Source organism: Salvelinus alpinus, chromosome 8 (assembly GCF_045679555.1).
Source record: "Salvelinus alpinus chromosome 8, SLU_Salpinus.1, whole genome shotgun sequence".
Classification (NCBI taxonomy): domain Eukaryota; kingdom Metazoa; phylum Chordata; class Actinopteri; order Salmoniformes; family Salmonidae; genus Salvelinus; species Salvelinus alpinus.
This window is the reverse complement of record NC_092093.1, coordinates 53409470-53481558: the sequence shown is the minus strand read 5'-3', so window position 1 is coordinate 53481558 and position 72089 is coordinate 53409470. Positions and strand designations below refer to the sequence as shown.

At 42.7% G+C, this 72089-nt stretch overlaps 3 protein-coding genes across 4 annotated transcripts in view; 2 read left to right on the top strand and 1 right to left on the bottom strand.

Annotated features, from left to right (window-relative positions):
• Positions 1-19109: 19109 nt before the first annotated feature.
• LOC139583281 (patched domain-containing protein 3-like) lies at positions 19110-24433 on the top strand. The gene is made up of 4 exons (XM_071414185.1): positions 19110-19875; positions 20099-20226; positions 21587-21732; positions 21904-24433. The coding sequence occupies exons 1-4, from the start codon at positions 19189-19191 to the stop codon at positions 23520-23522; spliced, it is 2580 nt and encodes an 859-aa protein (XP_071270286.1). The 5' UTR covers positions 19110-19188; the 3' UTR covers positions 23523-24433.
• A 5655-nt stretch (positions 24434-30088) lies between these two features.
• LOC139583282 (retinol dehydrogenase 12-like) lies at positions 30089-51754 on the top strand. 2 transcript variants are annotated; one of them, XM_071414187.1, is made up of 7 exons: positions 30089-30250; positions 41949-42064; positions 45609-45764; positions 45958-46062; positions 47207-47416; positions 47528-47720; positions 51322-51754. In XM_071414187.1, the coding sequence occupies exons 1-7, from the start codon at positions 30237-30239 to the stop codon at positions 51422-51424; spliced, it is 897 nt and encodes a 298-aa protein (XP_071270288.1). In that variant the 5' UTR covers positions 30089-30236; the 3' UTR covers positions 51425-51754. The 2 variants fall into 2 exon arrangements, with proteins under 2 accessions (XP_071270288.1, XP_071270289.1); XM_071414188.1 differs by lacking the exon at positions 30089-30250 and adding an exon at positions 40882-41078.
• Positions 51755-68280: 16526 nt separating this feature from the next.
• LOC139583280 (phthioceranic/hydroxyphthioceranic acid synthase-like) overlaps positions 68281-72089 on the bottom strand; it is a 16656-nt gene continuing 12847 nt past the window's right edge. The window contains exon 6 of the mRNA XM_071414184.1: positions 68281-72089. This exon is cut by the window's right edge and continues 5204 nt beyond it. Within this exon, the coding sequence (XP_071270285.1) occupies positions 71738-72089 (352 nt within the window). The 3' untranslated portion in view covers positions 68281-71737.

Genomic DNA, 72089 nt, shown 5'->3' with positions numbered 1-72089 from the left:
TTAACCCTTAACCCTTAACCCTAACCTTAACCCTAACCCTAACCCTAACCCTAACCTTAACCTTAACCCTAACCTTAACCCTTAACCCTTAACCCTTAACCCTAACCCTAACCCTAACCCTTAACCATTACCTAACCCTAACCTTAACCCTTACCTAACCTTAACATTAACCCTTAACCATTACCTAACCCTAACCTTAACCCTTAACCCTTACCTAACCCTAACCTTAACCCTTAACCCTTAACCATTACCTAACCTTAACCCTTAACCCTTAACCCTTAACCCTTAACCCTTACCTAACCTTAACCCTTACCTAACCCTAACCTTAAACCTTACCTAACCTTAAGCCTTACCTAACCCTAACCTTAACCCTTAACCCTTACCTAACCTTAACCCTTACCTAACCCTAACCTTAACCCTTACCTAACCCTAACCTTAACCCTTAACCCTTACCTAACCCTAACCTTAACCCTTACCTAACCCTAACCTTAACCCTTAACCCTTACCTAACCTTAAACCTTACCTTAACCGTTTTAAATGTTGACTTCAGTGGAGTGACGTCAGAGTTCGACGTCCCAAGGACCCCGTTTAGCACTTAGCCATTTCAGGCCATTTTTTTATTTGAGGCCCCCATTCTTTGAGGCCCCAGGCTACATGGGGCGGCAGATAGCCTAAAGGTTAGAGCATTGGGCCAGTAACCAAAAGGTTGCTGGGTTGAATCCCCGAGCTGACAATGTAAAAATCTGTTGTTCTGCCCCTGAACAAAGCAGTTGTTCCCCGGTAGGCTGTCATTGTAAATAAGATTTTTTTTAAACTGACTTGCCTAGTTAAATAAAGGTTATATTAAATGTAAAAAAAATAAAAAAACGTTTTTGCCAGATAATGAACATTTTGTCCAAAACCCCCCAAAAATGACTAGTTAGACAGGCCCACTGGGCAAAAAATGGACCAGCCAATCTGAAATATGCCCGAAATACCAGATGGTCAATCCACCCCGGGACCAGTATCTGTGATAAAGTTGTTCTACATGGAACACTACATGGAACTGTTGGGCTCCACCCTTAATTACTCTTGGTGAGTCATATAGGAAAAAGAGCTTGTCTATTGCACTCTAATTTAAATTGGTGATAAGGGATTGTAAATATACAGTGTCACATAATAGTACTATTCTCTAGAAGTTCTTTGACGAAATTCAAGTTTAAAAGTTCATTCAACGCATCAAATACTCCCAGAGACGTTCTATGGCCAGACTGGCTAAATGTTTTGCCCAGTTTGAATATTGTACTGCAAAGAGTGCAAACGGAAGAAAAAGCTCACTTGTTTCAGTGGCTTCAGTAGAAAAAACCCCACAACCCTCTCTGCCATAGCCATCTGCTCTGCTGGAGAAAGGTGAAATCAGGTGACATCAGGTGACATCAGCTTTCCCTTGCTGAGATCGACAATGGTTTACAGCTCTATTAAACAGCTGACACAGATATTAAACAGCTGACACAGAGAGCCATCTCACAGTCACCTGGTAGGACAAACAAGTTTTAATGTAATTGCAGGTGGCACTCGAACAGCACCTGCTCATGTAGCTGAAAACGGTTAATAGTCAAACATATAATTGTCTATTTGGCTTTATCTTTTTTAGAAATTGCACTCTGGGCACAATTGGTAGGTTGACAGGGGTAGCCTGCATTAAACCCCCTAAGGGCCTGGGCTAGCTCTCTACTAAGCTAACATATCGTTGAAATTGTTGCATGTTGCATTTTTTGAAAACAATGAGTTAGTAAACTCGCTACAATCGTGCGATACAGTGTACAGTCAGAAAGCAATTTATCAGTTACACCGGCGTGCCCCGGTGGCAATAAATTAATAAAACCAAAAGCTTACCTAGACTTGGAAGCGTTACAGTTCTGGATAGCCATTGTCAGCAAGCTGACATAGCATCCCTCTCTGTTCGAGCTGGGTTTTTGAGTAGGCTAAACTAGCTAGCTGCATTTGCTACCTAAGTGAAAGTAAAAAATTTAATTAAAAATTAAAAAATGAATCTCTCTCTCTCTCTCTCTCTCTCTCTCTCTCTCTCTCTCTCTCTCTCTCTCTCTCTCTCTCTCTCTCTCTTTGCTTTTCCCTAATTTTGGAAGGAATTAATTTGTTAAAAACGGTTAAACTATTGTCTTTCTCTCTCTTTGAGTCAACTACTCACCACATGTTATACATTGCAGTGCTAGCTAGCTGTAGCTTATGCTTTCAGTACTGGATTCATTCTCTGATCCTTTGATTTGGTGGACAACATGTCAGTTCATGCTGCAAGAGCTCTGATAGGTTGGAGCACGTCCTCTGGAAGTTGTCATAATTACTGTGTAAGTCTATGAAAGGGGGTGAGAACCATGAGCCTCCTAGGTTTTGTATTGAATTTTATGTACCCAGAGGAGGACATAAGCTAGCTGTGAGTAAGACCTTGAAACAGGTCAACATACACAAGGCTGCAGGGACAGACGGATTACCAGGACACGTACTCAGAGCATGCGCTGACCAGCTGGCAAGTGTCTTCAATTACATTTTTAACTTCTCCATCACCCAGTCTGTAATACCTACATGTTTCAAGCAGACCACCGTAGTCCCTGTGCCCACGAATGCCAAGGTAACCTGTCTAAATGACTATCGTCCCACAGACCTCACATCTGTAGCCATGAAATGCTTTGAAAGGCTGGTCTTGGCTCACATCAACACCTTCATCCCAGACACTCTAGACCCACTCCAATTTGCATACCGCCCCAACAGATCCACAGATGACGCAATCTCTATTGCACTCCACACTGCCCTTTCCCACCTGGACAAAAGGAACACCTGTGTGAGAATGCTATTCATTGACTACAGCTCAGCGTTCAACACCATAGTGCCCTCAAAGCACATTACTACCCAGGGACTGAACACCTCCGTCTGCAACTGGCTCCTGGACTTCCTGACGGGCCGCCCCCAGGTGGTAAGGGTAGGCAACAACATATCCGCCACTCTGATCCTCAACACATGGGCCTCTCAGGGGTGTGTGCTTAGTCCCCAAGCAGTGTCATACTATGCTGACACTCGAACACACACACACAAAACACACACTCATATGCATATTGATGCCACACACACACACACACACACACACACACACACACACACACACACACACACACACACACACACACACACACACACACACACACACACACACACACACACACACACACACACACACACACACTACACACACTCATATGTATATTGACGCCACACACACACACACACACACACACACACACACACACACACACACACACACACACACACACACACACACACACACACACACACACACACACACACACACCCCACACACACACACACACACACACACACACACACACACACACACACACACACACACACACACACACACACACACACACACACACACACACACACACACCCACACACACACACACACACACACACACACACACACACACACACACACACACACACACTACATACGCTCACACACACAAAACACACACACATATGCATATTGACGCCACACACCCACACACACACACACACACACACACACTACATACGCTCACATACACAAAACACACACACATATGCATATTGACGCCACACACACACTCACACATAGACACACTTTCACACCCTTTTACTCTCTTCACATACACTGCTGCTACTCTGTTTATTATCTATCCTGATGGCTTAGTCACTTTACCCCTACCTACATGTACATGTTACCTCAATTATCAATTACATCCTGAGTGGCGTCACTACAGACCCTGGTTCGATCCCGGGCTGTATCGCAACCGGCCATGATTGTAAATAAGAATCTGTAACTAACTTGCCTAGTTAAATAAAGGTTAAATATGACTATTTCCTTTTTATTGTGCAATTTTGCTTACACTTTGAGAAAAGGGCTCGTAATTAAACATTTCACGGTAAAGTCTACACCTGTTGTATTTGGCACATGTGACAAATAAAATGTGATTAGATATATGTCCAACACGGGGGGGAAAAAAACACTCTTTAAGGGCCGCAGAATGACCAGCGACGCTCCTCTGGATGTACGATCTGTGGATTTAAAAAGTACAACTGCTCCTGACTTAAATGGAAAAACCATTTTACTGCGACACAATGTACAGGGAAACGATTGGATTTAAACCGATTAAATAACAATGGTATTTAAATGTGTTTTCTAAAGTGGATAATTATAATACAATTATAGTAGCATTATAAATTATGTTTTGTTATTCGTACTACTGTTGTTACCATAACATAATAACTATCTAGTGATCATTACTCTTAATGCTGTTAACAATAATGTCAACGCTATAATATTGTTTTGTGCTATAATGACAAATAACTGTTAATAACATTTCCTCATAAAATATGACACATTTTTTGCCATCTTCATTGTGGGACTTTTTTTGAAGGGAAATCGCAGAGGTCACGACCTTATTCTTGCTAGGTCTTGCTTATTCTTGGTGACGGAACAGAGGTCACGACCTTATTCTTGCTAGGTCTTACTTATTCTTGGTGAAGGAACAGAGGTGCTCCCAGCATTATACCTAAAGCGGACATTGCCATTGGCTGAACGGAGTCACATTAAAAGGTCACCAATGTGACGGCTCCAACACAGTTCCACCACTGCCAAAACATCCCCTATGCAGATGTCTACTATTGCCGGTTAACACTTGATCTGATTGACTCTAGGCCTAAATCTAGGCTAGATATTATTAAAACAAGCAACAACCATCATCAATTCATTTGACACTCTATAGAAATGACAGGTTACGTTTTTTTTTGTACAGTACACAGTATTTACTCTATAAAAACAAATGGTGAGAGTCAGGGACTCTTCGAATTTGCTGTTGTCAGTATCTTTAAGTACTGTTACATCCCTTGTTAGAGATTATCCAGTTTTTCCCTTCCAGAAGAAACTTCTAGAAATGGTCAAACCCTTTACCTGGAATAGGTTATGATTCGCATCAGAATAGGAAGAACATCGGAATTGTTTTAACATTAATAGCTAGGTAACCTACATATATATATTTATAACAGACATATTTTTTCATCACAATGTATATCGTTTTTGTAAACAACCATGTAGCTTGTTTATAAATATTTAAAAAAACATTTCAACTTACATGTACAGATGTTAGGAAACAATGAGTCAAGTAACATTTCTTTAAAAGTATCATTAGATATATATTCATGTTATTTAAATAATCAAAATCCACGTTAGCTGATGTTTCATAATATTCATCTCTGTAGTCTGAGGTTTTACAATGCTGGGATTTTTTAATATTTCATTTCTCAACATAAAGCAGCTTCTTCTGTTTTTATCAGAGGTGAGAACTTTACACGGCTGGATTTGCCTCCAGTTCCTTAGTCTCCTTAGTTCACCTACATCGCCTTTATCTCGAAGGACTGATTGCAGTCCTCTAAGGAAATGCTGATTAATTTCCACAGAAATCAATGCTCTCAATAAAGGCCACGCCAGTTTATTATTTTGTCAGACAGTATCTCCTTGGCCACAGTATCTACATTCATCAAGTGGATTTCTATATGGTTATCCTCATTGTACTCATAACCTTTCATTTTCTAAGACTTATTATGCAGCAAAATTGGTGCAAAAGAGCTTGTCTGAGATCTACTTTTTCCTCTGTCTGATACAGAATTTGTTAATTACATTTAAAAACACAATATATTTTCTTCTCAAGTGTTTTATCTGTTAGTCTGCACCTTTTGAGGTGTACATAGTCAAGAACCTTAAAAACAGAACAGTTTGTAAAAATGAGAGGAAACCAGAACGTCACTAATTATCAAATTAGTCATTGCTAACAGGTTGATGATATAATTTTCCACTAACCATCATACTTCAGTATTTTGTGACAATTTGCACATTTCTGTAATAATGTATGAACTAAAGAGAGAGAGAGATTTGCTGACAGCATGGAAAAGTCAACGTGAGATGATAGGGGGACATTCAATTGACATTCAGCGGTAATGTTTGCTAGTAGGATTCTTGCCAGTACCTGACTTACTCCGTAACCAATTGCAGTTTTAACGCTGTAATATAACGCATCAGAAGGTCAAAGTTTATTCCACTGTAGTTGTAAACTTTACAGGTGTAAAACAAACAAGCATTGTAACAGATCAGTAGGCAGATAACGTCAGACAACTTCTAGTGAAAAATATGTTTCATGCTTAAGTACGATGAGCATCTGAAAGTGTGTAAAATCTATTTGTAAGAACACTTGATCAAATTGGTATGTACTGTACAATACAATGGTAAATGGAGCCTGCCTTTCCAACTGAGGACATGTACCTATAAAGCTTTTTTTACATAACTCAAATGGCGTTCTATTTACATAGCCATAGAACATAGTCTATTTCCTGGAAGAGGATAGCATGTAATATACAAATATAGATCGATTCCCAAACAGAAACATTCAAAAGATGATCAGGTTTAATACAGTTGGAACCTATTTCCATGTTGACGTGTTCCTCTCTCTTAATGTGTATTGTTGACGTGTTCCTCTCTCTTAATGTGTATAGTTGACGTGTTCCTCTCTCTTAATGTGTATAGTTTGACGTGTTCCTCTCTCTTAATGTGTATTGTTTGACGTGTTCCTCTCTCTTAATGTGTATAGTTGACGTGTTCCTCTCTCTTAATGTGTATAGTTTGACGTGTTCCTCTCTCTTAATGTGTATTGTTTGACGTGTTCCTCTTTCTTAATGTGTATTGTTGACGTGTTCCTCTCTCTTAATGTGTATTGTTTGACGTGTTCCTCTCTCTTAATGTGTATTGTTTGACGTGTTCCTCTCTCTTAATGTGTATTGTTGACGTGTTCCTCTCTCTTAATGTGTATTGTTTGACGTGTTCCTCTCTCTTAATGTGTATTGTTGACGTGTTCCTCTCTCTTAATGTGTATTGTTTGACGTGTTCCTCTCTCTTAATGTGTATAGTTGACGTGTTCCTCTCTCTTAATGTGTATGGTTTGACGTGTTCCTCTTTCTTAATGTGTATTGTTGACGTGTTCCTCTCTCTTAATGTGTATTGTTTGACGTGTTCCTCTCTCTTAATGTGTATTGTTTGACGTGTTCCTCTTTCTTAATGTGTATTGTTGACGTGTTCCTCTCTCTTAATGTGTATTGTTTGACGTGTTCCTCTCTCTTAATGTGTATTGCTGGACGTGTTCCTCTCTCTTAATGTGTATTGTTGACGTGTTCCTCTCTCTTAATGTGTATTGTTTGACGTGTTCCTCTCTCTTAATGTGTATTGTTGACGTGTTCCTCTCTCTTAATGTGTATTGTTTGACGTGTTCCTCTCTCTTAATGTGTATTGTTGACGTGTTCCTCTCTCTTAATGTGTATTGTTTGACGTGTTCCTCTCTCTTAATGTGTATTGTTGACGTGTTCCTCTCTCTTAATGTGTATTGTTTGACGTGTTCCTCTCTCTTAATGTGTATTGTTTGACGTGTTCCTCTTTCTTAATGTGTATTGTTGACGTGTTCCTCTCTCTTAATGTGTATTGTTGACGTGTTCCTCTCTCTTAATGTGTATTGTTTGACGTGTTCCTCTCTCTTAATGTGTATTGTTGACGTGTTCCTCTCTCTTAATGTGTATTGTTTGACGTGTTCCTCTCTCTTAATGTGTGTTGTTTGACGTGTTCCTCTCTCTTAATGTGTATTGTTTGACGTGTTCCTCTCTCTTAATGTGTATTGTTGACGTGTTCCTCTCTCTTAATGTGTATAGTTTGACGTGTTCCTCTCTCTTAATGTGTATTGTTTGACGTGTTCCTCTTTCTTAATGTGTATTGTTGACGTGTTCCTCTCTCTTAATGTGTATTGTTTGACGTGTTCCTCTCTCTTAATGTGTATTGTTTGACGTGTTCCTCTCTCTTAATGTGTATTGTTGACGTGTTCCTCTCTCTTAATGTGTATTGTTTGACGTGTTCCTCTCTCTTAATGTGTATTGTTGACGTGTTCCTCTCTCTTAATGTGTATTGTTTGACGTGTTCCTCTCTCTTAATGTGTATTGTTGACGTGTTCCTCTCTCTTAATGTGTATTGTTTGACGTGTTCCTCTTTCTTAATGTGTATTGTTGACGTGTTCCTCTCTCTTAATGTGTATTGTTTGACGTGTTCCTCTCTCTTAATGTGTATTGTTTGACGTGTTCCTCTTTCTTAATGTGTATTGTTGACGTGTTCCTCTCTCTTAATGTGTATTGTTTGACGTGTTCCTCTCTCTTAATGTGTATTGTTTGACGTGTTCCTCTCTCTTAATGTGTATTGTTGACGTGTTCCTCTCTCTTAATGTGTATTGTTTGACGTGTTCCTCTCTCTTAATGTGTATTGTTGACGTGTTTCTCTCTCTTAATGTGTATTGTTTGACGTGTTCCTCTCTCTTAATGTGTATTGTTGACGTGTTCCTCTCTCTTAATGTGTATTGTTTGACGTGTTCCTCTCTCTTAATGTGTATTGTTGACGTGTTCCTCTCTCTTAATGTGTATTGTTTGACGTGTTCCTCTCTCTTAATGTGTATTGTTTGACGTGTTCCTCTTTCTTAATGTGTATTGTTGACGTGTTCCTCTCTCTTAATGTGTATTGTTGACGTGTTCCTCTCTCTTAATGTGTATTGTTTGACGTGTTCCTCTCTCTTAATGTGTATTGTTGACGTGTTCCTCTCTCTTAATGTGTATTGTTGACGTGTTCCTCTCTCTTAATGTGTATTGTTTGACGTGTTCATCTCTCTTAATGTGTATTGTTTGACGTGTTCCTCTCTCTTAATGTGTATTGTTGACGTGTTCCTCTCTCTTAATGTGTATTGTTGACGTGTTCCTCTTTCTTAATGTGTATAGTTGACGTGTTCCTCTCTCTTAATGTGTATTGTTGACGTGTTCCTCTCTCTTAATGTGTGTTGTTTGACGTGTTCCTCTCTCTTAATGTGTATTGTTGACGTGTTCCTCTCTCTTAATGTGTATTGTTGACGTGTTCCTCTTTCTTAATGTGTATTGTTAACGTGTTCCTCTCTCTTAATGTGTATTGTTTGACGTGTTCCTCTCTCTTAATGTGTATTGTTGACGTGTTCCTCTCTCTTAATGTGTATAGTTGACATTTTCCTCTCTCTTAATGTGTATTGTTTGACGTGTTCCTCTCTCTTAATGTGTATTGTTTGACGTGTTCCTCTCTCTTAATGTGTATTGTTTGACGTGTTCCTCTCTCTTAATGTGTATAGTTTGACGTGTTCCTCTCTCTTAATGTGTATTGTTGACGTGTTCCTCTCTCTTAATGTGTATTGTTGACGTGTTCCTCTTTCTTAATGTGTATTGTTGACGTGTTCCTCTCTCTTAATGTGTATTGTTTGACGTGTTCCTCTTTCTTAATGTGTATTGTTGACGTGTTCCTCTTTCTTAATGTGTATTGTTAACGTGTTCCTCTCTCTTAATGTGTATTGTTGACGTGTTCCTCTCTCTTAATGTGTATTGTTTGACGTGTTCCTCTTTCTTAATGTGTATTGTTGACGTGTTCCTCTTTCTTAATGTGTATTGTTAACGTGTTCCTCTCTCTTAATGTGTATTGTTGACGTGTTCATCTCTCTTAATGTGTATTGTTTGACGTGTTCCTCTTTCTTAATGTGTATTGTTGACGTGTTCCTCTTTCTTAATGTGTATTGTTAACGTGTTCCTCTCTCTTAATGTGTATTGTTGACGTGTTCCTCTCTCTTAATGTGTATTGTTTGACGTGTTCCTCTTTCTTAATGTGTATTGTTAACGTGTTCCTCTTTCTTAATGTGTATTGTTAACGTGTTCCTCTCTCTTAATGTGTATTGTTTGACGTGTTCCTCTTTCTTAATGTGTATTGTTTGACGTGTTCCTCTTTCTTAATGTGTATTGTTAACGTGTTCCTCTCTCTTAATGTGTATTGTTGACGTGTTCCTCTTTCTTAATGTTTATTTTGAGGTTGCACCTCACAGAGTAGCGGCCAATTAGTGAGCGGTTCCACTGGCAGCACTTTTAAACTCCATACAGGTCTTCTTCTGTACTTAAAGACATTTTGATAATAACTTCTTACATCTTAACCAGTGACCATGGCTTCGTGTCACGCAGAATGCATTGAAAAACCGGTCTCACGATCTTGTTTCATAATCTTGGATCTTAAGCTGGGGAGAAATGCATGGTGGTTTCCACTTGTCCCCTTGTTCATCTCTGAAGGACATAGGGCAGGATTTTACTTCCTTGAAGAGAGTGGTGCATGGCATAGAGGTCCAGTTTACATCGACGGACGGGCCTGCAAAAAAAAGTGGAGACATTTAGTCCAAAAAAACGTTTTCCTTTAGAATGATTCTGAGTTTTCTTTCTTTGCGGCTGTCAGACGTGTGCGTACTGGTAGCGAAGTCGGGTGCAGGAGAGCAGAGATTTGTGAACAGGCGCACACTTTATTTAGGCAAAAGTGCAAAACGCGCAAAACAGTCACAAGAATTATGTTTAACAATAAACATCTTCGTGAAAAATAACACGAAAAAACAAGCCAGTCTGGCACGTCAACAATACACACGTAACACAAACAATTTTACACAAAGACATGATGGGGAACAGAGGAATAAAAACATGTAGTGTGATTGGGGAATGAAAACCAGGTGTGCAGGGAACAAGACAAAACAAATGGATACATGAAAAATGGAGCGGCGATGGCTAGAAAGCAGGTGACGTCGACCGCCGAACGCCGCCAGAACAAGGAGAGGAGCCGACTTCGGCGGAAGTCGTGACAGCGGCTGTATCCCGAATGGAGCTATGGGTCTCTCACCGCTGTTTCAAAGTCATCTTAATAACTTCTTATGGCTGCAAGCCCGGTGTCGGTACACAAATGACAACAGCCAGTTCAAGTGCAGGGCGCGAAATTCAAAATATATATTTTTTTAAATATTTAACTTTCACACATTAACAAGTCCAATACAGCAAATGAAAGATAAACATCTTGTGAATCCAGCCAACATGTCCGATTTTTTAAATGTTTTACAGCGAAAACACCACGTATATTTATGTTAGCTCACCACCAAATACAAAAAAGCACAGACATTTTTCACAGCACAGGTAGCTTGCACAAAACCAACCAAACTAACCAAGAACCAACCAAACTAACCAAGAAACAACTTCATCAGATGACAGTCTTATAACATGTTATACAATAAATCTATGTTTTGTTCGAAAAATGTGCATATTTGAGGTATAAATCATAGTTTTACATTGCAGCTACAATCGGAAATAGCACCGAAGCAGCTAGAACAATTACAGAGACCAAATTGAAATACCTAAATACTCATCATAAAACATTTATGAAAAATACATGGTGTACAGCAAATGAAAGACAAACATCTTGTGAATCCAGCCAATATTTCCGATTCTTTAAGTGTTTTACAGCGAAAACACAATATAGCATTATATTAGCTTACTACAATAGCCAACCACACAACTACATTGATTCAAGGCAACAGTAGCGATAGCGACAAAACAGCAAAAGATATTAATTATTTCACTAACCTTCATAAACTTCATCAGATGACAGTCCTATAACATCATATTACACAATACATATATGGTTTGTTCGAAAATGTGCATATTTAGAGCTGAAATCCGTGGTTATACATTGTGAAAACATAGCAAATATTTTCCAGAATCTCCGGATTCCGGATATATTTCTGACACTCACCTATTCTGACCAAATAACTAATCATAAACTTTACTAAAAAATACTTGTTGTACAGCAAATGATAGATACACTAGTTCTTAATGCAATCGCCGTGTTAGAATTCTAAAAATAACTTTAGTACGACATGCAGCTTACGTTATAGCGAGACAGCGCCAAAAATCAAGGCGGAAAACACAACAACACATTTTCGACAGAAATAGGAAATAACATCATAAATGGGTCCTACTTTTGTTGAGCTTCCGTCAGAATGTTGTACAAGGGGTCCTTCGTCCAGAACAATCGTTGTTTGGTGTGTGGCGCTAAGCTGTCCACCGTGAACAAACGCAGAGAACGGAACACGCCAAAACTCCCGAAGAAATTTAAATAATCTGATTAAACTATATTGAAAAAACATACTTTACGATGATATTGTCACATTTATCAAATCAAATCAAAGCCGGAGATATTAGCCCTCTATAATAAAAGCTTTTCAGAAGCCAATGCTGATGTACTTCCTGCGCCTTCCTGAACAAAGGAATTTGGGGTCATGTCATTCCAAGCTCTCTCTTTTGACCATAGAAATAGCTATACACTCCATTTCACCTCTCACAGCCTATTGACATCTAGTGGAAGGCGTATGAAGTGCATGTATACTAATAGATTTCAAGCAAATGATTAGGGAGGCCCTGGAACAGAGCCTCGATTTCAGATTTTTCACTTTCTGACAGGAAGTTTGCTGCAAAATGAGTTCTGTTTTACTCACAGATATAATTCAAACGGTTTTAGAAACTTGAGAGTGTTTTCTATCCAATAGTAATAATAATATGCATATTGTACGAGCAAGAATTGAGTACAAGGCCGTTTGAAATGGGCACCTTTCATCCAAGCTACTCAATACTGCCCCTGCAGCCATAAAAAGTTAAAGCATTCGAGGATATATTTAGAAGGAAGAGTTAGAGAGATGGTCACAGGTCATGATACGTAAAAACCACATATGAACATGTACGCACAAGTATTTCACCAAACCTGGCAATATGCCCAGACAGTTGTGAATCTGTGAAATATAACAAACTGTACTTTTCCTATGAATCATTCAGGAAAAAAATGTTCTTTGTCAAAATTACATGTTAGATGTCACTGATAGGCACAGCTAGTGCAATTCAAAAAGGTCAACTTTACCTTTCCTTATCATAATTCATCGTCAAACACTGTCTTTTTGGGGATAGAACCTGGTGGTAGTAGTTTTGAATACAGATATTTTTGTTAGTGCACTGGCTGTTCGACTCTTCTTCTTTCTCAGAGAAAACAACAAGGCAGAAAATGATGTGTGTTTTACTCAACTGTTTTCCAACTTGTCAGAAACTTAATTGAATAAGGTAAATACAGTTTGTTATATTTTATTAGATTCACAACTGTCTAAGCATATTGCCAGGTTTGGTAAGATACTTGTGTCCGTGTTCATTACAAGTTCATTCGTGGCTTAATAAGCATCTTTGGTTGCTTCCAAATCAGAGGTCATAGCTCATATGTCAGTAGCTATTATGAAAATGAGGATCAATTCTTTTCAGAATATCAAATCAAATGTTATACATATTGTTAGCAGATGTTAATGCGAGTGTAGTGAAATGCTTGTGCTTCTAGTTCCGACAGTGCAGTAATATGTCACGTTCTGACCATAGTTCTTTTGTGTTTTCCTTGTTTTAGTGTTGGTCAGGATGTGAGCTGGGTGGGCATTCTATGTTGAGTGTCTAGTTTGTCCATTTCTATGTATGGCCTGATATGGTTCTCAATCAGAGGCAGGTGTTAGTCATTGTCTCTGATTGGGAACCATATTTAGGTAGCTTGTTTTGTGTTGGGGTTTGTGGGTGGTTGTCTTCTGTCTTTGTGTTCTCTGCACCAGATAGGACTGTTTCGGTTTTGCCACATTTGTTATTTTGTATTTGTATAGTGTTCACGTGTATCGTCTTTTATTAAACATGTTGAACACGAACTACGCTGCGTCTTGGTCCGATCCCTGCTACACCTCCTCTTCGGACGAAGAGGAGGAAGGCTGTCGTTACATAATATCTAACAAGTAATCTAACAAATTCAAATCGACTGCCTTATACACACAATGTAAGGGGATGGAATAAGAATATGTACATTTAAATATATATGGATGCGCGATGACCGTTCGGCATAGGCAAGATGCAGTAGATGGTATAAAATATGGTATATACAGGAAGTTTACATACACCTTAGCCAAATACATTTAAACTCAAGTTTTTCACAATTCCTGACATTTAATCAGAGTAAAAATTCCCTGTCTTAGGTCAGTTAGGATCACCATTTTATTTCAGCTTTTATTTCTTTCATCACATTCCCAGTGGGTCAAAGTTTACATACACTCAATTAGTATTTGGTAGCATTGCTGTTAAATTGTTTAACTTGGGTCAAACATTTCGGGTAGCCTTCCACAAGTTTCCCACAATAAGTTGGGTGAATTTTGGCCCATTCCTCCTGACAGAGCTGGTGTAACTGAGTCAGGTTTGTAGGCCTCCTTGCTCGCACACGCTTTTTCAGTGGCCACCATTTTTCAGTGATGGCCACTCCAATACCCTGACTTTGTTGTCCTTAAGCCATTTTGCCACAACTTTGGAAGTATGCTTGGGGTCATTGTCCATTTGGAAGACCCAGTTGCGACCAAGCTTTACCTTACTGACTGATGTCTTGAGATGTTGCTTCAATATATCCACATACTTTTCCTTCCTCGTGATGACATCTATTTTGTGAAGTGCACCAGTCCCTCCTGCAGCAAAGCACCCCCACAACATGATGCTGCCACCCCTGTGCTTTACGGTTGGGATGGTGTTATTCTGCTTGCAAGCCTCCCCCTTTTTCCTCCAAATGTAACAATGGTCATTATGGCCATCCAGTTCTATATTTGTTTCATCAGACCAGAGGACATTTCTCCAAAAAGTACGATCTTTGTCCCCATGTGCAGTTGCAAACCGTAGTCTGGCTTTTTTATGGCTGTTGTGGAGCAGTGGATTGCTGAGCGGCCTTTCAGGTTATGTCGATATAGGACTCGTTTTACTGTGGATAAAGATACTTTTGTACCTGTTTCCTCCAGCATCTTCACAAGGTCCTTTGCTGTTGTTCTGGGATTGATTTGCACTTTTTGCACCAAATTACGTTAATCTCTAGGAGACAGAACGCGTCTCCTTCCTGAGCGGTATGACAGCTGCATGGTCCCTTGGTGTTTATACTTGCGTACTATTGTTTGTACAGATGAACGTGGTACCTTCAGGCGTTTGGAAATCGCTCCCAAGGATGAACCAGACTTGTGGAGGTCTACAATTTTTTCTTTGAGATCTTGGCTGATTTCTTTTGATTTTCCGATGATATCAAGCAAAGAGGCACAATTAAAGTGGCATTATTTAAAGTGACTAGTTATACCATTATTAAATCTATTTATTAAAGTGGGTTGGAGATGCATTATCTGTGGACCTACTGGGGCGATAAGCAAATTGGATTGGGTCTAGGGTATCAGGTAGGGTAGAGGTGATATGATTTTTGACTAGTCTCTCAAAGCATTTCATGATGACAGAAGTGAGTGCCACGGGGCGATAGTAATTTAGTTCAGTTACCTTAGCTTTCTTGGGAACAGGAACAATGGTGGCCATCTTGAAGCATGTGGGGACAGCAGCCTGGGATAGGGATTGATTGAATATGTTCGTAAACACACCAGCCAGTTGGTCTGCGCATGCTCTGAGGACGCGGCTAGGGATGCCGTCAGAGCCGACAGCCTTGCGAGGGTTAACACGTTTAAATGTTTTACTCACATCGGCCACGTTGAAGGAGAGCCCACACGGGCCGTGTCGGTGGCACTGTATTGCCTCAAAGCGCACAAAGAAGTTGTTTAATTTGTCCGGGAGTGAGACGTCGATGTCCGCGACAGGGCTGGTTTTCTTTTTGTAATTCGTGATTGTCTGTAGACCTTGCCACATGTCTTGTGTTTGAGGCGTAGAATTGCGCTTTGCTTGTTTGATTGCCTTGCAGAGGGAATGGCTACACTGTTTGTATTCGATCATGTTTCCAGTCCAGCTTATACGTCGATGTTATTTTCTGAGGCTACCCGGAACATATCCCAGTCCACGTGATCGAAGCAATCTTGAAGTGTGGAATCCGATTGGTCAGACCAGCGTTGGATAGACCTAAGCACAGGCGCGTCCTGTTTTAGTTTCTGCCTATAGGAGGGGAGCAGCAAGAGTCATGGTCAGATTTGCCGAAGGGAGGGCGGGGGAGGGCGTTAAATGCATAGCGGAAGTTAGAGTAGCAATGGTCCAATGTTTTTCTCGAGCGGGTACAACAATCAGTGTGCTGGTAGAATTTAGGTAGCCTTGGTCTCAAATTAGCTTTGTTAAAACCCCCAGCTACAAAAAAAAGCCTCATGATATATGGTTTCTAGTTTACATAGAGTCCAGTGAAGTTCTTTCAGGGCCGTCGAGGTATCTGCTTGGGGGGGATGTACACGGCTGTGACTGTAATCGAAGAGTGGTCACCCGTGTGCCGGAGGACATGTTCCCTCTCATGACGTAGCCCCTGTGGTCTGGGACGTAGATGTGGACATTCCCCAGGCTCTGGAGAGGGAACCCGCTCCCACTACCTGTCTTCCTGAGCACTTCTACATTCACATGGGGATAAGGGAGCGGCTGTTGACCTGGGCACACACAGATATTGTCGCTGGACATCCTGGGATCACCCGTACTATACAATCACTCTCTGGAAAGTATTGTTGCTCGCTACGTCAAGGCTCCGCAAGGCTCACAAAATCATTTTAGACCCAAGACACCCCCTGTACCCAGACTTTGAACTACTCCCCTCTGGGTGCAGGTATAGGGCACCCCTCGGCAGGAAAAACACAACTAGACAAACATTTGTGCCAGGTGTGGTAACCCTCCTAAATAGCTCGGGCCAATGTTCCTATCGACCCAGTAAGGCAAGCAGACTAGTCTCTTTTTATTGGTATGTAACTGTTATGAAAGTTGTATTGTCAATTTGTTTTGTTATTTAAACGCCACTTTAAACGTGTACTGTACATGACACAGCAACAAAATTTCCCCATGGGGACAATAAAGTCAGTAAATTGAAGTAACTCCTGTTCTGTATGTGCCCAAACTAAGTCTCCCTGGCACGCTCCAAGCTCCTTCCCCTTCCCGTGCCTCAGCGTCTCTAGTCTCATCTGTCCATTGACTTTGTTCCCCTCCTCTCACGGTAGACACATTTTCTAAATCATGTAATTTCATCCCTCTATATGGTCTCCCTACTGCTCTCCAGGTTGCTGATGCACTGTTCCAGCAGGTCTTCCGGAGGACAGCATCTACCAACCGTGGCCCCCAATTCACATCACAGGTACGGAGAGCCTTTATGGAGAAGCTGGGGGCCACGGTCAGCCTCACTTCCGGGTACCGGCCTCAGTTTAACAGGCAGGTGGAGAGGATGAACTAGGAGCTGGGGAGGTTCCTGAGGAGTCACTCCCAGGACCGGCAGGGGGAGGGGGCCCAATTCCTTCCATGGGTGGAGTATGCTCAGAATTCGTTAAGTCAATCCTCCTCCGGGCTGACTCCCTTCCAGTGTGTTCTGCGTTATCAGTCGTCCCTGGCTCCTTGGCTCCTTGGTCGTCCCTGGCTCGCCAGACCGAAGCTCCTGTGGCTGATGAGTTTTTCATACGTGGAGAAGAATTGTGGAGCGATGCTCATGTGAGACTCCAGTGCGCCGTCCACCGTCAGAAGAAGCAGGCAGACCGCCACCGCAGTGAGACTCCCTTGTTCCATCCTGGGGATCGTGTCTGGCTCTCTACCAGCAACCTCCCACTCCGCCTACCCTGCAAGAAGCTGAGCCCCCGGTTTGTGGGTTGTGGGACCGTCAAGATTCTCCTGAGGGTCAATGAGGTGGTGTATAGATTACAGCTCCCCAGTGACTACTGCATCTCACCTTCCTTTAATGTCTCCCTTCTCAGGCCGGTGGTTCCTGATCCCCTGGCTGAGGCTATCCCCCATGACACCCCCCTGGATGTCGAGGGAGTCAGATGCCGTCAGATCCCTACTGGACTCCTGACCGTCATGGGGGTAGGCTCCGGTACCTGGTGGACTGGGAGGGGTACGGTCCAGAGGAGCGGTGTTGGGTTCCGGTGGAGGACATTCTGGATACCAACATCATCCGTGATTTCCAGACCGGCCCGCTCCTCATCCTCATCCTCGGGGCCGTCCCTTAGGCCGGTGTCGTCCTGCGGCTGGAGCCGCGTGTCGGGGAGGGGGGTACTATCACGTCTACTCCCGCTACTCCCCTCCGGTGTTTGACATCGCCGGTTTAGTAACCACCGATCCTGGCAACAATCATTACGTGCACCTGGCATCCATCATTACGCGCACTTGCTCCTCATGATTAGGCTCACCTGGACTCCATTTCCTCTCTCATTACCTCCCCTATATCTGGCATGCCCTTAGTTGCCCAGGCAATATTGATGTTGTTCCATGTCTGTACTTTACTCTTGTATTGTTCTCTGTTTTGTTAATTATTAAACTCACTACCTGCACTTGCTTCCCGTCTCCCGGCGTCGTCGTTACACACATGAAACAATGTATTTGATTGTCTTTTATCATACTCAAACATTATCGACCCAAAAGTGAATCACAATGGATGAGGGCTCTTTTGACAGGTGTGTGTTTATATGCCGGTACATCAATATGAAGTTTAGATTAACAGGTCACCCCTTTGTTATCAAACTGTACTTTTGACAGGGAAGTCATCACAGGGGCAACCCCTGAAATTGCACAAAACATTACACAAGCAATGTTAATTAATAAAGACGAAACTTTGCATCCTAGCGATGAACTCCAAGTGTAAGGACCGACGCTGGAGAAGAGAAGCAGGTACAGGGGGGTAGAACATTTAATATGGAACAGACATCAAACAGTACAGAGACAGCATCAGAACCAGGTATGCAAAGACGGCGGGGAACAGAGCTTGGGAACAGACAGATATAGTGGCGGTATTGACACAGGTGATTGATTCCAGGTGAGTCCAGTAATACGCTGATCCTCGTGACGGGGGGAAGGCATGTGTGTGTACTGATGGTGGCAGGAGTGCATAATGCTGGGGGAGCCTGGCACCTTCGAGCGCCAGGGAGGGGGAGCTGGAGCAGGCGTGACACCTAGTGATGTTATCACAACACAAACAGATAAACCACCTTATTAGTTAATATGTAAACATTTATTGCCCTGACGCAGTCATGGTTGTGATAGGATCAGAGATGCACCAGGGCTGGCAGAGCTATTGCTGAGAAAAACTCTTCACAGGAAGCTTATCATGTTACCATGTTCAGAGGAAGTATAGCTTATGACTGTAACGTCAACAGATATAATTCAAGGCAAGTTTTTTTTTCTAATACCACAAGTTGAAAAGGAGAATAGAAAATGGCTGGGTGCAACACAGACTGTGTTGAGAAACCAATAGCTAGAGGATTTGAAATACTTGGGCGTTTTGTTGGTAGACACCACTGGTGGTTTTTTATTCTTCCAATGTTGATTTCTGCGTGTCTTGGCGGAGGATTTTACTTCCTTGCGGACAGAGAAGCAAACGGCATTGAAGAGATGTTTACACCTATGAATGGACCGGCGAAAGACGAACGACGAGTAGTTAAAGAATACTTTCCACAGAATGATAGCGACTTCTCTCGTTTGCGGCTCTATACTGAAGGGACCTTTGCATCTCTCATAATTGTTACGCCTACAGCAAATATCCTCACAATTCCTGCTTTTACTAAAATTGTTGATATTGACAGGGACGTGAAAGCCATTGAAGTAGGAACATTTAATTTCTCAAACCTTTGTGTTAAGAAAGGTGATGTGTGCGTGTCAAATTCAATCTTTGATATTGTAAAAACTCCCAATGTTACCACAACAACTATTGATTACCCGTATCATGACAACATTTTCATCGCATCTGAAATTGGTGGTGTGAAACTGAAAACTGGGTCAACTGAAATTGAAAGCGCAAAGGCAATTCGACTTTTTTACTTCTTAAAAGAAGACAACCAGACTGTAACTACGATGTGGCTGCAGAAGTTTATAGAGACTGCGTCGATGATGCAACAAGAAGGCGTGAGTACATCCTTTTAGAGATGAAACATTTTTGTCAACTTGTATAGGATGGGTGTCTTCTCACCATGTTTAGGCCTACAGCCTAATTGATCAAACTGCACATTTAAGCTCCATTAAAAAAACATGTAACGTCATCATAATTTGATTATTCAAACATCTTGAGTTGTTTTACTAATGTTACCTGAATATGGTCTTGTATCTATATTCTTATTTGTCTTTGCAGATGACCATATCTTACTTTACATCAATATCAAGAGATGAAGAGTTTGAGAAGAGCTCTGACTCCATCATTCCCCTCTTCTCATTGACCTATGCCCTGGCCATCACTTTTTCAATCACATCTTGTATAAGGTATCTTTTATGATTTCAATAAATATAGGACAATGAACATAGGACAGCTCCATGTCAGAAAGGACTATAACAAACAAACAAACAATTTTATGATAAACTCATTCTCAGCATTTACATTTGAGTCATTTAGCAGACGCACTTATCCAGAGCCATTTACAGGAGCAATTAGGGTTAAGTGCCTTGCTCCAGGGCACATAGACAGATGTTTCACCTAGTCATCTCTGGGATTTTACCTAGAAGTAATGATCATGATGTTTAATCAGTGTATTGATATTCCTTTTATTGTCCCCAGCACAAGGTGAACCTGTGTAATGATCATGCTGTTTAATCAGCGTATTGATATTCCTTTTATTGTCCCCAGCACAAGGTGAACCTGTGTAATGATGATGTTGTTTAATCAGCGTATTGATATTCCTTTTATTGTCCCCAGCACAAGGTGAACCTGTGTAATGATCATGCTGTTTAATCAGCGTATTGATATTCCTTTTATTGTCCCCAGCACAAGGTGAACCTGTGTAATGATCATGCTGTTTAATCAGCGTATTGATATTCCTTTTATTGTCCCCAGCACAAGGTGAACCTGTGTAATGATCATGCTGTTTAATCAGCGTATTGATATTCCTTTTATTGTCCCCAGCACAAGGTGAACCTGTGTAATGATCATGCTGTTTAATCAGCGTATTGATATTCCTTTTATTGTCCCCAGCACGAGGTGAACCTGTGTAATGATCATGCTGTTTAATCAGCGTATTGATATTCCACACCTGTCATGTGGATGGATTATCTTGGCAAAGGAGAAATGCTCACTAACAGGGATGTAGAAAAAATGTGTCCACAAAATTTGAGAGAAATAAGCTATTTGTGCGTATGGAAAACCTTGAGGATCTTTTATTTCAGCTCATTAAACCAACATTTTACATGTTGCGTTTATATTTTTCTGTTCAGTATTATCGAAAGTTACGTTCAAAAGTGATTGAAATCAAATGGAACAACCCACCAGGAACTGACAGTAACAACACGACTTCTCAACACAGAGGTTGAAACATTCTGATGGACACGACATCGATATACAAATTGTTTTGCAATGTCTTTCGTCGCACAGTAATATCGCTATCGCTAATATTTAATATCAATATGAGGCTTGAGAATCCAATTCCAGAACCACTCGTTGGAGTCCTATACGATTCCACATCATCAGTCAATATATAAATGATAATAACAGTGTTTATTATCTGAAACTAGATATGTGGCTCAAATCAGTCGACCCCACATTGTGACTACATTACTGTTTTCAAGGCATATCAGAGAGCACTACTTAGCAGCGTTTACCCACGCTGGGACTAATGTTGTGTTTGTCTAGGTTGGACTGTGTTAGGAACAAGGTGTGGGTGGCGACCTTTGGTGTCCTCTCAGCTGGTATGGCAGTGTTGTCCAGTTTTGGGTTGTTGCTGTACTGTGGGATGCCCTTCGCTATGACTGTGGCAACAGCTCCATTCCTGATTCTGGGTAAGCTTACAAACTCTCATTATGATACAATAAACCAATGCAACTGACATCCTGTTTAGACCTGATATGAAATGTACTCGGATCGTGATCTTAACAGATGTGATCACAGGAATGAACACGGGTAGAAACAAGATCTGACATTTTGTAAAACGGTGCCCTTGTTCTCCACAGGAATTGGTGTTGACGACATGTTCATCATGATTTCTTGCTGGCAGCAGACTCAAGTTCATGGCGACGTAGAGGATCGTATGGCGGCTACATACAAAGAGGCAGCTGTTTCTATCACCATCACAACACTAACTGATGCCCTGGCTTTCTATATTGGTCTGTTAACTCCCTTTGGTTCTGTACAGTCCTTTTGTATGTATACTGGCACAGCTGTGCTCTTCTGCTACTTGTACAACATCACCTTCTTTGGTGCATTTCTGGCACTGAATGGAAGACGTGAAAAGAGCAACAGACATTGGCTGACCTGCATGAAGGTTCCGGAACCAGAGGAGAATTCTGAAAAGTACAATATCTGCTCCGTAGGGGGAGCTTATGATCATGGAACGGGAAAAGAGGAACCAATGCCAATTAACAACTTCTTTAAGACGTACTATGGTCCATTTCTAACAAATAATTGGACCAAGGGGTTTGTGATCCTGCTCTATGCTGGATATTTGGGCTCAAGCATCTACGGTTGCTTCCAAATCAAAGAGGGCATAGACCTTAAAAACCTAGCAGCTGATAGCTCATATGTGGGTAGCTATTATGATAATGAGGACGAATTCTTTTCAGAGTATGGTCCAAATGTTATGGTTGTTGTGACAGATAGTACGTTTAAATATTGGGACGAAAGTGCTCGGAATAGTCTTGACTCCTGCCTTCAAAACTTTGAAAGTCTATCAATGGTTTCTCAAAACGGGACCATATCTTGGCTCAATCAATATCTTACATTTGGAAAGATGACCAATTTGAATCTAAGTGAGGAAAATACATTCAAACGTAATTTGTCTGCATTTCTTGAGAGGTCTGATTTCATACAAGATGTGAATTTTACAGACAACACAATATATGCCTCACGTGTGTTCATTCAGACAGTCAATGTCAGTACAGCTGTTGATGAAAAGAACATGTTGAATGAGCTTCGAGAGACAGCTAATGATTGTCCAGTAAAGTTGGTTGTTTACCACCCTGCTTTCATATACTTTGACCAATATGCAGTCATTGTTAGTAACACCATCCAAAACATTGTAGTTGCCACTCTTGCCATGCTGGTGATCTCCCTCCTGTTGATTCCCAACCCAATATGTTCTCTGTGGGTGACCTTTGCCATTGCCTCTGTTATAGTGGGTGTTGCTGGTTTCATGGCATTTTGGGATGTCAATCTAGACTCTGTATCCATGATCAATCTTGTCATCTGCATCGGTTTCTCAGTGGACTTTTCCGCTCACATTTCCTATGCCTTTGTCTCTAGCAATAAGAGAACTGCTAATGAGAAGGCCATAGATGCTGTCTATCACTTGGGGTATCCTATCATACAAGGAGCTGTGTCTACTATCTTAGGAGTGGTGGCCCTGTCTGCAGCTGAGAGCTACATCTTCAGGACCTTCTTTAAGATCATGTTCTTGGTCATTGTGTTTGGAGCCGTCCATGGAATAGTGTTTATCCCCGTTTTTTTGTCTTTCTTTGGAATCTGCGGCGCTAAAGTTGGCGATGAAGAAGATGCAGGTGATAACCCTCAAGTTAATACCTATCAATTTAAACTGAAAGGGAATGATAATATTGCTTGTGAAAACAATTTCTGACTGTCCTTAAAAACTGCTGGGCTGGGTGGTCATTCATTCTTGAAGTCGCTAAGCACTACTTCAGCTGCAGGATTTGCAACCTGTTTCTACTGATAACTATCAGACATAGAAGCTAGAAAAAAAATTCAAATAAAGTTAATGATAAAGGACATTATGGTAAAGTGTACACTGTAGCTTTTTTAATTGTGGTGTTTAACCCCCTATTGGAAGAAAATATAACATATTGTGCGTGAATGCTTAGTAAATCTGACTTGCATTTGACAAATGTAATTATATTTGTAATATGTAGGATATATTATCTATAGAATAAGAATGTCTAAGTCATTCTGAAAAGCACACATAAACACAGTAGATTATATGTTATAGATTACAGGTTATAGGTAACACATTCTTTGTTTTTGTTTGTGTCATGCATTGCAAAGGTAAAAAATCTATATACTGTATATGTGTGAGATTTCATATTTAATTAGTATTTCGTCATATTGAGTTTCAGTCTATCAAACTGTGTAATATAGTTTTTTCTGTAGTGTCTATTTTTTCACAATGTCTATTCATTTGGTTTGTGTTTTTCCACAAGGCATTCGAGTGTCATGTTGATTATTTTACTACATCTATTAATTACATGCAAGTAGACTATGTTGATGATATTAATGGTAGATTAATCGGTATCGCAGAAGTTTAACGTTACAGTGTGATTGAAATTTAAGACTAGAAAAGTCATTTTGACTCAAACATTCTAACAGTCAAAATAAATATATTTCATATATGGTATTGGAAAAATAATAATGTGGCTATTTTTATGAAGGTCATCAGAGTAATCTTGAAAAAGATTTCAAGGAACACAATAGCTTTTTCATTAGTGTGAGCGGACCAAGTAATTTGGTGTCACTCTAAAGCGGAAAGGTGGAATAAACGAGTCAGGAGTAGTTTTTCTTGATTGAACACAGTTCTCTATTGAGAGATTTCTGACAATACCAACACTCCAACACAATCAATGGGAATCTCCCAAGGAACAACATACATTTTCTTCATTAGATGACACAGGAACACAAGACGATTATCTTTAAACTATAACAAAAATCACAGATTTGTCACCGTCTTAATGGTTCTTCGTGGATAGCTCCTCGCTCTCGGTGGCCATCCTCCAGAGATAGTTTATCTTCTTCTTCTCTCCCCTTCGCTGGTTCCCTCCTCTCTCTGCTGGTTCCCTACTCTCTCTGCTGGGTCCCTCCTCCCTCTTGTAGGGAAAAGAGAATATGTTATTAGTACCGTCAGCTGTGCTTAATTGCCTCTGGTCACATTGACTCACAACGGTTGTAAAGCAAGAAACCATCTGGCTATTCTGTTGTTATTGTTTCTCTTACCAGCCATCCACGTGAAGGGAGCATGGTCAGTAACTAATGCAAACCTACGACCCAGTAGGTAGTACCGGAGATAATGGATGGCCCAACAAAATGGCTAGGGCCTCTTTTTCTACGGTAGCATATCTCTGTTCCCGATCGCTGAGCTTCCTACTTATGAAGAGAATAGGCCTCTCTGCTTCGCCTTCACCCTGAGCCAGGACGGCCCCGAGCCCCGTTTCTGAAGCGTCTACCTGCACAATGAACTCTTGTGAGAAGTCTGTAGCATGTAGAACGGGATCAGAACACACTTTTAGCAATCGAAAGGCCTCTTCCGTCTCGTCCTTCCACTCTACCCGGTTTGGCAAGTTTTTCTTGATGAGGTTTGTGAGGGGATTGGCAATGGTTGCATATCCAGGGATGAAACGGCGATAATATCCCGTCATCCCTAAGAAGGCCCAAACATCCCGCTTTGTCCGGGGTCGAGGCCAGTCCTGAATTGCCCTGGTCTTCTCTGCCTGTGGGCGTATTTTCCCATTCCCCACGGTGTACCCCAGGTAATTCCGCTTCGGACAGACCCAGGCAGCATATTTGTCTTTGCAGAGTCTCATACTACCATTGGGTTTGGGGACCAGGACTATGGGACTGGACCACTCACTCGATCACACCCATCCTCAGCATCTCCCTTACCTCGTTCTTAGCGATGACTCGGCGAGCCTCAGGAATCCTGTAAGGCCGGATATGCACCTTCTTGTCGGGTTCAGTGTGGATATGGTGGAACAGGACATCTGTTTGTCCTGGGGATGGAGAGAATACCCGGCCGAAGTTCACAATCAGCTTGTCTAGCTGTCTCGACTGCTCCGGCAGGAGAGTTTGGCCACGGTGCACCTGTGGTAGAGCCTCCTCTTTTCCATGGTACTTCCTCAACAGGTTTATATGATAGAGTTGGACCTTCTTCCTGCTGTCAGGTTGCTTGATGAGGTAATTGACCGGTGAGACCCTTTTCATTACCTCATAGGGCCCCCTCCACTGCGCCAGCAAGCGGTGTTCAGCAGTGGGCACGAGCACCATCACTTTCTCTCCCACGGTGAACTCACGGGGTGTCGCGGATTTATCGCAGGCTCGGCCTTGGGTCCTTTGAGCCTTCTCCACATGCTCTTTTACTATGGGCCACACTGCCGACAGGCGGTCTCTCATGTTCTATTGCGCACCTCTGGTCACATTGACTCACATGCCTGGTTGGGCTACTATCCGTGAGCCCAGCCTGCCCTCTGGTGGTCCTTTCACATGAGTTTATGTTACTGTAGGCTACCTGTTGCAGCATGCTCAAATGCAGAGTTTGATTTTAGATTGAGCTAGTTATTTGGCAATGGTAAGGGTTAGGGCAACGTCAGAATATGCTCTTTCTGATACTATATAGAAATAAAAAATGTCCTGCATCTGCTGAAGGATTTGAAAATGTAACTTTTTGGCTCTCATGGGGGGAAAGAAAATGACATGTCCTTTTAAAACTGCTTATAAGACAAATTATGTTTGTGACATCGAAATTCTTACAACATACATGTGTTAAATAGACTTATTTAGAAAAAGTCAAGGATGGAGGAAAGACTTTGAAAATGGCAGAGATATTTGAATTTTTTTATTCATATTGAGTCAAAATGACTTACTCCGCTCTTCTAGTACTAAAGGTGTACTTCCCGTCAGCGGAGACTGCATTCAGGGTAAATGCGGCATATGTCGACTCAATCGGTTTACGTTTCTAACGTTTCAGCGATACAGACTGAATAGAGCCCTTAGTAGAAAATGATGACTAAACTGTTGATTGTCACCAACTTCCATATTTGGCCTATTCAACTGTTAATATTTGATGTGCAAATTCAGAATAATTACGTTACTATGCTATTATATTCGCTATGATATTCTTATATGTTATGAAGAGTACTAATTAATTATCATGTGATCTTCCAAGACATTGACTCAGCTTTGATCTAACTTTTACTAAACAAGTACCATTGTGACTCTCTGGTGCATTCTGACAGCACTACACCCTGCAGTCCTCTCCACCAAAACGAGCGCACCTAGCCTACTTGTTTGCCTCACAAAAAATGTTATGAAAAAAAAATGTTATGATGGAATGAGAGGCCACATGTGTGGCTGTTTCATAAAAAATCTGGCAATATTTTGCCAAATAAAAATGTCTGTCTGGTCTCAGCAGCAGAAAAGTCATTTTTTAAGCTACTTTTTTAAACGGAGCTGATAAAGCGAAGGAGAAGGGAGAGAGGGGTGCCACTCTAGCAGGCGGGAGAGGGGCCGTACTGTGAGCGAGTGACACAGGGCGCAAGGAGGGAGGGAGAGACGAGAGACAGCAACCAATCAAGCCAACTTGTGCTATAGTAGACCAATAACTGCCATAGCTAGGTTATTTATCATCAAATATAATAACGTAGTACCTGTCTTGACTGCATCAAACCGGGAGTAGCTGGTTAAGCATCATAGCTAACGTTAGCTAGCTAGGCTAATTGAGGCTGCAGTGCATGCACTTTCTCATCCTGCAGTTACAAACAACAACATCTCCATTCAGAATACTAAGTAGCAGCCTACCTGTTGGCTCTTTGTTGTTGTAGCCTATCCTTTAACTTTTAATTCCGTCCTTTTAATTCCATAGATTATATAGCTCCTAACTTCTGCTACACACGGAGGCTCTATGACTGTAACCTATTGCAGAGTCTTTGAAGAGTTTAAGGAGGCTTTTTCAGTTGTCACAGTTCCAGAGGAATTGCTGTCTCAGTTGCATGAATACTGCATTCACCCTGTAGTGTTAGACTTCCTGATGCAACTTGCTCCTGTTACAGTAGCATATAGATCCTCTTCAAGGCCCGGGTTTCCTGTCAAAATAGGCGCTTGACAGTGTTTGAACCCCTGCAAGAGGAAATGATTGTGTATCTGAAAGCAATTGATGAAGGTGTTGATCACTATGAAGTATGTGGTTGCTTTACAGACAAAGAGGGAAGGGTTTTGGTTGAGTTTAAACATGTGATGATTAAATATCTTGGGAGCCGTTCTCCTGTCGTTGAAGAATACTTCTTCCACAATGACTTATGTATAGTCTCTGAGGACAACGGGTCTTCTCGGATGGAAGGTCTTGGTCTTTTTTGACCAGGTAGGAGTATCAAAATCCATGCAGCAAGCCATGCAGCAACACTTGAGCTCAAAGTCTAGATGCCTTACATATGCTAAGGAAGTCTTGAGCCATGGATTTCCTACACTCTTGGCAAACTTTATTACCTCAAGCAAAACTTTGAGGAAGTCTTGTTTGAGTGGGGTCAGGAAGGCCATATTGGAAACTGCTGTGATACATCCCGTCAAATAGTTCTGGAACTGAAGGTAATGAATTTTCCCAAACTCCATCAGAGTAATAACCTACTGATCAGCAGAGAACACGGTGGACTGTATCAGCCTAGGCTTTGATTGACATCAGCTCTGTCTCTACAGAGGACATTAGAGCTCTGTCAAAATCAAATCAAATGACATTATATTTGTCACATGCGCCAAATACAACATTTTTAGAACTTACCATGAAATGCTTACTTACAAGCCCTTAACCAACAATGCAGTTCAAGAAAAAGAGTTAAGAAAATATTTACTAAATTAACTAAAGTAAAACATTTAATAATAAGTAAGACAATAAAATAACAGTCCCGAGGTTATATACAGGGGTACCGGTACCTAGTCTACGCGCAGGGGTACAGGTAAGTCAAGGGAATTTGTACATGTACTGTAGGTATGTGTAAAGTGACTATGCATAGATAATGAGGTGTTCGACATAAGGACAATTCAGTGTATGCCGTTCTATTCTGTTTTTTTTAAATAGACTACATTTTCTTTATAAGTTGTTTCTTTAGACCTGTCTAAAATAAATAATTCATTTGTTATGAAGGTGTATGCTATGGCTTTATTAGACTTTTTAAAAGGTAGATGTTCCAAAGGTCTGCATGCGCAGTTAATTAACGTGAGAACGACAGTTATTTGCTTGACAATCACCATCGGACAAAATGGTGTGACCGCCACAGCCCTAGTGTTCACTCAGTGCCTTTAGGCCACACATTTATTGGGCATTTGGACAGGAGATCATTTTCTCTAGAGATCTCTACATTTCAGAAAATGTAATCCGGTTGCATTAACTTCCTGTCTGTTGAGGAATCTGAGTCGTACTTCAGCTCAAAGACCCTGTCTGTTGAGGAATCTTGAGTCGTACTTCAGCTCAAAGACCCTGTCTGTTGAGGAATCTTGAGTCGTACTTCAGCAAAAAGACCTTGTCTGTTGAGGAATCTTGAGTCGTACTTCAGCTCAAAGACTCTGCCTGTGGGGGAATCTGAGTCGTACTTCAGCTCAAAGACCCTGTCTGTTGAGGCACTGGGTTAAGGTGATTCCAAAGGCACACTGTCCAACATTCAGTTGCTGCCTAAACCAACCCAGCTTTTCCAGAAGAAGTCTGTGTACATTGTCACAGGTGGTCTCTCTGGGCTGGGGTTTGAAACAGTGAAGTTCCTTTCGAAGAAAGGTGGAGAGTACATCGTCATACTCTCCAGAAGTAGCCCCACACCAGACATACAGCAGGAGATAGTCATTCTGGAAAGACAATGGAGTGCCCGTATTGTATGGATGGAAGGTGATGTCTCTGTTTCTGAGCATGTGCTCAAAGTGATTGGTCTCATTGGTCAGAAGTTTCCCTCTTGTCCAATCAAAGGGGTGTTTCACAGTGCAGTCGTCCTGCATGACGGGTTGATTGAAAACCTTGACAAATCCCACTTTGAGAAAGTCCTAAAGCCCAAGGTGAATGGAGCTCTGAATCTGCACCACGCCACAAAACACTGTTAGACTACTTTGCGTGCTGCTACTCCTCTATTGCCTCACGAACATAAATGATCATATTTGACCTAATGGTGGCACTCTAAACATGCACAAATTCCCATAGGAACACAGACATTTTTTAAAAAGCACAGGGGCTTGTGCAGGAGTGATATACATATGCTTATGTATATACACAAACTTATAACTTTGTTTTTTAAAGCTGAATTCGTAACCTTTCCACTGATGTATTCAGATCTCATGTCTGATTCCCAGTTCGTCCACTAGATTGCAGTAGAATATCACATGACATCACTTGGCCACTTGAAACCATAGGCTTCTGGTACGTCACTGTGCTAAAATGGCTGAAAAGACTTTCTGACGTCTAAAATTTACCCAGGGCTTTCTGTTTCTGACATGTAATTTTTTAAATTTTTAATACCACACAGTTACGCAAGGAAACGTCAAACTTGTTTTCCCATTCATTTTTCCCATTGGAAACAAGTGAGACAGATCAACGACACATATGGAGGATTCAAGGTAATGTCATATTAAAATGTGGATGGAAAAAGAAATGCATTGCGTTACGATCAAATCAAATCACATTTTGTATTATGTCACATGCTTTGTAAACAACAGTTTTAGACTAACAGTAAAATGATTACTTACGGGTCCTTTTTTAAAGATAAAAAAATTAAATAATAACAGGAATAGCGACACGAGGAATAAATATACAGTAAAAAATGAATAACAATAACGAGTAAAAATAACATGGCTGTATACAGGAAGTACAAGTACAGAGTTGATGTGCAGGGGTACAAGGTAAATGAGGTAGCTATGTACATATAAACTCAGCAAAAAAAGAAACGTCCTTTTTTCAGGACCCTGTCTTTCGAAGATAATTCGTAAAAATCCAAATGATTTCACAGATCTTCATTGTAAAGGGTTTAAACACTGTTTCCCATGCTTGTTCAATGAACCATAAACAATTCATGAACATGCACCTGTGGAACGGTCGTTAAGACACTAACAGCTTACAGGTGGTAGGCAATTAAGGTCACAGTTATGAAAACTTAGGACACTAAAGAGGCCTTTCTACTGACTCTGAAAAACACCAAAAGAAAGATGCCCAGGGTCCCTGCTCATTAGCGTGAACATGCCTTAGGCATGCTGCAAGGAGGCATGAGGACTGCAAATGTGGCCAGGGCAATAAATTGCAATGTCCGTACTGTGAGACGCCTAAGACAGAGCTACAGGGAGACAGGACTGGCAGCTGATCGTCCTCGCAGTGGCAGACCACGTGTAACAACACCTGCACAGGATCGGTACATCCGAACATCACACCTGCGGGACAGATACAGGATGGCAACAACAACTGCCTGAGTTACACCAGGAACGCACAATCCCTCCATCAGTGCTCAGACTGTCTGCAATAGGCGGAGAAAGGCTGGACTGAGGGCTTGTAGGCCTGTTGTAAGGTAGGTCCTCACCAGACATCACCAGCAACAAAAAGTGCTTTTCACTGACTGGCAAAAAGTGCTTTTCACTGATGAGTTGTGGTTTTGTCTCACCAGAGGTGATAGTCGGATTTGTGTTTATCGTCGAGGCCTGTACTCTGGAGCGGGATCGATTTGGAGGTGGAGGTTCTGTCATGGTCTGGGGCGGTGTGTCACAGCATCATCGGACTGAGCTTGTTGTCATTGCAGGCAATATCAACGCTGTGCGTTACAGGAAAGACATCCTCCTCCCTAATGTGGTACCCTTCCTGCAGGCTCATCCTGACATGACCCTCAAGCAGGACAATGCCACCAGCCATACTGCTCGTTCTGTGCGTGATTTCCTGCAAGACAGGAATGTCAGTGTTCTGGCATGGCCAGCAAAGAGCCCGGATCTCAATCCCATTGAGCACGTCTGGAACCTGTTGGATCGGAGGGTGAGGGCTAGGGCCATTCTACCCAGAAATGTCCGGGAACTTGCAGGTGCCTTGGTGGTAGAGTGGGGTAACATCTCACAGCAAGAACTGGCAAATCTGGTGCAGTCCATGAGGAGGAGATGCACTGCAGTACTTAATGCAGCTGGTGGCCACACCAGATACTGACTGCTACTTTTGATTTTGACCCCCCCTTTGTTCAGGGACACATTATTCCATTTCTGTTAATTACATTTATTTATATTTTTTTATTTCACCTTTATTTAACCAGTTAGGCCAGTTGAGAACAAGTTCGCATTTACAACTGCGACCTGGTCAAGATAATGCAAAGCAGTGCGACAAAACAACAACACAGAGTTACACATAAACAAACATACAGTCAATAACACAATAGAAAAAAAAATGTCTGTGGACATGTCTGTGTAACTTGTTCAGTTTATGTCTCTGTTGTTGAATCTTGTTATGTTCATACATGTTAAGTTTGCTGAAAATTAACGCAGTTGACAGTGAGAGGACGTTTCTTTTTTTGCTGAGATTAGGTAGGGATAAAGTTACTTGGCGACAGGATCGATTATGAACAGTAGCAGAAGCGTGCGTGTGTGTGTGTGTGCCTGCGTGTGTGTGTGTGTGGCTTCAGTATGCACGTGTGCACGTGTTATGGGAGAGCAATGACTAGTAAAATCGTTCTCGTGAATGACCTCATTACTGAACGCAAAGTTGATTGGGTGGTTGTCTCCATACTGTAGTGTCGCTCTTATTGAAGCCCCCCCCCCCCCGGACTACAGCTTTTCATACCCTATCAGAAATGAGAAAAAAGGTGGGGGACAGCCTCTATTTTTACTAATGCTCAGAGCTGTAAGGACATTTCATTTGGCGACTCTGGGTCTTTTGAGCATCATGCTAAGCTGTTTAAATGTCATATATAAATGTGATGAGTTTGCGGCATACTTCAGAGATAAGATAACAAACATTAGGCTGGGTGTCAGTCAAGCAAGACCTGATGAGAAGTTTGATGATACAATGGCTTCGGAAAGTATTCAGACCCTTGACTTTTTCCACATTTTGTTACGTTACAGCCTTATTCTAAAATGGATTAAAAAATAAACCCTCAGCAATCTACACATACATAGTAGCTAATCTATGGTCACCGTAGTAGCATAACCTATGGTCACCGTAGTAGCATAACCTATGGTCACCGTAGTAGCATAACCTATGGTCACCGTAGTAGCCTAACCTATGGTCACCGTAGTAGCATAACCTATGGTCACCGTAGTAGCATAACCTATGGTCACAGTAGTAGCCTAACCTATGGTCACCGTAGTAGCATAACCTATGGTCACCGTAGTAGCATAATCTATGTTCACCGTAGTAGCCTAACCTATGGTCACAGTAGTAGCCTAACCTATGGTCACCGTAGTAGCATAACCTATGGTCACCGTAGTAGCCTAACCTATGGTCACCGTAGTAGCATAACCTATGGTCACCGTAGTAGCATAACCTATGGTCACCGTAGTAGCATAATCTATGTTCACCGTAGTAGCATAACCTATGGTCACCGTAGTAGCATAACCTATGGTCACAGTAGTAGCCTAACCTATGGTCACCGTAGTAGCATAACCTATGGTCACCGTAGTAGCATAACCTATGGTCACAGTAGTAGCCTAACCTATGGTCACCGTAGTAGCATAACCTATGGTCACCGTAGTAGCCTAACCTATGGTCACCGTAGTAGCATAACCTATGGTCACCGTAGTAGCCTAACCTATGGTCACCGTAGTAGCATAACCTATGGTCACCGTAGTAGCATAACCTATGGTCACCGTAGTAGCATAACCTATGGTCACAGTAGTAGCATAACCTATGGTCACCGTAGTAGCATAACCTATGGTCACCGTAGTAGCATAATCTATGTTCACCGTAGTAGCATAACCTATGGTCACCGTAGTAGCATAACCTATGGTCACAGTAGTAGCATAACCTATGGTCACCGTAGTAGCCTAACCTATGGTCACCATAGTAGCCTACAGTTGAAGTGGGAAGTTTACATACACTTAGGTTGGAGTCATTAAAACTCGTTTTTCAACCACTCCACAAATTTCTTGTAAACAAACAATAGTTTTGGCAAGTCGGTTAGGACATCTACTTTGTGCATGACACAAGTCATTTTTAAGGAGTCTCCTGTCCTTTATATCACGTAGCCGACAATACCTGCTTTATGAGGTGCTACAAACCCATGGCAGGAGTAAACAAATGGGTATACAGATAGTATTTACATGGGTCCCAGTTCATGTAGGAGTGGAAGGGAACGAGGCAGTTGATGTACTGGCTAAACAAGCACTTAGTAGTGGGGATGTTGATGTACTGGCTGAACAAGCACTAAGTAGTGGGGATGTTGATGTACTGACTAAACAAGCACTAAGTAGTGGGGATGTTGATGTACTGGCTAAACAAGCACTAAGTAGTGGGGATGTTGATGTACTGGCTGAACAAGCACTAAGTAGTGGGGATGTTGATGTACTGACTAAACAAGCACTTAGTAGTGGGGATGTTGATGTACTGGCTGAACAAGCACTAAGTAGTGGGGATGTTGATGTACTGACTAAACAAGCACTAAGTAGTGGGGATGTTGATGTACTGGCTAAACAAGCACTAAGTAGTGGGGATGTTGATATACTGGCTAAACAAGCACTAAGTAGTGGGGATGTTGATGTACTGGCTAAACAAGCACTAAGTAGTGGGGATGTAGATATACTGGCTAAACAAGCACTAAGTAGTGGGGATGTTGATGTACTGGCTAAGCAGCGTAGTTCGTGCTCAACATATTTAATTAAGACGATAAACGTGAACACTTACACAATACAAAAATAACAAACATGGCAAACCGAAACAGTCCTCTCTGGTGAAACAAACACAAAGACAGGAAACAACCACCCACAATCCCCAACACAAAACAAGCCACCTAAATATGATTCCCAATCAGAGACAACACAAAACACCTGCCTCTGATTGAGAACCATATTAGGCCAAACATAGAAACAGACAAACTAGACACACAACATAGAATGCCCAACCAGCTCACGTCCTGACCAACACTAAAACAAGTAAAACACACAAGAACTATGGTCAGAACGTGACATTAAGGGTGGGACACAGCCAGTAGATTAAGGGGTGGGACACAGCCAGTATATTAAGGGGTGGGACACAGCCAGTATATTAAGGGGTGGGACACAGCCAGTAGAATCCAAGATGGCGTAGCAGTCGGACGTGTGTTTGTATTGTCCTGTCGCGTGTAAATAGTAAATAGTAAATAGTCTTCGTATTTTTCGTATACATTTCGTATATATTTTAATTTCACTTTCCATCTAGGAACTGAATATACATTCCTACATTCCGCCTCACCCAATGTGGTACGGACCTGCTATTTTTTTTATACTTTAGAACCGTAACCCCAATCAGAAGCTAGCCAGATAACTAGCTACTAGCTAGTAGTCAGTTAGCCACTGCTGCGGTCTTCACCCTCAACTCGGACACAGCCAGCTTCAATACCGGGCCAATACCTGCCAGTCTGCAAGCGCGATATCAACCCAGAGCATATAGGACTGCTTTTTCTCTACCACATCACCGGATTCCTGACGCAAGCTCTGGACAATTACACCGTATCATCACAGCTAGCTAGCTGCAACCGAGTGGCTACTACTGGCTAACACCTCTGTCCCGAAGCAAGCACCAGTTAGCCTTGAGCTAGCCTCGAGCTAGGCCCATCTGCCGGCTAGCTGAAGAGGTCTACCAGCGAATTCTTGGGCTACAATACCAGCTACAAGCTAATTTAGCCATTTTTTTTTTTTGCCGCTGCTAGTAGCTTTTACCTTCTGCACAGACACCAGCCCTGTTATTAGCCTGGATATTACTCACCAATTTACCAGCATCGGACTGTCTCTCGACAACAACGCCGGATTCCTGCCGTAATCCCTGAGCCACTGCTTCTGATCCTCACAGCTAGCTTGCGGCTAGCGCAGCTAGCGCCACTGCCACGAAGCTAGCACCAGTTAGCAAACACAATTCTACAATTCACAACCTCTCTTTCGCCATCGCCATCTGGCTTGGATTCTCTGTCGACACGACCACGTCTGAGCAGACCCCCTCCGTCTGAGCAGACCACCCCCCGGGCTACTAACTTTAAACGCCGCGAGGCCTCCCTGCTCCATCTACGGCTGCCCCCTGGACAGTATGATCACTTGGCTACATAGCTGATGCATGCTTGACTGTCCATTAATTCACGGTACTCCATTCTGTTTATTTGTGTTTTATCTGTCGGCTCTGTGCTTTAACTCAGGATCTGTGTGTAGTTAATCCGACCCTCTCTGCCTAGTCGTCGCCATTTTTACCTGTTGTTGCTGTGTTAGACTAGCACCCTGTTATTGCTGCTGTTATCTTACCTGTTGTTTTAGCTAGCTCTCCCAATCAAGACCTGCAATCACTTTATGCCTTATTGTATGTCTCTCTCAAATATCAATATGCCTTGCATACTGTTGTTCAGGCTAGTTTTCATTATCATTGTTTTGGTTTGCAATGGACCCTGTAGTTCCACTCTCCGTACCTCTGATACCCCCTTTGTCCCACCCCCCACACATGCGGTGACCTCACCCATTGAGACCAGCATGTCCAGAGATACAACCTCTCTTATCATCACCCAGTGCCTGGGCTTGCCTCCGCTGTACCCGCGCCCCTCCATACCCCTGTCTGCACATTATGCCCAGAATCTATTCTACCACGCCCATAAATCTGCTCCTTTTATTCTTTGTCCCCAACGCTCTAGGCGACCAGTTTTGATAGCCTTTAGCCGCACCCTCATCCTACTACTCCTCTGTTCCTCGGGTGATGTGGAGGTAAACCCAGGCCCTGCATGTCCCCAGTCACCCTCATTTGTTGACTTCTGCGATCGAAAAAGCCTTGGCCTCATGCATGTCAACATCAGAAGCCTCCTCCCTAAATTTGCCTTACTCACCGCTTTAGCACACTCTGCCAATCCTGATGTCCTTGCCGTGTCCGAATCCTGGCTTAGGAAGGCCACCAAAAATTCTGAGATTTCCATACCCAACTATAACACTTTCCGTCAAGATAGAACTGCCAAAGGGGGAGGAGTTGCAATCTACTGCAGAGATAGCCTGCAAAGTTCTGTCATACTTTCCAGGTCTATGCCCAAACAGTTCGAACTTCTAATTTTAAAAATTAATCTCTCCAGAAATAAGTCTCTCACTGTTGCCGCCTGCTACCGACCCCCCTCAGCTCCCAGCTGTGCCCTGGACACCATCTGTGAATTGATCGCTCCCCATCTAGCTTCAGAGTTTGTTCTGTTAGGTGACCTAAACTGGGATATGCTTAACACCCCGGCAGTCCTACAATCCAAGCTTGATGCCCTCAATCTCACACAAATCATCAAGGAACCCACCAGGTACAACCCTAAATCCGTAAACATGGGCACCCTAATAGACATTATCCTGACCAACCTGCCCTCCAAATACACCTCTGCTGTCTTCAATCAAGATCTCAGCGATCACTGCCTCATTGCCTGTATCCGCCACGGGTCCGCGGTCAAACGACCACCCCTCATCACTGTCAAACGCTCCCTAAAACACTTCTGCGAGCAGGCCTTTCTAATCGACCTGGCCCGGGTACCCTGGAAGGATATTGACCTCATCCCGTCAGTTGAGGATGCCTGGTCATTCTTTAAATGTTACTTCCTCACCATATTAGACAAGCATGCTCCGTTCAAAAAATGCAGAACCAAGAACAGATATAGCCCTTGGTTCACTCCAGACCTGACTGCCCTCGACCAGCACAAAAACATCCTGTGGCGAACTGCAATAGCATCGAAGAGCCCCCGCGATATGCAACTGTTCAGGGAAGTCAGGAACCAATACACGCAGTCAGTCAGGAAAGCAAAGGCCAGCTTTTTCAAGCAGAAATTCGCATCCTGTAGCTCTAACTCCAAAAAGTTCTGGGATACTGTAAAGTCCATGGAGAACAAGAGCACCTCCTCCCAGCTGCCCACTGCACTGAGGCTAGGTAACACGGTCATCACCGATAAATCCGTGATAATCGAAGACTTCAACAAGCATTTCTCAATGGCTGGCCATGCCTTCCTCCTGGCGACTCCAACCTTGGCCAACAGCCCCGCCCCCCCCGCTGCTACTCGCCCAAGCCTCCCCAGCTTCTCCTTTACCCAAATCCAGATAGCAGATGTTCTGAAAGAGCTGGAAAACCTGGACCCATACAAATCGGCTGGGCTTGACAATCTGGACCCCCTATTTCTGAAACTGTCCGCCGCCATTGTCGCACCCCCTATTACCAGCCTGTTCAACCTCTCCTTCGTATCATCTGAGATCCCCAAGGATTGGAAAGCTGCCGCGGTCATCCCCCTCTTCAAAGGGGGAGACACCCTGGACCCAAACTGTTACAGACCTATATCCATCCTGCCCTGCCTATCTAAGGTCTTCGAAAGCCAAGTCAACAAACAGATCACTGACCATCTCGAATCCCACCGTACCTTCTCCGCTGTGCAATCCGGTTTCCGAGCCGGTCACGGGTGCACCTCAGCCACGCTCAAGGTACTAAACGACATCATAACCGCCATCGATAAAAGACATTACTGTGCAGCCGTCTTCATCGACCTGGCCAAGGCTTTCGACTCTGTCAATCACCATATTCTTATCGGCAGACTCAGTAGCCTCGGTTTTTCTAATGACTGCCTTGCCTGGTTCACCAACTACTTTGCAGACAGAGTTCAGTGTGTCAAATCGGAGGGCATGTTGTCCGGTCCTCTGGCAGTCTCTATGGGGGTACCACAGGGTTCAATTCTCGGGCCGACTCTTTTCTCTGTATACATCAATGATGTTGCTCTTGCTGCGGGCGATTCCCTGATCCACCTCTACGCAGACGACACCATTCTATATACTTCCGGCCCTTCCTTGGACACTGTGCTATCTAACCTCCAAACGAGCTTCAATGCCATACAACACTCCTTCCGTGGCCTCCAACTGCTCTTAAACGCTAGTAAAACCAAATGCATGCTTTTCAACCGTTCGCTGCCTGCACCCGCACGCCCGACTAGCATCACCACCCTGGACGGTTCCGACCTAGAATATGTGGACATCTATAAGTACCTAGGTGTCTGGCTAGACTGCAAACTCTCCTTCCAGACTCATATCAAACATCTCCAATCCAAAATCAAATCAAGAATCGACTTTCTATTCCGCAACAAAGCCTCCTTCACTCACGCCGCCAAACTTACCCTAGTAAAACTGACTATCCTACCGATCCTCGACTTCGGCGATGTCATCTACAAAATAGCTTCCAACACTCTACTCAGCAAACTGGATGCAGTTTATCACAGTGCCATTCGTTTTGTTACTAAAGCACCTTATACGACCCACCACTGCGACCTGTATGCCCTAGTCGGCTGGCCCTCGCTACATGTTCGTCGTCAGACCCACTGGCTCCAGGTCATCTACAAGGCTATGCTAGGTAAAGTGCCGCCTTATCTCAGTTCACTGGTCACGATGGCTACACCCACCCGCAGCACGCGCTCCAGCAGGTGTATCTCACTGATCATCCTAAAGCTAAAACCTCATTTGGACGCCTTTCCTTCCAGTTCTCTGCTGCCTGCGACTGGAACGAATTGCAAAAATCTCTGAAGTTGGAGACTTTTATCTCCCTCAACAACTTTAAAAATCTGCTATCCGAGCAGCTAACCGATCGCTGCAGCTGTACATAGTCCATCTGTAAACTACCCACCCAATTTACCTACCTCACCCCCCATACTGCTTTTATTTATTTACTTTTCTGCTCTTTTGCACACCAGTATCTCTTCTTGCACATGATCATCTGATGATTTATCACTCCAGTGTTAATCTGCTAAATTGTAATTATTCGATTTATTGCCTACCTCATGCCTTTTGCACACATTGTATATAGATTCTCTTTTTTTCTACCATGTTATTGACTTGTTTATTGTTTACTCCATGTGTAACTCTGTGTTGTCTGTTCACACTGCTATGCTTTATCTTGGCCAGGTCGCAGTTGCAAATGAGAACTTGTTCTCAACTAGCCTACCTGGTTAAATAAAGGTGAAATAAAATAAAATAAATAAAAATTAAGGGGTGGGACACAGCCAGTAGATTAAGGGGTGGGACACAGCCAGTAGATTAAGGGTGGGACACAGTCAGTAGATTAAGGGGTGGGACACAGTCAGTAGATTAAGGGTGGGACACAGTCAGTAGATTAAGGAGTGGGACACAGTCAGTAGATTAAGGGTGGGACACAGCCAGTAGATTAAGGGGTGGGACACAGCCAGTAGATTAAGGGGTGGGACACAGCCAGTAGATTAAGGGGTGGGACACAGCCAGTAGATTAAGGGGTGGGACACAGCCAGTAGATTAAGGGTGGGACACAGCCAGTAGATTAAGGGTGGGACACAGCCAGTAGATTAAGGGTGGGACACAGCCAGTAGATTAAGGGTGGGACACAGCCAGTAGATTAAGGGGTGGGACACAGCCAGTAGATTAAGGGTGGGACACAGCCAGTAGATTAAGGGGTGGGACACAGCCAGTAGATTAAGGATGGGACACAGCCAGTAGATTAAGGGTGGGACACAGCCAGTAGATTAAGGGGTGGGACACAGCCAGTAGATTAAGGGGTGGGACACAGCCAGTAGATTAAGGGGTGGGACACAGTCTGTAGATTATGGGGTGGGATACAGCCAGTAGATTAAGGGGTGGGACACAGCCAGTAGATTAAGGGGTGGGACACAGTCTGTAGATTATGGGGTGGGACACAGCCAGTAGATTAAGGGGTGGGACACAGCCAGCTGAATAAGGGTGGGACACAGCCAGTTGAATAAGACCTTAAATGTGATTATTGGCAGGAAACAGAGACCGTGGAGCGTGTATTGATACAGCGTGGACATTATTGGAGGGAACGAGAGAGGCTGAGATCTAATATGAGGGAGAAGGGGATACAGGAAATGAATTTAAAGAGTATATTGAGTAGAACGTTATTAGATATAGCCTCAAATATTTTATCTTTTTTAAGAGCAACAGGGTTTACAGGTAGGATTTAGTTTCTCCCTGTCTCTGGCCCACACTCCAGTACAGTAGGTGGCGGTTGGATGCCAACCGCCGATAAACCCCACTGAAGAAGACAGGGTGACTGTAGCGACGCCTCCAGCACTGAGAAGCAGTGTATTAGACAGCTACGTCACTTGGGAGCAAACCTATGTTGTTGAAGCTTGGCTGTAAATCAGTGAGGAAAGCTTTGACTTGAATGCGGCTGTATTCATTTCAATAGGCAGTAGAGGCGAATCATCTGAAATTGAGGATTAAGAGTTTGGAATTGTTTCACCACCATCAACTGTTGCTCTACTTCGGGAATGCCATTTGTGTGAGTAGCCTAGGCTATAGATGCATCTCTGTAATGTGTCTCTATCTATGTAATTGTAAATGTATTTATGTAAAAAAATAGGGACCAAAATAGAAATAAATACCCAACTTTATTATCCAATCCCGGTCACTTTTAAAAATCTGTGTATGTATTTTTTATAATCAATCAATCCAAACTGTATTGTGGCCAATTGATGAATGAAAAGAGACATAGTGTATGTTACAAAACACCAAAAAGATGAATGATATTAGGAGATTGTCAAGCCAAGCCTTCGATACTGGGTGAGCCTACAACGTAGGGAGGCATGTATTTTCTGTTTGTCCAGATTGACATAGTCTATTTATTGTGGTGTAGAAAACACAAACCATGATATTGAAGTGCCCGAAGTTGGTATGCTTTGTTTATTGGTTGTGTGGGGCATTGGCACAGAAACCTGTTAGTGGAAAATTCATTGTAGAAAATCTGATTTCACCCTAGCTGATCATTGTCTGCAGCTGGATCTGATAGTGAAGTAATGAAACAGGCAGGGAGACTGAGCTTGTCTGTGGTTGTCAGAGAAACCTCAACCTTCTGGCCCATAGCCCTGCGTGGCATCGACTGTACCACAACAGCATGCTGAAGTGGCAAAATGAATATCCACGTTTATTAAAACACAGGGTCGCTACAGTTATTGTTATAAACATTATTTTGAGTTAATTCAATGAGAGGGGGGGGGTGTTCAATATAAATGACAGTACAAACAGAGGGTCATGTGAAAATAGTTTTATGTTGGGGAGGTGTGTGTATTTATTATTATTTCTTTATGACACCTTGAGTTGGACCAGCCCCCCCCCCCCATGTACATGTCAATATATCCAATCAATCTCTTAGAAATCTCTTCCGGAGAACATGGTCATCCGCAGCCCGACTTGATGACAAAACAGTGCTCATAACTGGAGCCAACACTGGTATTGGCAAAGAGACAGCGCTGGACCTGGCAAAGAGAGGTAGGTCTACAGTGATACTAAAGCCATGATGATGTTAGCATACCGGTACATATGAAGATGTCTCTCCAATGACCTGTTGAATGAGTCTTTGGCTCTTTCCTCAATTAGTCTTTCATTGATTCCTCAAATCCCCTCTCCTTGCCTAATTCTCAAAATGCTTTCTCGTGTACTTAGGGAAGCCAAGCAGTAAAACACCTGATCTCAGGAAGCCAAGCAGTAAAACACCTGATCTGAATTACTATCTTGTGTCATCGCTACAACTCCCGTATGGGCTCGGGAGAGACGAAGGTCGAAAGCCATGCGTTCTCCGAAACACAACCCAACCAAGCCGCACTGCTTCTTAACACAGCGCGCATCCAACCCGGAAGCCAGCCGCACCAATGTGTCGGAGGAAACACCGTGCACCTGGCGACCTTGGTTAGCGCGCACTGCGCACGGCCCGCCACAGGAGTCGCTGGTGCGCGACGAGACAAGGATATCCCTACCGGCCAAACCCTCCCTAACCCAGACGACACTAGGCCAATTGTGCGTCTCCCCACGGACCTCCCGGTCGCGGCTGGCTGCGACAGAGCCTGGGCTCGAACCCAGAATCTCTGGTGGCACAGCTAGCGCTGCGATGCAGTGCTCTAGACCACTGCGCCACCCGGGAGGCCCGGATGTACAGGAATTTGACTAAATTAAATGGTGCTGCTGTACCACATGGGGATGTGTTAAACTTAATCCCCAGCCTGAAGTGTAGCCGAATTGCAAGACGCTTCGGGAGGGCCCTCACGTGTGCCACATTCGAGCCTCGGTGTGAGCCGAATCAGGAAGAAGCGTTAAGTAGGATATACTGCCTCAATAAACTGATATACAGACCAAAAATATATATATGGACCTCAGAATCACAATCCACGTACAGTATGTATACTATAAACACAAACTAAAAATGACATACTACACTATAAGTCCATGAGTGAGAAGACCAACATGGACCAGGTGGCTGTTTGGTAAGGGCCACTGTGTGGGGTAGGAAGCTGGATCTACCAATGAACTGATTGAACTGATCATAGTTTTCTATTTGTAGAATGAGTTGTGTTACAGCTGGGCTTTAACCTATTTAATCCCATCGGTCACAATAGTGACCGTAAAAAACGTTTTCAGTTATAAGGCTGTAAAAATGTTACTGAATGATCTATCAATGTATTTCCAGCAAATATTGAAATAATAAAGGGTCTCAATGAAAGATGTGCAGTGTCACATGTTTAGTGTGAATTTTCACATGACCAGAGCTGTTTACTTCCTGGTTGCACCATGAGAAGAGGATGACTGCATCAAAGCTCCCAAACAAAAGGTTAGTAAAGTACGTTAACATAAAGTTAGGACAAAGATTTTTGGTACACATCATCTTTCAGGTGTCTAGTATTGATACATTCATTTGCAATTACTCAACTTTGTTCAGTGTGGTCATAGAATGTGTAAACATGTTGACGGCAACAATAGTGACCGGTGGGATAACACAGTGCGTCTAGGTATACACATAGTTATACACATACATAGTTCTTGTTTTACCTAACTTTCTACTCTGTTCTTTCTTTTAGTTTCACTTTGAGTCAAGTTCTGGATATGTTGATCTAGGTGACCGCCCAGACAAGGCATGCAACATTGCAATTATCCCTCAAAATGAGAAAGATGCTGTCCTGAGTGATTGTGATAGCGATGGGTCAGATATGGACTATGGAAAGGCCATTTGCCAGCCAGGCTGTTGAATGCATATGCTGAACATATGCAAAGAGATCATGACAGGAACAACGTTATCAGTGATGATGACCTACCCCCCCCCCCATCCACAACCTCCCCCACCCCCCTCCATTGTTGATAATGAAGAGCCAAGGGCCTCTACCCGCCAGAGGGTCCAGTCAGAAGAGCCAAGGGTCTCTACAAGCCATAGGGGTCAGCCAGAAGAGCCAAGGGAAAAGCTGCAAGTGGTCAAAAATAAAGATTGAGTGTTCAAACGATCGAAGAGGCCTGCCACCGATGTGATTCCAAAACACATAGTATACAGCCCAAATATGCAAAAGTTTGGCAAGAAACCACTGAGCCACGGAAGGAGCTTCTCACTGGCCAATCAAGACGATGCACCGGTTCCAGAGAAGTCGTCATTGTGACAAACGTACTACCTATGCATGTGAGAAATGGAAAGCGCCACTGCACATTGAGTGCTTCAAGATATACCATGGAAAGTAGAAAAGGAGATAAGATCGAATGAAAAAGGGCTGAAAAAGACAATAAAGGAAAAATAGAAAAGTCGATAAAGGGTGAGGAGAAGCAGTACAACGGACGAAAAGTACAACGGAAGAAAAGAAAAGTCGACGAAAAAGACAATCAAAATAACTGAAATGTTTTTGGAAAAGAAGGTCAATTGATTCAAGACATACTGTATGACAGTAGGACTGACTGATCACAGTTCAAAATAGTGATGCACAAACTAATTTTGCACTTGGTTCTGAAGCCTAACTCTATGATATACTGTATATATATATATATATATAAGCACTCATTGTGCAGTGGTGCTTTTTAAATATATATATATATATATATATATAATTGTATTTTGTTCAGTCTAGGCCTCTACTTGAATGCATATTCTACAGGCTACCTCTATCCTAAATGTTACCTTTATGTTCAGTGGGAATGAATCACACGACTGCTATACAGTTGTTAGTGAATGTTGCACTAAAATGTCACAATGACAATGTTACAATGAATATTGCACTAAAGTACAAGTTCAAATGTTACAATAAAGTTACAATATTAATGTTTCAATACATGTTGCACTAAAGTAACAATGTTACAATAAAGTAACAATGTTGAAATACATTGATGGTTGTTTTTTTGTCTTTGCTCTCAGTATTCATATCGATGTAGTGTAATGGTTTTTGATGTGTAAAATAGTCACACTAGAATGTGACGGGGCATTCTAGTGGCAATGCTGGGGACTGCTAGTGACAGAGTTTTAAATGTGTTAATAACTGGGTTGGGATATATAAGAACTTTGATAACTGCATAGGAGAAATATGTTAATTCAGTATACGTAACATTATCCCACCGGTCACAATTGTGACCGACCATAAAACACACTTTTTCACCTACTTTTCCATTAAAATTTCAAAAAATAATGATTGATTACTTCAAAGGGTTACTAATGGCACTTGATTTGGATATTTTCATGTCTGGGAAAAATTCGGGATTAAATGGGTTAATATGTTCTCATCAATGTGCTAATGCTACTATGTAGTCCAATGATAACACAACACACAAACTGTAGTAGTATATCAACAGGTATCCTACTTAGCAGGTGGTGCCAGACAGGTACCGGGGTTGCTGCTGGCAATTTATCACCCACATAATGTGGAATCCTTTAAATTAAATATTGTATGCAGCTATGAAGGCTCTGTCCAATATCCTCCTGAAAAGTAACTATGATTGACATCCTGAGTTGAATTTGGATTGGGCTGGAATTATTTTCTTGGATGGTAATTTATTTTCCACAATTTCTTTACAGGTGCTAGAATCATCATGGCCTGCAGAGACATGGAGAAAGCTGAGGGAGCCCTGAAAGAAGTCATACAAGGCTCTGGCAGCCAAAATGTTGTCATCAAGAAGCTTGATTTGTCAAACACCAAGTCCATCCGGGAGTTTGCAGAGACCATCAACAAGGGTCAGAGGACATGAGTCATGGTTGTTGCTTAGTTCATCCCCATGATATCTCCATACCGTATTTTATTCCACCATAGTCAAACCTCAAACACACTTTACAAACTGAGACTTGATTATATCGCAACTTCATTGACACAGTAATTGATTAATTGGCACTCCTGTCAACATTTTGACATTTTATAATATTTCTGTAGAAGAGACTAAACTCAACATCCTCATCAACAATGCTGGCGTCATGATGTGTCCGTACGGGAAAACAGCTGATGGATTTGAAATGCAGATTGGTGTCAACCACATGGGTAAGTGAAGCTACATAGCACAGGGAAGAGAAGCAAAGTTCCTCTTTGGCCAGGCATCACATGATGCTAAAATCTAAAAGGCACAGACATACCACATATTATTGATTATTGACCAGTGACTAGTAGCCATTCCTATAAGGAAGTGCTTATTTATCTGTTTACTTCCTTGTGGACAGCTGGACATGAAGCTCAATGCTTCCCTTAGAGATTTGGTTTTGTTATGACAGAAATACACTAAATGATTGATGACTCTGGCCTTACCCACTACTGACTAACCACATGGATGATTGCATGTGGCGCACATCCAAGGAGGAAGGTTCCAGATGTTAGCAGTTGATGTTACTCTTCAATAACACAGACCCCAAGGCAAATCAGGGGGAGGAAAATGGGTTTATTCAAAGAGGACAAATCATGTTTGGAAGTAGATGGTAGATGGTCATTTCTTCCCTGTCCTCAGTGATTCTCTCCACAGAACAAAGCAACAGGGTGTAATGTATAACCCCCCCCCCCCCCCCCCACCCTAGCTTGTGGTTGACCAATTACAATTCCTTGCAGTAAAATTGGGCCAGTGGCCAAATTACAAGAATCCGTCTCCAGGCTCAATGTAAAAACGATTCAGACCGATGAAAACGTGGCACACGTAGCTATGGGTCCAGGACTGACTTTCCTACACAGATTTTAAACAGATGTTGAACTGAAAACAAACTATTTCCATTAATAATTCCCTATTGACCGTTAGACTTCTCTTGACCTTTAGTCCTCTGCGTTGTGTATTTTTCTTGGAAATGTTCTTACACTGACCACGCAGCATTTAATTCAAGCATGTCCAGACTTGTACGTACTGTTCTCCATTGTTGATAATTTACTAGAGTTAAACCGAACAGTGCTTTCCATGTACTGTAGGGCCATCTAGTTTCAGTCAACACTTTTTTTTTAAAGCTTTGTGGAAGAGATGTTATGTGGGAGGAGAGTTGTGAAAGGTCATTCATCTCAAGTGATACTAACTAACCCACTGAATCGAACAAGACCGTTACCAGAACATGCTCTTTGCACAATCACAGTTCAAATGCATAAATCAAGTACAAGGAATCAACCTCAAATCTACCAATCAAAAGCTTCCAAAGCCCCCTATCTCGTCTCTTAGGTCACTTCCTGTTGACCCACTTATTGATTGACCTGATCAAAAGGTCGACCCCGGCCAGGATCATCAATGTATCCTCTTTGGCTCACTTCTGGGGTACCATCAACCTGGACGACATCAACAGTGAGAAGGGCTATGACAAGAAGAAAGCGTACAGCCAGAGCAAGCTAGCTAACGTCCTCTTCACCCGTTCCCTGGCCAAGAGGCTACAAGGTTTGTGTTTGTCCACTACTTCTGAGGCTTATACTGTAGATGTTTATCTTGCCATTAGTGGAATCTCTGACATTTGTTGTATTTACGTCCTCATTTTATCCCCTCTCTCAGGTACGGCTGTGACCGCATACTCCCTCCACCCTGGCGTCGTTCAGACTGATCTGTGGCGGCACCTGAACGCACCTCAGGCAGCTATCATGAAGATGATCAGTCCCTTCATTAAGACATCCGTCCAGGGAGCTCAGACCACTATCTACTGTGCTGTGGCCCCTGAACTGGAAACAGAGAGTGGTGGATATTACAGGTGAACAGATGGAAACAGATGGTGGTGGATATTACAGGTGAACAGATGGAAACAGAGTGGTGGATATTACAGGTGAACAGATGGAAACAGAGAGTGGTGGATATTACAGGTGAACAGAGGGTGGTGGATATTACAGGTGAACTGATGGAAACAGAGAGTGGTGGATATTACAGGTGAACAGATGGAAACAGAGTGGTGGATATTACAGGTGAACAGATGGAAACAGGGTGGTGGATATTACAGGTGAACAGATGGAAACAGGGTGGTGGATGTTACAGGTGAACAGATGGAAACAGAGAGTGGTGGATATTACAGGTGAACAGATGGAAACAGAGTGGTGGATATTACAGGTGAACAGATGGAAACAGAGAGTGGTGGATATTACAGGTGAACAGATGGAAACAGAGAGTGGTGGATATTACAGGTGAACAGATGGAAACAGAGAGTGGTGGATATTACAGGTGAACAGATGGAAACAGAGAGTGGTGGATATTACAGGTGAACAGATGGAAACAGAGAGTGGTGGATATTACAGGTGAACAGATGGAAACAGGGTGGTGGATGTTACAGGTGAACAGATGGAAACAGAGAGTGGTGGATATTACAGGTGAACAGATGGAAACAGAGAGTGGTGGATATTACAGGTGAACAGATGGAAACAGAGAGTGGTGGATATTACAGGTGAACAGATGGAAACAGAGAGTGGTGGATATTACAGGTGAACAGATGGAAACAGGGTGGTGGATATTACAGGTGAACAGATGGAAACAGGGTGGTGGATATTACAGGTGAACAGATGGAAACAGGGTGGTGGATATTACAGGTGAACAGATGGAAACAGAGAGTGGTGGATATTACAGGTGAACAGATGGAAACAGAGAGTGGTGGATATTACAGGTGAACAGATGGAAACAGAGAGTGGTGGATATTACAGGTGAACAGATGGAAACAGGGTGGTGGATATTACAGGTGAACAGATGGAAACAGAGAGTGGTGGATATTACAGGTGAACAGATGGAAACAGAGAGTGGTGGATATTACAGGTGAACAGATGGAAACAGGGTGGTGGATATTACAGGTGAACAGATGGAAACAGGGTGGTGGATATTACAGGTGAACAGATGGAAACAGAGAGTGGTGGATATTACAGGTGAACAGATGGAAACAGAGAGTGGTGGATATTACAGGTGAACAGAGGGTGGTGGATATTACAGGTGAACTGATGGAAACAGAGAGTGGTGGATATTACAGGTGAACAGATGGAAACAGAGAGTGGTGGATATTACAGGTGAACAGATGGAAACAGAGTGGTGGATATTACAGGTGAACAGATGGAAACAGGGTGGTGGATATTACAGGTGAACAGATGGAAACAGAGAGTGGTGGATATTACAGGTGAACAGATGGAAACAGGGTGGTGGATGTTACAGGTGAACAGATGGAAACAGAGAGTGGTGGATATTACAGGTGAACAGATGGAAACAGAGAGTGGTGGATATTACAGGTGAACAGATGGAAACAGAGTGGTGGATATTACAGGTGAACAGATGGAAACAGGGTGGTGGATATTACAGGTGAACAGATGGAAACAGAGAGTGGTGGATATTACAGGTGAACAGATGGAAACAGAGAGTGGTGGATATTACAGGTGAACAGATGGAAACAGAGAGTGGTGGATATTACAGGTGAACAGATGGAAACAGGGTGGTGGATATTACAGGTGAACAGATGGAAACAGAGAGTGGTGGATATTACAGGTGAACAGATGTATTAAATGTATAGGCATGATATTTAGCTATATACATATATATATATACACACACACACACAGTTGAAGTCGGAAGTTTACATACACTTAGGTTGGAGTCATTAATACTCGTTTTTCAACCACTCCACAAATTTCTTGTTAACAAACAATAGTTTTGGCAAGACGGTTAGGACATCTACTTTGTGCATGACCCAAAACATTTTGCAAAAAATTGTTTACAGACGGATTAAATCACTTAAATCACAATTTTACATACACTAAGTTGACTGTGCCTTTAAACATCTTGGAAAATTCCAGAAAATTATGTCATGGCTTTAGAAGCGTCTGATAGTGTAATTGACATAATTTGAGTCAATTGGAGGTGTACCTGTGGATGTATTTCAAGGCCTACCTTCAAACTCAGTGCCTCTTTGCTTGAAATCATGGGAAAATCTAAAGAAATCAGCCAAGACCTCAGAAAAAAGTCTGGTTCATCCTTGGGTGCAATTTCCAAACGCCTGAAGGTACAACGTTCATCTGTACAAACAATAGTACGCAAGTATAAACACCATGGGACCACGCAGCCGTCATACCGCTCAGAAAGGAGACGTATTCTGTCTCCTAGAGATTAACGTTCTTTGGTACGAAAAGTTTTAAATCAATCCAAAAACAACAGCTAAGGACCTTGTGAAGATGCTGGAGGAAATGGGTACAAAAGTATCTATATCCACAGTAAAACGAGTCCTATATCGACATAACCTGAAAGGCCGCTCAGCAAGGAAGAAGCCACTGCTCCACAACTGCCATAAAAAAGCCAGACTACGGTTTGCAACTGCACATGGGGACAAAGATCGTACTTTTTGGAGAAATGTCCTCTGGTCTGATGAAATAAATAGAACTGTTTGGCCATAATGACCATTGTTATGTTTGGAGGAAAAAGGGGGAGGATTGCACGCCGAAGAACACCATCCCAAACGTGAAGCACGGGGGTGGCAGCATCATGTTGTTGGGGTGCTTTGCTGCAGGAGGGACTGGTGCATTTCACAAAATAGATGGCATCATGAGGTAGGACAATTATGTGGATATATTGAAGCAACATCTCAAGACATCAGTCAGGAAGTTAAAGCTTGGTCGCAACTGGGTCTTCCAAATGGACAATGACCCCAAGCATACTTCCAAAGTTGTGGCAAAATGGCTTAAGGACAACAAAGTCAAGGTATTGGAGTGGCCATCACAAAGCCCTGACCTCAATCCTATAGAAAATGTGTGGGCAGAACTGAAAAAGCGTGTGCGAGCAAGGAGGCCTACAAACCTGACACAGTTACACCAGTTCTGTCAGGAGGAATGGGCCAAAATTCACCCAACTTATTGTGGGAAGCTTATGGAAAGCTACCCGAAACGTTTGACCCAAGTTAAACAATTTTAAGGCAATGCTACCAAATACTAATTGAGTGTATGTAAACTTCTGACCCACTGGGAATGTGATGAAGGAAATAAAAGCTGAAATAAATCATTCTCTCTACTATTATTCTGACATTTCACATTCTTAAAATCAAATGATGATTTTAACTGACCTAATACAGGGAATTTTTACAACAATTAAATGTCAGGAATTGTGAAACACCTTTTCCAAATACATTTAAAATCAGTTTATGTAAACTTCCGACTTCAACTGTGTATATATATATAATATATATATATTTCGTTTTGAAAGAATACATCTACGAATTAGATTATTCCAGCTTCATTAATAAATGAGTAGAGATTACATTTTCCCTTGTTTAATATTATTGTATATAGTATTTTCTAGTAAACTGTGTTAGAGACATGGGCATCTTCTCTGTTTGCCCACAGGGACTGTGCACCAGCCAACTGCTCACGGTCTGCTTCAGATGATGTCACGGCGCAGAAACTATGGGAGCTAAGCTGCCGGATGCTTTCTGTATCATGGGATTGAATAGCTCAGAAATACGGTGTATGGTTTTCATTGAGATGTCATTTGATGAGATGGAAGATATGGTTGATATTGATTTTTAAATATAGTACATATAGTCATAATGTGATATTGCACATCAATAATGAATTACTCTAACATTAAGGGTATTAACATTTCATATTGGAATTCTACTGTTCTATTTTCAACAACAACAAAAATATTCTAACGAAAAAACATAATCTGAATGTTTTCTACAAAACTTGCAACTACCAAGGGATCTCTTCAGCATGATGTCATTTCCCTAAATGGCCTATTTGTCTCATGATAGAGAATTAAAATATATTCACATCAGCATGATAATAAGTGTGTATTTTCTTTTTGTATTTATATTTTGTTGGATACTGTAAATTATAAAAGTGATCAGATTTGGACAGTTTGCAAAAAAAATGTATTTAATAGTTTATTAAACACATGGGCATAAATATTTTGTATATCACTAAACCTCTACTCGACTTTTGCCATTCCATTCCCCAATCCTCAGTCTTGGAATATTTGACATCCATTGCTTCTTCATCTGCTCCACACTACACATGTTATTGAACACAACCAGAATAACCAGGAATAACATGGGATGAAAGTAGCGTTACACCCTACTTTAGGATGATCTAACGTGTACCATGATACTCGGAAAGATTGAAAGACACATTTCCTAACAAACTATAATACATGAACAAAAGTATGTGGACACCTGCTTGTTGAACATCTCATTCCAAAATCATGGGCATTAATATGGACTACCACCCCCCCCCCACTAGATGTTGGAACATTGCTGCGGGGACTTGCTTCCATTCAGCCACGAGCATTTGTGAGATATGGCACTGATGTTGGGCGATTAGGCCTGGCTTGCAGTCTGCGTTCCAATTCATCCCAAAGGTGTTTGATTAGGTTGAGGTCAGGGCTCTGTGCAGGTCAGTCAAGTTCTTCCACACCGACCTTGCTTTGTGCACGGGGGCATTGTCATACTGAAACAGGAAAGGGCCTTCCCCAAACTGTTGCCACAAAGTTGGAAGCACAGAATCGACTAGAATGTAATTGTATGCTGTAGCGTTAAGATTTCCCTTCACTAGAACTAACGGGCCTAGCCCGAACCTTGAAAAACAGACCCAGACCATTATTCCTCCTCCACCAAAGTTTTCAGTTGGCATTATGCATTGGGGCAGGTAGCGTTCTTCTGGCGTCCGCCAACCTAGATTCATCCATTGGAATGCCAGATGGTGAAGCTTGATTCATCACTCCAGAGAACGCGTTTCCACTGCTCCAGAGTCCAATGGCAGCGAGTTTTATGCCACTCCAGTCGACACTTGGCATTGCACATGGAAACCCATTTCATGAAGCTCCCAATGAACAGTTCTTGTCCTGACGTTGCTTCCAGAGGCAGTTTGGAACTGGTTAGTGAGTGTTTCAACTGAGGACAGATGATTTTTACAGGCTACACGCTTCAGCACTCGGCGGTCCCGATCTGTGAGCTTGTGTGGCCTACCACTTAGCGTCTGAGCCGTTGTTGCACCTGTACTTTTCCACTTCACAATAACATCACTTACAGTTGACCAGGGCAGAAATTTGACATGTGCCAATGTATGTTTATGGAGATTGCTTGGCTGTGTGCTCGATTTCATACACCTGTCGGCAACGGCTGAAATAGACGAATCCACTAATTTGAGAAGGGGTGTTCACATAACTTTGTATATATAGTGTATTTTATTTGTAAAAACCAAATCACCATATTTGAAATGTCTACTTTTTACCATAATAAAAGAAAAGGAGGAAAAATTATTCTGCCTGAACAGAAATACACTGAACAGAAATATAAACCATACATGCAATGATTTTATTAAGTTACAGTTCATGTAAGGAAATCAGTCAATTGAAATACATTTATTAGGCCCTAATCTATGGATTTCACATGACTGGGTAGGGACGCAGCCATGGGGAGCCAGGTCCAGCCAATCAGAATTCATTTTAGCTGTAGGGCCAAATTCAAATCATTTTTATATATTTTTTTGTTATAAAATCAAAATAGCTAAATTATCCAAGGCATGACCATCTTAAAACAATTCCATATGTTAGCTTAGTAGAATCAAGTATTCAATATACTTTTTTATTAGTATTGTTATCATACAAGAGAAAACCAAGACAGTTCACAAAAAAAATCTAAGTTTCTTTAAAGACCTCAAATGTGATGTTAACATGTAAATCTTGATGGGGTAAACACATTTTTTTTTATTTTTGTGGATGCCAGCAACGCCACCACCAGTGCTTAATTTGAGATGGATCCTGCCGGAACAGGAACTGGCATCTCTCAGATTTTACTTTGTTTGTTCCGACACCTATTTGCCCGGATCCGGTACCTCTCTTATTAATTCTTTCACTGTTCTCACTGTAGACATTCTAATAAAAATGATAAGCATTAAATGAAGTCTTCATCCAAGATGGTGTAGCAGTCAGACGTCTTTTGTCTTCGTCTTTTCGTGTCCCGTGTATAAATCGTGTATATATCTTTTTATATATTTTTTCATTGCATATATTTCAAAAATATTTTTCTTAACCTCAACATACTCTCCTGCAATCCGCCTCACCCAATGTGGTATGGATCTGCTATTTTCTGTACTTTGAACCAGAACCCCCCAACAGAAGCTAGCCAGCTAACTAGCTACTAGCTAGTAGTCAGCTAGCCACTGCTAGCGGTCATCAGCTACCTTTAGCCCGGACAACTCTCGCCAGTCTGCACAGTGCGAGTCAAACCAGAGCAAATCTGACTTATTATTCTCCACATCTCCGGATTCCTACCGCAAGCTCTGAACCTCTTCACCTGGATTATCGCAGCTAGCTAGCTGCTATCCGAGTGGCCACTCCTGGCTAACATCTCTGTCCCGAAGCAAGAACCAACTAGCCTGGAGCTATCCTTTGCTAAGCCCATCTTCCGGCTAGCCGAATAGGTCCGTCAGCCACTCCTTGGGCAACAATACCTATTTTGCCAATTGGCCTGGACCCCCGCTGACCCATCACGACTGGACTACCGTCGTAATTCGACCGAGTTTTTTTTCCAACTGGCTCCTCTATTGCGACGTCTAGAGCATATCGGAATGTTAGCTTAAGAGGCCCATCGGACAATTCTTTGGCCACTATATCTATTATTTATTTTTTTTAAATAAAATTTTATCCCATTTTCTCCCCCCTTTTTGTGGTATCCAATCGCTAGTAATTACTATCTAGTCTCATCGCTACAACTCCCGTACGGGCTCGGGAGAGACGAAGGTCGAAAGCCATGCGTCCTCCGAAGCACAACCCAACCAAGCCGCACTGCTTCTTAACACAGCGCGCCTCCAAACCGGAAGCCAGCCGCACCAATGTGTCGGAGGAAACACCGTGTACCTGGCCCCCTTGGTTAGCGCGCACTGCGCCCGGCCCGCCACAGGAGTCGCTGGAGCGCGATGAGACAAGGATATCCCTACCGGCCAAACCCTCCCTAACCCAGACGACGCTAGCCCAATTGTGCGTCGCCCCACGGACCTCCCGGTCGCGGCCGGCTGCGACAGAGCCTGGGCGCGAACCCAGAGACTCTGGTGTGGTGAAAGGGTCGCGGCCGGCTGCGACAGAGCCTGGGCGCGAACCCAGAGACTCGGGTGGCGCAGTGGTCTAGGGCACTGCATCGCAGTGCTAACTGCGCCACCCGGGAGGCCTCACTATATCTATTTTGCCAATTGGCCTGGACCCTTTCACCACCACACGACGACTGGTCTGCCGACGTTACAGCACGAAGGAGCTACAACTGACTTTTTCCATCGCGACGTCCCTCTAAGACCCTTCTGCTAGCTTGCTAGCCCCGGCCCGCTAGCTGCCTGAATCGCCGTGTCTCCGGGCCGCCTGAGCCACTCACTGGACCCCTATGATCACCTGGCTACGCATGCCTCTCCCTAATGGCAATATGCCTTGTCCATTGCTGTTTTGGTTAGTAATTATTGCCTTATTTCACTGTAGAGCCTCTAGCCCTGCTCAATACGCCTTAGTTAACCCTTTAGTTCCACCTCCCACACATGCGGTGACCTCACCTGGTTTAAATGATTTTTCTAGAGACAATATGTTAGGTGAGAATTATCGGTTAATTGAATGATTAGAATATTCCGCCCTGAAACATGTAATTGTATGGAAGTGATTAGAATGTATAACATCATAATCAATAAATGTGTAGTCTAGTCAGAATTAGGGTAAGGACAATATGTCTTTATAGTATTATAAACACAGACTGTCTGAGCTTGGTGCCGACCTGACTAGAGATTTGGGAGAAGAACAGGGTGTATGTCTCAAGGACAAGGTCACTAATCTCTGGCGGCTGGGTAGCAGGACATGTGTATGTGTGTGTGTGTGTGTGTGCGTATGGTTGTGTGAATGTGTGGGCGTGAGAAGTCAGTATAAAATGAATTGTTTTGTATTCCTGATTTTAGAACGTTCCGTGAATAAACCTTTTTGACTATTTAGCTGGGCCTCCGTCTGTTTCATTCAACCAGGATCTTACAAATTCCGGTTTGCAGACTGAGTAATATATTTGAATTGGGTTATAAACCAGGGGAACGAAATTATCTTATCAATTGGTCCTTCGAGCCGGATCTCAATACCTGCCTCTGTCGTCCCAAGGAACTGCTGAGAACTGTGCACGGGCGGATCCAGGATCCGTGAGACAAAGACCTGACCTCTGAATTGAGGGTTTATTTCAGGCCAGTGGGTGAACTGGTACACGACAGAGGTGGTGACGAGATCCAACCTACATTGCTTTCCCAGTCTACGTGAAGGTCAGTAAAGCTTTATTCACAAATTAGGGGAATTGACGCTTGGGCTACATTCAGAAATATATTTGATTGTTTTTGTGTAGTTTAGGGGTTGATTTTAAATTCCCGTAGTAGGGCATTCTTACCCGGTGACCTATCTTTAGAATTTTGTGTAGTGAAAAGTTTTAAAGGGAATGAAGTATTCTATGCAAATGGAAGGTAGGAATTGGGTGTAGAGCCACCTAGGAAGCAGTAGAAGGGGGTCCGTGATGACACCGGGTATCTGCAGTACCAAACTAAACTAAAGAATATTAGAGAATATATTAGAAGGTCCGTAAATGACACGAGGTATCAGTGACACCAAGACTATCAGTGGACACTACACTACCTATATAAACTAAAGAAGAGAGAAGGGAAACCTAATATAGCGGAGTGAGATACGAGATATTAACGTCAAAAGAACAAGCAACAACAGAAAAATTGGCTGCTGACTAGGGATTTACGACCCCTGGAAAATAGCTTATAGTTGTATACGGATGAGACTTAATGTCCGATCGAAAGACACCTCTATAGATAAAGTTTCAGGAAAGGAAAAACACAGAGGTTAAGAGATAGCAAAAAGAGCATAGATTTTCTGGAATGGCACGAAGGTATCTGCACGCACTACCAATGGAAACTATCTAATGTTGAGACCTAAACGTTAAATTGGCCAATATACATTAGCCAATCTAACATACTAAGATCTAACAGTAAGACCTAAAAGTAAAACTGGTTGAAGTAATTGATCTAAAGTATATTAGTAGGAAGAGAGGCAAGAACTACCGGAGGCGCGCAAAATAGGTTCGCCCATTCCACGAAAAGAGCACACACATAGGGAATATTGACATAAGAGATCAGAGTTTTAAGCACACACATAGAATAAGAAGATAATTATTTGCGTGTGAGATAGATATATTTTTCAGTCAAAAGTCGCAACAAAGCATCCTTCACTCATGCTGCCAAACATACTCTCATAAAACTGACTCCTCAGCAAACTGGATGCAGTCTATCACAGTGCCGTCCGTTTTGTCACCAAAGCCCCATATACTACCCACCACTGCGACCTGTATGCTCTTGTTGGCTGGCCCTCGCTTCATATTCGTCGCCAAACCCAGACTCCAGGTCATCTATAAGTCTTTGCTAGGTAAAGCCCCGCCTTATCTCATCTCACTGGTCACCATAGCAACACCCACCCGTAGCACACGCTCCAGCAGATATATTTCACTAGTCACCCCCAAAGCCAACACCTTTAGCCGCCTTTCCTTCCAGTTCTCTGCTGACAATGACTGGAACGAACTGCAAAAATCACTGAAGCTGGAGACTCATATCTCCCTCACTAGTTTTAAGCAACAGCTGTCAGAGCAACTCACAGTTCACTGCACCTGTACATAGCAACCAGCATCCAACTACCTCATCCCCATACTGTTATTTATTTGATTTATTTTGCTACTTTGCACCCCAGTATCTTTACTTGCACATCTATCACTCCAGTGTTTAATTGCTATATTGTAATTATTTCGCCACTATGGCTTATTTATTGCCTTACCTCCCTTATCTTACCTCATTTGCACACATTGTATATAGACTTTTTCGATTGTATTATTGACTGTGTTTGTTTATTCCATGTGTAACTCTGTGTTGTTGTTTGTGTCGCACTGCTTTGCTTTATCTTGGCCAGGTCACAGTTGTAAATGAGAACTTGTTTTCAACTAGCCTACCTGGTTAAATAAAGGTTAAATAAAAAAAATTGAAATAAAAAGTTGCCTCCTCGTTATTTCTCACTCCCCAGAAAGACCATCATGTAAAAGCACGGTGATCCTTCTGTGTAATCATCCTATCCTGCCACACTGATTCCAGACCTGCTCTCTTATCTGTACATAGAGGTTATTCGGAGGGCCGGTGGGTAACGACTGGAGGGATTAAACTAGCAAAATAGTGGGTGGAATGTACAGTAAATGAACATCCTATGCCTCAGACGTAATGCAACAACAACAAAGAGCCGTCAGAGAAAAGGTTTTTGAACATGCCCGAACCAAGGTGCATTTGGTGGCAGCAAGCCTTGTAAACAAGGCTAGAGAGGATACCCATGTTATAGTTAACCCTCAAAATGAAAAAAACAATAGACACTACAGCCAGTGTCTTCAGAACATCCTTAGAAGAAGGCGAAAGGTCACAGCCTCAGCTCCACTCATGGCTTTCAACAAGAAGTTGACTCTCAGGAGTTAAATGGACTTGACATGGGGAGAGGCATTGTGGGAGGTTTTGAAAACTAAGATAGGATTGTTTTTTTAGTTTTTTTTTACCTTCAAGGTGCAGAACAAGTTTGTAATCTGAATATGTGGTTCATATTATCACATAGGCAGGAGGCCTTTATATTCTTATATGTGTGTTCTGCTGTAGCCTACATTGATTTATTTTAAGTTATATTATGATATTTGTTCTACTGGTACATCGATCTCTGGAAAGTTATATGAAATGTGGGTCTTGTAAGCTCCAACAGCTGAGTGTGTGTGCATATGCATATGGCGGGTGTTCTACAGTGTTGTCTAAAAATGTTGCACTACATTCGAATATTAGCCTATAAGAAATTCAGACTTGTTCAAGCCCCGCAGCTATGCTCAAGTATGTGGGTATACTGCAGTGACGTCGAAAATGCTTTGAATTAATCAGCACCTTGGCGAGCGCTGTCCGTTTCACCACCATAGATAGTAGGCTACTTGGAGAGTGCTGTCTGTTTCACCACCATAGACAGTAGGCTACTTGGAGAGTGCTGTCCGTTTCACCACCATAGACAGTAGGCTACTTGGAGAGTGCTGTCCGTTTCACCACCATAGACAGTAGGCTACTTGGAGAGTGCTGTCCGTTTCACCACCATAGACAGTAGACTACTTGGAGTGCTGTCTGTTTCACCACCATAGACAGTAGACTACTTGGAGTGCTGTCCGTTTCACCACCATATATAGTAGGTTACTTGGAGAGTGCTGTCCGTTTCACCACCATAGACAGTAGACTACTTGGAGTGCTGTCTGTTTCACCACCATAGACAGTAGACTACTTGGAGTGCTGTCCGTTTCACCACCATAGACAGTAGGCTACTTCACTGTTTACTCGGTCTGCTGCGCTCTTACTTTGTATTTGACAGTTTTTTCTCTCAATGTGTTCCAGTACCTTGTCGCGCTCACTATGTATTCCAGTACCTCAGAGCCCCGCTGATACCCTCCCCCTTCTCGTGCTCACTATGTGTTCCCGGGACCTCCCGATTTACAAATTAAGCACTGGCCACTACACAACACTAAACAGTACAGTGGAAGGACCACCAGAGGGCAGGCTGGGCTCACGGATAGTAGCCCAACAATGCATGTGAGACAAGGTAACCAGAGGCAATTAAGCACTAATGAGATATTCTCTTTCCCCTACAAGAGAGAATAGGGAACCAGCAGATAGGGAAGGGGGGAAACTATCTCTGGAGGAGTTGACTCGTTTATTCCACGTTTCCGCTTTAGTGACGCCAAACTACTTGGTCCGCTCACAGTACATTATTTGCACTATAACGGTGCCCACAAACTGTTAGGGCCTACATAAAGCTGTCCCAACAGCAGAGTCCCAACAACAGCAGTTCCAACACCTTACCACGGCTACACCTGGCTATCAGCGGAGCCTTGTCTGGAAGTGAAACAGTTCATTCAGCCTCATTTACTGCCTTTAAAAAAAAAACATAGCTGATATGGCTGACTTTTTTAAACAAATGTGGTTTCTACTGACAATTGAGATGTACAAGTTATGGCATAGGGGGAGGACGGGGAGATAAGAGACAATCCGTAATTTCGATTAAGACATTAATGAGCGAGAGAGGACGGACGTAGTCAATATAACTATTTGTTCAGCACTTGAAATGTACAGCGACAGAATTCATAACGTGGGGCGTTCTTACAGTATTCTCCCTGTACACCAAGTCAGAATCGTAGGATAAATAAAGGGGACTTATAAGCAAACAATAAAAGCTATTACAATATCGATGATGACATTTCTCTTAAACAGGCTAAATGTGCACCACCAAGTCATATTACGTTACACCCTTATTCTAAAATTGATTAAATAGTTGTGTTCCCCTCATCAATCTACACACAGTACCCCATAATGACAAAGCAAAACTAGTTTTTTTTTGTTGATAATATATATTTTTAAGGGAAATATAACATTTACATAAGTATTCATAAGCCTCTTTGCTCAGTACTTTGTTGAAGCACCTTTGGCAGCGATTACAGCCTCAAGTCTTCTTGGGTATGACGCTACAAGCTTGGCACACCTGTATTTGGGGAGTTCCTCCCATTCTTCTCTGCAGATACTCTTAAGCTATTTTCCAGTCTCCCCAGAGATGTTCGATCGGGTTTAAGTCCGGGCTTTAGCTTGGCCACTCAAGGACATTCAGAGACTTGCCCCGAAGCCACTCCTGCGTTGTCTTGGCTGTGTGCTCAGGGTCGTTGTCCTGTTGGAAGGTGAACCTTCGCCTCGGTCAGAGGTTCTGGGTGCTCTGGAGCAGGTTTTCATCAATAATCTCTTTGTACTTTTCTTTGTTCATCTTTGCCTCGATCTTGACTAGTCTACCAGTTCATGCTACTGAAAAACATCCCCACAGCATGATTCTGACACCACCATGCTTCACTGTAGGGATGGTGCCAGGTTTCCTCCAGACATGACGCTTGGCATTCAGGCCAAAGAGTTCAGTCTTGGTTTCATCAGACCAGAGAATCTGGTTTCTCATGGTCTGAGAGTCTTTAGGTGCCTTTTGGCATACTCCAAGTGGGCTGTCATGTGCCTTTTACTGAGGATTGGCTTCTATCTGGCCACTCTACCAAGGCCTGATTGGTGGAGTGCTGCAGAGATGCTTGTCCTTCTGGAAGGTTCTCCCATTTCCACAGAGGAACTTTAGAGCTATGTCGGAGTGACCATCAGGTTCTTGGTCACCTCCCTGACCAAAGCCCTTCTCCCCCGATTGCTCGGTTTTGCAGAGCGGCCAGCTCTAGGAAGAGCCTTCCTCAGATCTGTGCCTCGACACAATCATGTCTTGGTGCTCTACGGACAATTCCTTCAACCTCATGGCTTGATTTTTGCTCTGACATGAACTTTCAACTGTGGGACCTTATATAGACAGGTGTGTGTGCATTTCCAAATCATGTGCAATCAATTGAATTTACCACAGGTGGATTCCAATCAGGTTGTATAAACATCTCAAGGATGATCGATGGAAACAGGATGCACCTGAGCTCAGTTTCGAGTGTCATGGAAAGAATACTTACGTAAATAAGGTATTTTTGTTTATATATTTAAGAAATATGCATGTTGTTTTTTAATCCATTTTAGAATAAGGCTGTAACGTAACAAAATGTGGAAAAGGTCAAGGGGTCTGAATACTATCCAAAGGCACTGTGTGTGTATATATATATACATATACATATACATATACATATACATATATATACAGTGGGGAGAACAAGTATTTGATACACTGCTGATTTTGCAGGTTTTCCTATTTACAAAGCATGTAGAGGTCTGTAATTTTTATCATATGTACACTTCAACTGTGAGAGAAGGAATCTAAAACAAAAATCCAGAAAATCACATTGTATGATTTTTAAGTAATTCATTTGCATTGTGTATATATACACTGCTCAAAAAAATAAAGGGAACACTAAAATAACACATCCTAGATCTGAATGAATGAAATATTCTTATTAAATACTTTTTTCTTTACATAGTTGAATGTGCTGACAACAAAATCACACAAAAATTATCAATGGAAATCAAATTTATCAACCCATGGAGGTCTGGATTTGGAGTCACACTCAAAATTAAAGTGGAAAACCACACTACAGGCTGATCCAACTTTGATGTAATGTCCTTAAAACAAGTCAAAATGAGGCTCAGTAGTGTGTGTGGCCTCCACGTGCCTGTATGACCTCCCTACAACGCCTGGGCATGCTCCTGATGAGGTGGCGGATGGTCTCCTGAGGCATCTCCTCCCAGACCTGGACTAAAGCATCCGCCAACTCCTGGACAGTCTGTGGTGCAATGTGGCGTTGGTGGATGGAGCGAGACATGATGTCCCAGATGTGCTCAATTGGATTCAGGTCTGGGGAACGGGCGGGCCAGTCCATAGCATCAATGCCTTCCTCTTGCAGGAACTGCTGACACACTCCAGCCACATGAGGTCTAGCATTGTCTTGCATTAGGAGGAACCCAGGGCCAACCGCACCAGCATATGGTCTCACATGGGGCCTGAGGATCTCATCTCGGTACCTAATGGCAGTCAGGCTACCTCTGGCGAGCACATGGAGGGCTGTGCGGCCCCCCAAAGAAATGCCACCCCACACCATGACTGACCCACCGCCAAACCGGTCATGCTGGAGGATGTTGCAGGCAGCAGAACGTTCTCCACGGCGTCTCCAGACTCTGTCACGTCTGTCACATGTGCTCAGTGTGAACCTGCTTTCATCTGTGAAGAGCACAGGGCGCTAGTGGCGAATTTGCCAATCTTGGTGTTCTCTGGCAAATGCCAAACGTCCTGCACGGTGTTGGGCTGTAAGCACAACCCCCACCTGTGGACGTCGGGCCCTCATACCACCCTCATGGAGTCTGTTTCTGACCGTTTGAACACATGCACATTTGTGGCCTGCTGGAGGTCATTTTGCAGGGCTCAGTCCTCCAACCTGATTGGAGTCCACCTGTGGTAAATTCAATTGATTGCACATGATTTGGAAATGCACACACACCTGTCTATATAAGGTCCCACAGTTGAAAGTTCATGTCAGAGCAAAAATCAAGCCATGAGGTTGAAGGAATTGTCCGTAGAGCACCAAGACATGATTGTGTCGAGGCACAGATCTGAGGAAGGCTACCAAAACATTTCTGCAGCATTGAAGGTTCCCAAGAACACAGAGGCCTCCATCAATCTTTAATGGAAGAAGTTTGGAAAACCAAGACTCTTCCTAGAGCTGGCCGCTCTGCAAAACTGAGCAATCGGGGGAGAAGGGCTTTGGTCAGGGAGGTGACCAAGAACCTGATGGTCACTCCGATATAGCTCTAAAGTTCCTCTGTGGAAATGGGAGAACCTTCCAGAAGGACAAGCATCTCTGCAGCACTCCACCAATCAGGCCTTGGTAGAGTGGCCAGATAGAAGCCAATCCTCAGTAAAAGGCACATGACAGACCATCCGCCACCCCATGGTTATCAACTGTCAAGTTGTCTAGGTGTTATAATTATTTCAGATCTGCCCAAACTTGAAAACGGCTTGCTCAACCCGTGAAGGATGCAAAGGGACAACTCAATTCCTTTCCAGTGTTTTATTATGGTTTTGATGCCATTTGTTGAAACAGTTGATTTGTTGAATAGAGTAGTTGAATGACAGAGGAATAAGGAATAGGGAATAGGAATAGGAATAGTAATAGGTTGATAACCTTAAACAGAGAATAAACATGCATTATTTTACACTAAACAATGCATGACACAGCAACAAAGCATGGCTTTGAATAAAGTAAACGTTTAAACAATTTAATCTAGCACTTCTAGCAATTACTTCTGCAGTCAGAAAATATCCACAACAAAAGAAGTCACCACTCCTACCAGAGTTAAACATGTAAATTGTGCTAAGCACTGGATGCAACATAATAAATAATTCCAAACATTACATACCAGTTGCGTCTTTAGGGTTGAACAATGAGCTGTTTGTATGTTGAGGACCCAAGCAAAGCTAAGCCCAAACATTTTATACCCATGCTTATCTGCCAGGTGCACATGTAAAAGTAGTCCCTCCAGAAATCCTGGCTCAATTTTTTAGTTCCACCCGTGTTTTTGGGTTATCTGCCCTCTTGAGGCCTGGAGTTCTTTAAAAGGAAGAGCTGCCATTGTGCTCATGTTTTGAGTGTTCTGTGTTTTGACGCAACACCTCCCACTTGACCTCCTGGTTCTTGAACCCAAGGAGGTCATACGAACCTCTGTGTTGGGGCAGGTTCGATTTCAGCTATCAGGCTCTTCCTTCTTCAACAGGAAGTAAAACAATGATGCGTCTGACATCCCTATGAAGAACTGTAGCAGGTATTTTAGTTGAGAGTTTCTTTGACTTCTCTTGAGCAGGCTTCACAGTTGGGACTGGGTAGCTGGGAAAAGTTCTGACATGCACATCTCTGACGATGCCCTTCTTGTCAATGTTGACACTGATGACTCTGGCTAGTTTGTAGTGACCTCTCCACGCATTTTGGTCAGCCAGTAGGAAGCCTTCAGTCGACTGGTCACTGACAGCATCTGTGTGTATAGCTCTGGATACCATGCAACAGAAGACAATACCCCACACCTTGAGCTTGGTTTTCTTTTTCACCTCGTCCTTGACTTCATACGGTCCAAATAAGTCCACTGTTGTGTACTCAAATGGTCTGGCTGGTGTTATCCGCTCGGATGGAAGGTCACTCATGATCTCTTTATCTCTGTAAACAGCGAGTCTGTTGAGAGTGGTGTCTTGAAAGGTTATACCTTCTTGAGCTGCAAGGAACAAGTCTCTTAGTGCATCTTCACACTCCCCGACAGTGAGTACAGCTTGTTTGGCTCTGTACCTCCAGTTTGTTGAAAGAGCGTCCTCCCACTTTGGTTTATCTGAGGCTGAATTCTTGGTCAACATTTCTTTCCATCTCGTTGCAGCTCTCCAAACCCAGGCAATGACTCGGATCAGCCTGGTCAGACTGCTGAATTTCCTGATGTCAATCAGTTTGGTTACCGCAGAGCCGGCTGGTGATCTTCGGATCCGAGTCTTGGGTTCATCTGGGTTATTTTGCTGTGCATCACTCTGGTTTCTCTTGACCTGCGCTCTGGTCAGTGCTGCCGAGAAAGCTCTCCTTCGAAGTTTGTTTATGCCTTCCTTGGCATACGCGGCGATTTCTTTGGCTGACTTATGTGGCCACTCTTTCACAGGTTGCCTCAGGAATGCTGGTCCATCCTGCCACATGGAATCTTCCTGGAGGTCTTCTGGGGCTGCCCCTCTTGTTATGATGTCAGCACTGTTCAGGCCTCCTGGGATCCACCACCAGTCTTCTACGGATGTGGAGTTCTGGATCTCTCCAACTCTATTCGCAAAGAAAGTTTGATATCCATAGCTGTCTCTCTGGATTGCTCCCGACACAGTTTGACTGTCCAGTAGATGGAGCCATCGTTCAATTTCTATTCGACTGTGCTTTTCAACGTACTTTCGAAGTCGTGCTGCATAGACAGCACCGCAGATTTCAGCTTTTACTGGTTCTCCCTTTTGGTCCAATGGTGTGAGCTTTGCATTGGATTCAACCAGTCTGACTTTGATGCCTTGCTGGGTCTCCCATCTTAAGTACACTACGGCTCCATAGCTCTTGTCACTTCCATCAGAGAATGTTATTGCCCAAGGTTTTCCAATCCAGTTGACTGGTGTGAGGCTTCTGTGAAAGGTGATTTGGACAAGACGTGTGTATTCCTCAAAGAATTGGATGGCTTCTTCCCTCAAATTTTCAGACAAAGGTTTGGCCCAAGTGTCTTGGGTCAGAGTTTTGCCTCCAGCTTCCTGAAACACCTTTCTGACAAGAATGGCGCCCTTTTGTTTGGCAGGTGTGACGAGGCCTATTGAGTCATACAGGCTAGCTACCTGGCTCAGCAGTTCTCTTCTCGTCAGTGGGTTTGGAGTTTTCCCTCTCACCTCTTCATCAAGGAGATTTTGGCCGACTCTCATTTTATTTTTCCTCTTTGAGAAATTGATTGAAGTCATGAGGTACAGTTTATCCTCCTCAACAAGGTATCCAACTCTAAGGGCTTTATTGTCTCCTTCCCTCATTTGGTTTGGGAGAATGAGTGCTGTGCTTGACTGCGCTCCTTGTTCTCCTGGTACGATCTCCTGCCTCCCACTTTGATCTGACCGGACCCAGGGCTTGAGGACGAAGCCGCCTGCCTTCAGGATCTCTTCAACCCTTTTGGTGTTCTGGTCCAGCTTTTGCAAGTCATTATGGGAAGTCAGGATGTCATCGACATAGGTATCCTCTTCAAGGATCCTACGTTCCGCCTCCAGGTGAGTAAACATGGGCAGTTTGCCTGTCTCTCTCATAGCCAATTGCGCAATGCACCCTGCTGGTCGATCGCCAATGTTGACTCTGGTGATCGCATACTCTTCAATCTCTCCCTCCTCAGTGTCTCTCCAGAGAAATCTGTGGAGGTGCATCTCCAGGTCTTCCAACCACACAGAATTGTACATTTTCTTAATGTCGCCGAGGGCAGCATGGACGCCTCTCCTGAACCTGAGTAGTACTGCTCGGATGGGATTGAGGACATCAGGCCCTTTCAGCAGGTCATTCATGCTGACCCCTCTAAACTTCTGGCTGCTGTTCCATACCAGTCGCACAGGTGTTGTGAGAGAGTGCGGGTGTGCCGCCACCAAGTGGCTGACATACCATACTGGCCCCTTCCAGCTGGCAATGAGCTCTTTGGTGAGTTTCTTCGCTGCTCTTCTCTCCACCATTTCATGGACTTGAGCTGTGTATGCTATTCTCCACTCTGGCTCTTTTTTGAGTTGCTTTCCTGTTCTCAAGAAGGTGGCTTCCACCCCACTCCTGTTGTCAGGAAGGGAACTTGGATCTTGAATCCAGGGGTATTTTGTGTCCCAGTGGGGTTCATCACTGTGAGCATCTGCTTTGATGTAGGTGAGGCCTTTCCTTATGATCTCCAGCTCTCTTTCCTCACTCAGAGTCATTTCATTTTTTTTGTCCTGCATTGGCAGTTACCTTGAGCAGCATTAGAATAACTGGCAATTCTTCTACTGCACTTGACTCAGTCACTCCCAGCTGATTCTTTTCCACACAGTTTGTTTTCGCAGTGATGTTGGTGAATGCTTTCTTGAATTTCTCTGCCATCTCTGGGGAGAGCTTAGATACCAATTCCTCCTGCTCCTCTGTAAGCATATACCTTCTCACATTGGATTGTCTTCTGTCGGAGTCACAAAGAAAGAAATGATGGTCTTTCTCACAGTCTCTTTTCCTGCACAGGTAAGTGTCTTTGCATTCATCATCTTCTCCATGACAGACCAAGCACCTCTTGCAGGCCCCCAGCTTTTCTACAGCATCCAACCTTTCCACAGGCTTCAGTTCTTTGAAACGCTTGCAAAAGAAGATCTTTTCTCTATGCTTTTCATCTCCACAGACAACAGAGCCGCCTTTCCTTGTGGAACGTGTGGACGCATATTTTCTTTCCACACAAGCATATTTCTTTTCTGGCTTTTCACTCACTCCCAGCTGCTCTAATTTTTCAAGAATTTCCTCCTGTGTTTTCAGGAATTTAAGAAGGTTTTCAAAGTGATTGTCCGGCGTGACATTATTCCTCGGGTTAACCATGAAGACAAGCCAATCTCGCTTGATGTTGTCAGGTAACTTGCTTTCTATGGATTTGATCACTAGAGGGTTGTTGATGGCTCCTGTGCCTCCAAGCTCTGTTAGATCATCGAGTGCCTTCTCTATAGTTTGGATCATGTCGATAACTTTCTTTGGCTGATTTGCTCTTAAAGCAGGAATTTTCTCCAGATCCTCAATTATCTCCAAGGCAATTGTAGACTTGTTTCCATACCTGTTCTCAAGCACCCTGAACATGTCCTCAGCAGTATTGTAAGTAGACAAACGGAGGTCTCTGCACATTCTCTCATCTACACTGTCAAGGAGTTGGATCTTCTTTACTTCGACTGAGCCTGTTGGTTCCCCCTGCTTCTCTCCTGAACCTGATATTGGTCAGTAGGCCTTTTACCATCATGCAAGGTTGCAACCTCCTAAGCCTGACCATCTCACTGGAATGACCTTTTTCTTTAACCAAATCGGCAAATAATAATCAAGTACAATAGGGTTTCACCCATCTTTGCTGCTTGAACCACTAACAACAAGAGCAATGTTAACTCATAAATTAATTAAAAGTTAAAAGTGACTTTAAACTGGTTCATTTGAAATAATTTTATTTTACATTTTACAAAAGAAATACAGTACAGATTAGTACATGTGAATAAAGTAATATCCTAACAAATAAACATAAGAAAAAAAAGAAAAAAAACATTCTAAAATAAAAAGTAGATTTTGTAATATTGCCCAAATATTGCATAACACCTTGAACAAATATTATTACAGAAATATAGTCATTATGTTTACACAAATATAGTCGTTATGTTTACACAAATATAGTAGTTATGATTACACAAATATAGTCGTTATGTTTACACAAATATAGTCGTTATGTTTACATAAATATAGTCGTTTGGAGCTACTAAACATCAGGGAGAAATAGTATGGAATCTTTCTTTACCTGTGGGATTACTGACTAAAAACATACCTGGGCAGTCACTGCTACAGGTGGGAATACACCCAGACATGGAAGGCGAGCCGGTATACTCTCTAGGTTCAGGATATGTCTCCTCCGGGCCACCTCTGCCTGCCGTTCACTCAGGAATAGAATGAACTTCTGCTTTTGATCTAAACTATGAGAGATTCCAGAGAATCATGTGTCTGACCAAGACATGTCTGGATCAATCTGTTCCAGACTCGGCTGTATCCAGGGAATGCTCCGCCATGTGACTGACCAAGACATGTCTGGATCAATCTGTTCCAGACTCGGCTGTATCCAGGGAATGCTCCGCCATGTGACTGACCAAGACATGTCTGGATCAATCTGTTACAGACTCGGCCGTATCCCCCCTGGATTTTACCATCCGACAGCTCAGTCAAGTTCTCTAAAATCACAAGGCGGTTGTGTCTGATACAAGATTAATCAGCGCTGGTGTACAATACTACATCAACAATGCTCCCCTGACCTTGAATTCCTAACTATAAATTGCAGACCATTCTACCAAGGGAATTTGCGACAATTGTGCTAACCGGTGTTTACATCCCACCGCAAGCTAACGCCAGCAATACCATCAGCTAACTAGCACATCACATTTCCACAGTGGAAAGATCTCACCCGACTCCAACACAATTGTGCTGGGTGATTTTAACCACACCAACCTGTCCTACGAGTTACCTAACTATGAACAACTGGTGACATGCCCCACAAGAGAAGATACAATTCTAGACCACTGCTACAGTTCAATCTCATCTGCTTACCATGCATTCCCTAGAGCTCCCCTTTGAGAATCTGACCATGTGATGCTGCTCCTCATTCCAATGTATAAACAAAAACTCAAAACTATCAAACTAAAGTCCAAAACGGTTCAAATATATTCCAAAGATTCCGTCGAATCTCTGAAAGGCTGTTTTGAATGTACAATTTGTACCACACTCGATGAGTGCACAGACACTGTGACGTCATGCATCCGGTTCTGTGTAGAGACGGGTATCAAATCAAATTGTATTTGTCACATGCGCCGAATTTCTCCACAAAATCGTTGCATCATACGGCAACAGCAAGCCCTGATTCTCAAAATAACTAGCTTTACTATGTCGGGAAAATAACAAGCTTTACTATGTCGGGAAAATAACTAGCTTAACTATGAAAATAACTAGCTTTACTATGTAAGGAAAATAACTAGCTTTACTATGAACATAACTAGCTTTACTATGTAAGGAAAATAACTAGCTTTACTATGTCGGGAAAATACCTAGCTTTACTATGTCAGGAAAATAACTGGCTTTACTATGTCGGGAAAATAACTAGCTTTACTATGAAAATAACTAGCTTTACTATGTCGGGAAAATAACTAGCTTTACTATGAAATAACTAGCTTTACTATGTAAGGAAAATAACTAGCTTTACTATGCAGGGAAAATAACTAGCTTTACTATGCAGGGAAAATAACTAGCTTTACTATGCAGGGAAAATAACTAGCTTTACTATGAAAATAACTAGCTTTACTATGTCGGGAAAATAACTAGCTTTACTATGTCGGGAAAATAACTAGCTTTACTATGCAAGGAAAATACCCAGCTTTACTATGAAAATAACTAAATTTACTCTGTAGGAAAATAACTGGCTTTACTATGTAAAGAAAATAACAAGCTTTACTATGAAAATAACTAGATTTACTATGTAAGGGAAATAACTAGCTTTACTATGTAAGGAAAATAACTCGCTTTACTATGAAAATAACTAGCTTTACTATGTAAGGAAAATAACTAGCTTTACTATGTAGGGAAAATAACTCTGCCTACATCAATGGAGATCAAGAAAAATATAAATAAACCAAGTTTGCGCTCTGCAAGGAAGAACAACACAAACCACACAAAACAATTGGAAGCACAATTCACTGCCAATGACTCCAGATCAGTCTGGAAATGCTTACAGTAGAAGACAAATTACAAAAAAACAACCCACCCCTTCAAAAGAGGACCGTTACCTCCCAGAGACAAGCTTAATGAGTTTTATGAGCAGTTTGAGGAAACAAGCGCATAGACAACCTGCCTCAATCACTTCAGACCTGTCAACCTGACTTCTGTGGCCATGAAAACATTTGAACGCCTAGTCCTGGCCTACCTAAAATCATTCACATCCCCATTGACGGATCAACTCCAGTTTGCCTACAGAGCTAGTAGGTCAGTCGAAGATGCCGTCATCCTGGCACTCCACCACACATTGCGACGCCTGGATACACCTAACACCTACGCACGCATCTTGTTCATAGACTTTAGATTGGCATTCAATACCATCAATTCCCACAAACGATTCACTACGCTGCATGACATGAACATCAACCCAGCTATGTGTCACTAGATACTGGACCTCCTGAGGAACAGAAACAGACTGTCAAGGTAAACAATCTGCCATCTCACCCTCTGACCCTCAGTACTGGTGCACCACAGGGCTGCGTGCTGTCCCCCCTGCTCTTCTCCCTTTTCACAAACCAGTTTACATCTCAGCAGACCTCAGTTAAGATCTTAAAATATGCTGATGACAGCACCATAGTCGGCCTCATCACAGAAAACAATGAAACGCAGTGCCGCCGTGAAGTGACTCGGGCAGTGATGTGATGTAAGGACAACGACCTAATGCTCAACACCTACAAAAGAAAAACACAGAGATAGCCATAGACTGGTGTAAACTCTGTGTACACCAAGCGCACCTCCAAACGTGCAGCAAAAAAATCCTCAATGACCCCTTCCATCCAGGCAACTACCTCTTTCAGCCCCTCCCCTCTGGTAGAAGCTACAGGTAATTGACCCCCAAAACTGAACGTTTTAAAAACAGTTTTTCATCGCAGCAGTCAGAACATTGAACTCCTTTCACATTTAGTGATAATTCACAACACATTTACCTTTGTTACAATGTTTTGTGAGGATGCAGGTAATGCCGAAGGGAATTAACGGTCTCACACTAATCATTGTTTCAAATATATCGAATAATGATATGTGTAATGTTTCTGAATCTTGTCTGATCAAACATGTAAATATGATGGGAAAATCTGATATCTACATATTTATTTTCAATTATAAATGTTCAATTGGAATCTCTATAGTCTTGTCAACATGTCATCTGTCATGTCCTCTTTCTGATCATCATTCTGAGATTCACCCTCAGTATTCTCCATCAGCATTGATACCAATGTAGACAGTGTCCCATTGGGGTCCAGCAATGTAACCAGAGGCACATTCACACCCCTATCCTGAAAGATGAGGTTCTGTAGGGTCATGGCTAGCATTGAGTCAATTCCTAAGGCAGAGAGAGGAGAATCGTCATCTAACTCATTCTTGTCAACACCAATTGTTTGACTGAGTACAGACTTGATGTATTCACTTGGGGAGGATGGCACAGAAGTATGTTCAGACTGTGACTTTTGGAATTTGAGTTTTTGCACTGCCTCA

What these genes read in the sequence shown, in the direction of transcription:
- LOC139583282 (XM_071414187.1), top strand. An exon ending in TGCAGAGACCATCAACAAGG is followed by an intron (nt 45,765 to 45,957) that starts GTCAGAGGACAT and finishes ATATTTCTGTAG; the next exon opens with AAGAGACTAAACTCAACATC. An exon ending in GAGAGTGGTGGATATTACAG is followed by an intron (nt 47,721 to 51,321) that starts GTGAACAGATGG and finishes GTTTGCCCACAG; the next exon opens with GGACTGTGCACCAGCCAACT.
- LOC139583281 (XM_071414185.1), top strand. Translation starts at nt 19,189, where the DNA reads ATGGCTGGGTGCAACACAGACTGTGTTGAGAAACCAATAGCTAGAGGA. An exon ending in TCAATCACATCTTGTATAAG is followed by an intron (nt 20,227 to 21,586) that starts GTATCTTTTATG and finishes GTGTTTGTCTAG; the next exon opens with GTTGGACTGTGTTAGGAACA. An exon ending in AGCTCCATTCCTGATTCTGG is followed by an intron (nt 21,733 to 21,903) that starts GTAAGCTTACAA and finishes TGTTCTCCACAG; the next exon opens with GAATTGGTGTTGACGACATG.